The sequence below is a fragment of the Grampus griseus genome (genome assembly GCF_964374135.1).
Source record: "Grampus griseus genome assembly, chromosome: 14".
Taxonomy (NCBI): domain Eukaryota; kingdom Metazoa; phylum Chordata; class Mammalia; order Artiodactyla; family Delphinidae; genus Grampus; species Grampus griseus.
This window is the reverse complement of record NC_139008.1, coordinates 80,295,773-80,367,715: the sequence shown is the minus strand read 5'-3', so window position 1 is coordinate 80,367,715 and position 71,943 is coordinate 80,295,773. Positions and strand designations below refer to the sequence as shown.

At 43.0% G+C, this 71,943-nt stretch overlaps 1 protein-coding gene across 3 annotated transcripts; it reads left to right on the top strand.

Annotated features, from left to right (window-relative positions):
• Positions 1-30,509: 30,509 nt before the first annotated feature.
• ZNF217 (zinc finger protein 217) lies at positions 30,510-58,584 on the top strand. Of its 3 annotated transcripts, none has more exons than XM_082671399.1 (6): positions 30,510-30,589; positions 44,795-46,562; positions 50,451-50,567; positions 51,407-52,921; positions 54,366-54,497; positions 56,398-58,584. In XM_082671399.1, exons 2-5 carry the CDS (start codon positions 45,170-45,172, stop codon positions 54,473-54,475), a joined length of 3,135 nt encoding a protein of 1,044 aa, XP_082527525.1. In that variant the 5' UTR covers positions 30,510-30,589; positions 44,795-45,169; the 3' UTR covers positions 54,476-54,497; positions 56,398-58,584. The 3 variants fall into 3 exon arrangements, with proteins under 3 accessions (XP_082527525.1, XP_082527527.1, XP_082527526.1); XM_082671401.1 differs by lacking the exon at positions 30,510-30,589 and adding an exon at positions 33,923-34,068; XM_082671400.1 differs by lacking the exon at positions 30,510-30,589 and adding an exon at positions 34,339-34,412.
• Positions 58,585-71,943: the final 13,359 nt, after the last annotated feature.

The following is a 71,943-nucleotide window of genomic DNA, read 5'->3' as shown; positions in this document are numbered from 1 at the left end:
CTGCATTGCAAAGACTTAGGTTGGATTCTTTGTCAAAGGAATGAACTTTCAAGAAAAGAAATCTATGACACCACTACAACGCTGACAGGCATCTTTGGTGACATTAAAAGACATTGCTAATTGTGTAAGGCATGATAATGTTATTGCAGTTGTGCTTTTTAAGGAAGTCCTTGTTTTTTAGAGATACTAAAATATCAATAGATGAAATTATATGATATCTAGAATTTTCATCACCATAACATGACTGAGGGAGTGATGTGTAGATGATACAAGAAGTTCCTGAGTTGGAAGCCGTATAATGGGTAGATGGAGGGCATTATTCTCTTTTCTCTACTTTGGTATTTCCTTGAAATTGTCCATAATAAGAAAACTTTTGTAAAAACCGCTTAATCAACCAGTAGTATGTGTATGTCTTTATTCCTTAGGGAATTCCACTTTAAGTGAACACTGACATTTATAAATGAAAAGCCATCCATTCTAAAATTATTATTTTTGGAGTTTTAAGTAGAAGCTAAAGCAGTGCTTTTTACAAAAATCACAGCTAAGTCCATGTTACCAGCTTCCTTCAAGGGGCCTGGAATCACTCCCATTCTTTGTGGTATTCACATATCAAACAGAATTGGCAGGACAGAGACCCTAGTTGCCTTCATATCTGTATCCCCTTCTCCCTCAGCAGTAAAATCTCCAACTTTTAGTTGGCACGTGGTCACCCAGATAAAAAGAGTATGTTTCCCAGCCTCCTTTACACCTGAGGGTAGTTGTGTGACTGCATTCTGACCAATGGTTTTTAAGGGGAAGTGGTATACATGACTTCCTGGAAGTGTCTTTAAAGAGGCATGTCTCCTTTTCTGCTTGTTGGAATGTGGTCTGATGGCTGGAGCTTGAGCAGACATGGTAGATCTTGAAGCTACATGGTAGCTTCATGGTAGTCAGAAGCTACATGAAAGAGCCCAATTCCTGACATGATGGAGTGCCACACAGCCCTAGACTACCTCAAAATTTACTTTTCATGAAGCAGAAATAAACTCTTGTCTTTTTCTGTTATGCACCACTAATTCTGATCCTAATTAATATAGTTGCTAAATTTTATTTTTTCAGTTCCCTAATATTGAGTATTTACTCCATAGGTTGTATCATGTTAATTGCTGTGAGAGAAACAAGTTAAAAGCTGTAGATTCAATTTAATTGAGAGAAAGATACACAAAATATAAGATGATTAAGATATGATTAAATAATAATTACTAGTTAGCGTATATTGAGCACTGATTATGTGCCAGACGTTGTTCTAAGCACGTTACATATATTAGCTAATTTAGTCCTCACAACAAGATTGAGAGGTTTTATCATTCCCATTTACAGTTGAGAAAACAGAAGCCCAGAGAGGTTAAGTAAGTTGTCCAAGGTCAGACAGCCTATAAGTTGGGAGATAGGACGGACAGATGGTGTTGATTAGGAAGCTTTCAGAAGGAGAGAAAGGGCTAGAGTCAGCTGGCAAATTTTTGTAAAGAAGACAAGATCTTGATTCATTCAACAAATGTTTATCGAGTGCTTGCTGTTGGTCAAACACCATTCAGGCTGAGAATGGAGCAGACCTGGGGCCTAAATTCTAGAAGCTGTGAAAAATGAGTAAGCTGTGTTTTGGAGGCAAGGCTGCCATGTTGCACAACTCCAAGGCACTGCTCTATGAATGGTGCCCCCTGGAGTTGTGTAAAGCCACAGCAGTGACCCTGAATTTGAGGCTCACAGGCTGAATGTGGCCACAGATGCATTTTGGCTGGTGTGTGGTATTTATTTATTTATTTATTTAAAATTTATTTATTTTTGGCTGCATTGGGTCTTCTTTGCTGTGCGCAGGCTTTCTCTAGCTGCAGCAGGTGGGGACCATTCTTCACTGGGGTGTGCGGACTTCTCATCGCGGTGGCTTTTCTTGTTGCAGAGCACGGGCTCTAGGCACATGGGCTTCAGTAGTTGTGGCACGCAGCCTTAGTAGTTGTGGCTTGCGGGCTCTAGAGCGCAGGCTCAGTAGTTGTGGCGCATAGGCTTCGTTGCTCCGTGGCATGTGGGGTCTTCCCAGACCAGGGCTTGAAACCGTGTCCTCTGCACTGGCAGGTAGATTCTTAACCACTGCGCCACCAGGGAAGTCCTGGTGTGTGGTATTTACAAAGTTGAGAGACTTCACATAAAAACTCAGGTATCTGGTTCCTTTTGGAAAAGTGGAATATTTATCAATATTAGACCAGCATTTCCACACCTCACCATCTGGTGGATGCTGAATAGGGTCGCCCCCTTCGGATCCCTCCCTTTTATGAGAGGAGAATGGTTACAAGAGGCCCCTGCGTGACATGATGTGACTGTCAATATCATGTGCCTTGTGCTGCAAGCATGGAGTGGGATGAGAGACGAAAATCACAGTATTCACAGTTTTACTTCTCCCCTCTCCTCTCAGTTGCCAGAACAGAGTCAGTATTTTGAAACTAAAATCTTCTCGAATATTCTTAGAATCTGACAGAAAGCTTTTGAGAGCTTTCCAAATTGTAGCGCTAGTAATGACAACTTGGCTATCCTGCCTAGCTATCAAATCTCAGCATCAGGGAAACCAAGGAAACTTCTGGAAGTCAAAAGAAGTTGGTTCATTCTATATGCAGAAGATGTGAATGTTTTCTTCTCCCTTTTTCAGAGGTACCCCCAATCCCTAACAAACAAAAATCTAGATGCTTATTAGCATTAAAAATATAATAATTAAAAGTAGGTACTCATGTACACTTTGCAAATCGATAAGACAAAAATCAATGTATCTGAAAGGTTTATCTCCTCTTGAATGCAAACTAGGAATCAGGCAAAGGGTGGGGCAGGGGGTGGGAGGAACAGACCCATGTTTTCCTTTGTTGTCTGTAAGCCCAGCATTCACTGGCCCCGCCTCAGTTCACACTATTCTTCCCCATGCCAGAATTTTTCTAACCCTATTGTCATCTTTTAGTTCCTCACATTTTCATGCTCTTTCCTACCCCAAGGCCTTTGCATATTCTGATCCCTTTGCTTAGAATCTCTTCCCTTTTCTAACTTCTTCTCCCTGCTTATTCCTCCCTACACTGCTTTTAATATAGTTGATTTCTACTTACGCTACAGGTCTCAACTCAACTGTCCCTTCTACCTGGAAGCCTTAACCAACTTTCACCACCTCCAGGGCCAAGTCCCTTCTGTATATATATATATTCCCATAGTGCCAGGGCCAAATCATGGCTGTTCTGAGCCCAGGGTATTTTTGTCTTTGTGGGCCACTTCCTCCATAAAAGGATATTAAAGATTGTATTTTGCAACTGCAAATACATAAATGAATAAAGATGAATATAATCCAGGCTGGATTTATTATGATATATTCATGATTTTATATTCATTTTTTCTTCTGGCTTTAAAAGAAGTGAAAATAAAAACATTTTTGTGGGCTCCTAAAAGCATCATGGGTCCCGGGTACTGTACCCCCTCTTCCACATAGAGAAGCTGGCCTTCGTGGCCTTCGTGTAATTTTTCTACTGAGCACGTATTCCAACTGCTGTTAGTTTCTGCAAGGTGCAGATGAAGAACGCCTACATCTGGGGAATTCCCTGGCGGTCCAGTGGTTAGGGCTCCGTGCTTCTACTGCTGGGGGCCCTGGTTGGGGAACTAAGATCCGCAAGCCGTGCAGCCAAAAAACAAACAAACAAACAAAAACAAAACAAAGAACATCTATATCTGAATCCCCTGGAGTGACACTCAGAGTGTGAGACTTCTAGTGTCCCAGGGAAGGACTGGCCAAGGGGCCAAGGCCACCCTGCATTTTTTTTTTTTTTTTTTTTTGCGGTATGCGGGCCTCTCACTGCTGTGGCCTCTCCCGTTGCGGAGCGCAGGCTCAGCGGCCATGGCTCACGGGCCCAGCCGCTCCGCGGCATGTGGGATCCTCCCGGACGGGGGCACAAAGCCGTGTCCCCTGCATCGGCAGGCGGACTCTCAACCACTGTGCCACCAGGGAAGCCCCACCCTGCATTTTTAATCAAGCCTCTGATTGTTCTAATGCTTACAAATGGCTGAGATCCACTAGAATTCACTGTTTAATGTCGGTTTACCTGGCTAAAACTTTGACTCCAGTTAGGACCATTTTGTGTGTGTGCAGTTCTGCACCAGCATGGGTCCAGGCACATAGTAGGTGCTCAATAAGTTTTCAATGAATAAGGGGAAGAAAAAACAGAAATGTACCTGGACGTATGTAGCAAGCCTCCCATTTTGTCATGGTCGTAGGAAAGTAACTATATTTTCAAGGACCTGTGTATGTTATATATCAATGTACCCCTTTTCCCTAAAATATTGCCTTGTAGAGTAGGTCTGCAGTAGATGTATGTTGTTGAATGGTTGTCCACGGGTGCAAATTTTTCATATATTGCACACTTCCATGATTTTACCCAGATTAGTCATTTCATAAAAGTCTTTTTTTTTTTTTTTTTTGGGCCACATCTTGTGGCATGCAGGACCTTAGTTCCCCAAGCAGGGATCTAACTGGTGCCCCCTGCATTGGGAGCACCGAGTCTTAACCACTGGACTGCCAGGGATGTCCCATAAATCTCTCTTTTTATCTATTTGAATTTGAGATTCATAACGCCAAAGACATAAGAAATCCACGGATCTTACATCGGTGATTCATTTGGCTGCATTTGCTTACTGTATTTTCTTTTAGTTGAGGTTTGGGTGAATGGAAAACATCCTGTCTAAGGTGGAGAGAAAGAAGGCTACTTCATAGAGAAGGGATTGGCATAGGCTTTTGCATTCACGGTGTTTGGCTTTAGCAGTGTAACTTTCTTTTCTATTTATTTATTTATTTATTTTTGGCTGTGTTGGGTCTTCATTTCTATGCGAGGGCTTCCTCCAGCTGTGGCAAGCGGGGGCCACTCTTGATCGCGGTGCGCAGGCCTCTCACCATCGCGGCCTCTCTTGTTGTGGAGCACAGGCTCCGAACGGACAGGCTCAGCAGCCATGGCTCACGGGCCTAGTTGCTCCGCGGCACGTGGGATCTTCCCAGACCAGGGCTTGAACCCATGTCCCCTGCATTAGCAGGCAGACTCTCAACCACTGTGCCACCAGGGAAGCCCTAGCAGTGTAACTTTCTTACATGCAATAAGAACTTAAAAGTTTACTGAACTCTTTCATACGATGAAATCATTTCAACTTTCTCTCGTGGGGTTTACACTGAGTTCACTTTAAGATGAGAGCCTTCAGGTCTTTCCATTATCCACAGAATGAAGAGCTTAATTAAATTATACTTGTCACAGCATTTGTATGTGTTCTTTAGTGGTTAGCAACTTGATAATAATGACAAGTTTTAATGACCCGTATAAGTTCTGTATATTTCAGTCATGTCCCAAGGATAGCTTTTCTTCCTCTTGTTAAAATTGCACTGCAGTATCCATAGAGTGAGTGTTGCATTTAAAAACATGTGTGTGTCGGACTTCCCTGGCGGTCCATTGCCCTTCCAATGCAGGGGGTGCGGGTTCCCTCCCTGGTCAGGGAACTAAGATCCCACACGTCCATGCAGTGCAGCCAAAAAACAAAAAACAAAAAAAAAAATGGGGTGTGTGTGTGTGTGTGTGTATAAAAACAGAGGCCTTTTATTTTCTCACTTCCCCTTTAGAAGGAGGAAGAGATAAATCATGAGAACAGGACTGATATTAGGAATTTGGTCCAAAAAAAGAAGGTTCCAGCAAATGCTGTAAAGTCCATGTAGGTAAAACTTGACTTAAGATGCCTTCTATTTCATCATGAGTGATAAGGCAGTTCAGAATGAGGGCTTTGAAGAATTGTGAGTTATCCAAGAAAAATGATACTTGTTTTCTACTTGTGGTTTATTTTATTGATATCCAAACTTGTTTCATAAAACATGACATATTTCCCATATTACATGTTTAAAGATTGAAGAATATTTCTTGTATATTTAAAACTGTACAAGAAATATTTATGTACATATATTTCTAATATGTATTTAAAATATATAAAAGCTGAAAGAAAACTTTTATTTGTGGACATCCGAGTAACTAGAAAATATAATTAAGCAAAATATATATTTTCCCAAACATCATGGCCAGATCAAATTTGTTGTTTGCTTGGTTGTATTTGTTTTTTCTTTTTGGTTTGTTTCTAGTTTGCTTGTTGATACTGTTTTTGTTTTGTTTTGTTTTTTTTAAGATAGTAGAGTCCTTCAGCTAGTGAATAAAATCCTCCATGTTTTAACATTTTATGGTTTGTTTTATAAGCATTTAAAATCAATTGAAATGCATCTGCTGGTTCAAAGCTAAGGTATCTAGCGCTTACTCTTAAAGATACGTCTTATTTTCTAGCTGAACTGACTTAGTTAGGGAACCACACTTTGTTGGTGCTGCAGCAAATGATTTGACTCAAGGGTTTAGAGGAAATATTAACGGATAGAAATAAAGTGTTGCTGCAGATCAATGCCACACCCCTTCTCTTTCTCAGTGGGTCCCAGCTGTCTATTGAATTCGAGTCTCTGCAGTGAGATTTCCCCCGACTTTCACCTACACTCCTGTGACTTTAGGAAAAAATCTGCCTCTGGGACAAAGGTCAATGAGCTAGCTTCATTGAAGGTTTGCAGACTGCGTTAATGTCTGGAGGCAGCAAAGAATAATGGGTCTGAGCATGGCGCCTAGCTGTGCAATCTCGGGCAGGTGAGTTAACATTTCTGTGCCTTTTTCCTCCTCTGTAAAATGGCATCTGCCCTACAGAGCTGTAGTAAGGATTCACTGAGTGAAGAGATATAAAACGCTTAGAATAGCACTTTGAGACGTGGTGAGCAAGATATAAAAATGTTTGCCATTATTGCGTTGTGCGTTGGTGATAACCCCCCTCCCCCCAACGGCTACAGCTCAGCAAATAAGAGTCTGCTCAGGAGGGAGGGGGCTGGAGCCACTGGGGGAAAGTCATTTACTGAAAGAACAAAGTTTTCTTTTATCTATTTTGAAAATGGAATCCTTCACAGAAGACAGCTCTTCTGCATAGTAAAAATGCCAGTGAAGAAGAGAAAATGCTGATTTCTCCCAGCCTGTGGCACCAGGGAGGAGGGACTTTTAGAGCCAAAGGGACTTTTTAGCTGAGTAATAAAGCAATATTCCTCAGGAACACCACCCTCGTCCTTCTCCCGGTGATTGTAAAACTCTGTAACAGAATGTTCAAGGTCTTCTAGGTATTTTACAAAAATCACTTGAGAAAGATTGCTCCTGAACCATCAATTTTTAACCAGTGCTTACCGGGCATATTCGAAATAAGTGATACCCAAACAACTATTTAATGGTTTGTCATGAAACTCTGCAATTGTTTTTTCTACTGGTGTTAGCAATAAACATCCATTATGAGAATTACAACATGTGAGTTACACAAAAACGATAAGATAGTTTTTAAAACTAATTTTTTTCCCTAAATAACAACAACAACAACAAAATCACTGTTAAAAAAATGTGAAAAATAAACACACATACACAGAGGAAATTAAAAATTACCGGTGATTATTAATAACATCTTAGTGGATGAGAACGGGTTTTTAAAAAATCCCTCACATGTGGTGCAGAATCTGGAATTTTTTTTAGACGTCGGGATAAAATAAGACCAAAATAAAGTCAAGGAGAAAAAGAGGAAGCCATTCTACACGAATACCAGAATGGAGACCACTTCCTTCTCAAATAGGTTCATCCCCCTTTGTGAAAAAGGACCAGGATCTTCAAAGTAGGGAGGAGAAACAAGAATATCCCTTGGGAATTCTAGGAGTTGAAAAGCACAGGCTTAATGTAAAAGTAACAAGCACAGGAGCTGACAGAGTCTGGATATACAGAAGGAACATGCAGACTCAGGTTACAAGGGACAGGGTGTGCTGTGGGAAGGCCAGTACTCTTTGCCAGAAGTCCTGGATTTAAGTTTGAGCTGTGCAACTGACTAACTTTGTGACCTTAGGAAGGTCAAGGTCTCTCGGAACCACGGTTTCCTAATCTGTGAAATGGGACCACACACTTCCTCTTTCTCCCTTGCCGAGTCATATTAAGATAATGTGTCTGTGAGATCCTTTCAGTAGTACAATGCAAACATGCTGTTCCTGAGGCACAATTCCAAGCTTTTCTGTATTGTTTGGATCAAAACACTATTTCCTTGTCTGCATTACTTACCTACATGGACTTACAGTTGTTTGTAAAGATGAAATGAGCTGCTTTCCCAGAGCCTGTTCAGAAACCTGGGTGGTTAAATTCTTTGCAGATTTATCTAAAGTCATGTTTTTAAAAATAGGTACCTAGGGCTCCCCTGGTGGCGCAATGGTTGAGAATCCGCCTGCCAATGCAGGGGTTCCGGGTTCAAGCCCTGGTCTGGGAAGATCCCACATGCCGCGGAGCAAGTAAGCCCGTGCGCCACAACTACTGAGCCTGCGAACCACAACTACTGAGCCCGCAGCTACTGTGCCACAGCTACTGAAGCCTGTGCACCTAGAGCCCGTGCTCCACAACAAGAGAAACCACCGCAATGAGAAGCCCGCGCACCGCAACGAAGAGTAGCCCCCTCTCCCCGCAACTAGAGAAAACCTGCACACAGTAACAAAGACCCAATGCGGCCAAAAATAAATAAATAATTTTATAAAAACAACAACAACAACAAAAAAAACAGGTACCTAGAAATACGCTTCCTCAGCTGTCCCGAGGTTAAAGCCGCCTCGCTCACAGTTTATTCCTGACTCGGAACATTTGCCGACTGTTTCTGGACACCGGTTAATGGCCTAAGCTTAAGCAGTCTTGATAAATGGATCGAGAAGTTAGTATTTCCTCGCCAAACACATTCTCATCCTGTACCCCATCTCTGGCCAAATTCTTAGGGCTCTGGCCATAAATATGTAATGCCTCCTAGGAACACGGGCCTGCCTATTTGTGGGCCCACGCCCATCTGCTGTTCCACGTGAAACTTGGAAACAGGCCAAGGTATGGCCAAATAATGACTGTGCCAGAATGTGTTAATCACAGGCCCTCCAGAGCAGGGCGGACAGAGACCCCTCCACGCTGGACCCAGGCGGGCTGGGGAGGCACTTCCGAGCCTGCCATTCTGGTGGGACAGTAACCCTTCCAGGCAGCAGGAGCCTTTGTGAAATTACTGCAGTGTTGAGCTAATTGGGTGCCAGCTCTCTGGATTTAGGCCACGGTTACTGGTTGGCTTTTCTGAGCCTGCTTTTGGCAAGGTGGGAAAGGAGGAGAAAAAAAAATGGTGTAAGCAAGTTTCGAAATCTTAGATCATTTCATGAATGACTCAGTGTTTCCTTTTGGAAAAGTGCAATAATTGACGTTCATTATTAGTAAGTTAGCTACAAAAAAAATAGTTCTAAATATTGAGGAGCCTTTTGGGCTATCTGAACACAGCCATCCTCCAATCTTCATTTTTATAGCTTCCAGAGGAATCTCATTCACTCGATAACGTGTACTTGTTGAAAAATAAACTGTCACATACTTCCTTCTTCAGGCTTCCTGTTCTTTCTGAGAAAAGCATTGAGGTTGTCTTTTTCTCTCTTTCTTTCCTTTTTTTTTTTTTGATTTGAAAATGCAAAATATAATGTATCAAATTAACACGTGCAGTTTAAACTTACATAATGTTATGTGTCAGTTATACCTCAATCGAGCTGGAAAAAATATTCAAAATATAAAGCTATTACCTTTCTTTACAAGACTAGTTCTATTCAGACAAGAAGAGAATAGCAACTTCTTTATCTCATACAGAATGAGAAGGTTATACAGTATATTTCTTTAGTGTATGAAATAAATAATGAAGTATGTTTCAAATATTATCTTTAATTCATTTGGGCATATTTCAGTTTTAGAATTAAAAAAACCAAACAACAAAAAACTCTCTTTCTGTCTCTCTCTGTACAAAAAAAATCCTGAAGTTGTAACGCAGAAGACACCCATTTTTCCGGCCTTAGTACTGTAGAATCCAGCTAAAGAGCTATAAACCCTGAGGATGTCTCCAATGACTCATTACTGGAATAAATGTTTCTAATGTTGAAGGTATGCAAATAGAGCTTAATCGGCGAAGGAAGACTCTGCAATTCAATAAATAAGGTTGAGAATGTTACTGTGGTTACCGTGGACTCTATTTGCATACAGGCTTATCTTGTTTTTAAAGCAGTGGGGGAAAAAAAGAGGAGGGAGAGAAAAATCCCAACTTTCACCGCAGGTTCTCAGAATACAATCTTATAAGGCACCACAGTTCAGGCCCCATTAACAAGCAGAAGAAAGAAAAAAAAAATGCTTAGTGTGGAAGAATCCAAAACGCATTAGAAACATTTTCTAGAATGTAGAAGGCAAACAAGACACTAGCCTCAGGTCATCTTACCGAGAAAATTACACAATCAAACTTTTTGTCACTCACGTCTGTGTTAGATCGGGGCTGATTCCGTGACTACTCTGGTCTCAGGAGTCTGCCCTGCTCAGGCTGTGGGCTCATCACTACGTGTGTCCCTGGCTAGCGCTCCAAGCCAGACAGAGGCTCACATTGAAATAGAATAGAAAAAAAACAAAAAAGGAGAGGGGCCCCATAGCGAATTCTCATGCTATATATCAAATCACAAATCTTGCCTCGTTTAATACTGTGAATTAAGCTGGAATCACTCGTCCTCATTTTGCAAGAAAAGCTCAAACTGTACATTTTTTTAAAATTAATTTTTATTTTTGGCTGCGTTGGGTCTTTGTTGCTGCGCTGCGCATGGGCTTTCTCTAGTTGGGGAGAGCGGGGGCTACTCTTCGTTGTGGTGCGCGGGTTTCTCAATGCGGTGGCTTCTCTTGCTGCGGAGCATGGGCTCTAGGCCCGTGGGCTCAGTCGCTGTGGCTCGCAGGGGCTTAGTTGCTCCGCCGCATGTGGCATCTTCCCGGACCAGGGATCGAACCCGTGTCCCCTGCATTGGCAGGCAGATTCGTAACCACCGCGCCACCAGGGAAGCCCGAACTGCGCATCTTTGTACCTCCGTGTGAGCACATCTGATCCACTTTGGGCTCCAGAAGAAACTGCTCTCCCATGCGATTGCTCGTCCGTGTGTGGTGGAAGTATTTCAAGGAAATAGACTGGGCAAAGTCCACACTGACTCAGGAAGGGAATGGATTTAAAGCTTCAAAACTTGTCTAAATTACTCATACCCCCGGTGGAGGAGCAGGCAGGAACAGGGAAAGCGCATCACAGGCAGATGCCCTGCTGGCGCGAGGCGCCCACGACAGACAGCATCTCACACTGTGGACGCCAGCAAATCCGACATCCGTTTGCCTTCCAGGAAGGGATTCACCGTCTTCCAGGTCCGACGTGCTGGAGAAATGCTGAAAACGCTTAGAGTAGAAACAAATACAAATGCTCTAAAGATTCATTTTATAACCATCTTTACGTGTTTGTATTTTATATAATTAGATAATCTAGCTTTGGGGGCGTTGTCAAGGCTGCTCTGACAATTTACTCGCGGACAGGATGGAACAGGTGTCCTATTTGTAGTTACTGTGCACCACCCCTCCCCAAATGAAGTTTGATTCCGAAGTGGAAAGTGAGAAAAGGGAGCAGTGGTTAAGAACCTTAGGTACTGAGAAGCAGAGATGGTGTGCTTTTATTTAAGGAGCTTGGTCCCTTAAGATTGTAATACAGCCATATGTTTTGCTGGACTTTAAAAGAAACCTACGGTCGTATTTTTCTACCATGCTAATACCTGCCTCTCATATCAAATTCCAGAGGTACAAAGGGGACACAGAGAAAAAGCCTAGCCCCTGCCCACTATGCTCCCCCCACCCCCACCCCTTCCCAGGTCCCCTCCCTAGAGGTCTCCACTATGACCAGGGTGAAGATTTTTTAAAGGAGATAATTACCCTGTCAATTTGGTTCTCCTTTACAATGTGAATACCTCTTTTGTGGTCTTTATTCCTGGATAGTTTGCTCTGAAATATCTTAAGATACAAAGGGAAAAAAGAGTTTCAGTGGTATGATGGTCTTTACCTATTATGGTTTTAATTCAGCTGTCAGTGAAACCTTTTTCTTTTTTCTTTCTTTTCTGTTTCACTTTTCGGAGATATTCTGCACCATTCTGCTGACCGAAAGACCAAAAGGAGCTGGGGGCAGGGGTGTGGTGGAGGAGTGTGTACAGCATTTGTGTTTTATAAATATTTATATGAGAAAGAAAACAAGGCATGATTTAAGAAGCTAACGTTTTTAACACATGAGAAAAATCATCGTTGTAAAGGATCAGGTGAAGAAAAGCAGAATAGAACCAAGTACTGTGTCATTTTTAAAAAGCTGCCAGGAAACATACCAATGTTGGAACCATGGTTGTTTCTGAGGGTCATGCGTTGGGTTTATGGTGTTTTCTTCAGTTTTCAAATTTTCTGTAGTGAACAGTAAGTCCTTCTAATCATAAATATTAAAAAGTGTCTCTTACGCATTCTATATTGTATCTAGAATGTATCCTCTGGTCTTTCCTCAGTGATACCGTAACGTGTAAACTCTTATAATTAAAATATGGCAGGTGCACAGACCTAATAACAGTATTCTGCTTACTGTGGACTTATCCTGAATAATTCTGATTCATCTACTGTGGCCTCTGCTGTATCCTATTTACATCTGTTCAACATATATTATGCATACTTTAACCATATAGGTAACATTTCAGCAACTATTTGGAAGTTGGTATTTTTAACACTATGCAGGATATTCTGTATCAGTCAGTAAATAGAAATTCAACTTGAATATTGAGGATCTGGTCAGCTTTTCTTAAAGAGTTGGTCTTGACACCTACAAAAAGCCTGAGAATGGATTACAGACACTCCATCTACTAGTCTATAAAGATCCCTGGCGGTAGCTTCTTGGCTCGATCAGCTTAATGATTCATTTATATTGCAATGTTATTTTTCAGTTGTATGCCTGTGTGTGCTTAAAGTAAAAAGGACAAAAATAAGTTTGAGGGGGAAAATACATTTTAATTGCTTTCAAATGTTCCAGTAAAGTCAAATCCATATACTCTCGCTCAAGAATTTCTTTGCCAGATTATTACGTACTTGCTTGCCAAATCTCTCTAGTTTTCTCTTATTTTCTTCATCTTAGGAACCATAGAAGATATTATGCTGGCTGGTCAGAAAATGTAAATATTTTCAAAAAACTTAAACATTCAAACGTCATAGGAAAGAGTAAAAAAAAAAAAAAAAAAATCAGATCTCTACTCCTAAAAACAACTAATAGTAAGAATCAGAAAATAGCAAAACCAATCTTAAGCCCTCAAGAAGAAAGAATATATAATTTTTTCACATTCATGTTTAATTTTGTTATCTTCAACTGTAGTTCCTACTGCAAACATCCCAATAAACGGCCAGTCTCTATGACTAAGGAAATACTCCAACTTATGATGCACCGATAAGGCGAAGAAATATCAACAAGTCCAGGAGGTCTCTTGAGTCGCTATCTAACAGATGGTGGCACCAGCAGCAGGCCCAGCTAAATGACAAGGAGCAGTGGTTGTACCCAAACCATTGCAAGTTTGCTAAGATTATTTCAGCCCATCGAACAACTCCAGGTGGGCACCAGTCACACTGGATTCTATGTGACCAGAATACAATAGAATATACATGAATGGTGGGTGCCTGTTGTTCAAAGAAGTTTTGAATTATTACAGGTTGAAATTCCAGTATTTCTCTGATGAATTTACAGTATTTAGCTGCATACTTGAAAACTCAGAAACACATAAAATCTTTCATAACTTGGAGAAGTAAAGAGGAGGGCACACACAGAGATGGAAAGAGACAAAACTTGAGAGTGAATTCAGGTATCTTTTTCCACAAGCAAAAACTCAGATATAAATAATATCCCTAAAATGTTTATGAGAACAGTTCTATTTCAGTCTTGATTTCTTTGAGGGTGAAAGGAGACAGCTTCTTGGGTTCAGGATTCTCTTACAAAATACTGTTTTCTTTGTTTGGTTTTTTTTTTGGCTGTGCCTTACAGCATGCGGGAATCCTAGTTCCCCGACCAGGGATTGAACCTGTGCCCCCTGCATTGGAAGTGCAGAATCTCAACCACTGGATCACCAGCGAAGTCCCCAAAGTACTATGTTTATTTTATTTATTTATTTATTTTTAAAAAATGATTTATGTATTTATTTTTATCTTTCACTGCGTTGGGTCTTCGTTGCCGTGCGCGGGCTTTTCTCTAGTTGTGGCGAGCGGGGGCTACTCTTTGTTGCGGTGCGTGGGCTTCTCATTGCGGTGGCTTCTCTTGTCACGCAGCGCGGGCTCTAGGAGCGCAGGCTTCAGTAGTTGTGGCATGAGGGCTCAGTAGTTGTGGCTTGCAGGCTCTAGAGCATAGGCCCAGTAGTTGTGGCGCATGGGCTTAGTTGCTCTGCAGCATGTGGGATCTTCCTGAACCAGGGCTCGAACCCGTGCCCCCTGCATTGGCAGGCGGATTCTTAACCACTGCGCCACCAGGGAAGTCCAACTACTATGTTTATAAATGGTTATTTTCAAGATGAAATATCTATGACATCTTGATGTCTCCAAAAAGTCAATATTGGACTTCCCTGGTGGTCCAGTGGTTAAGACTTCGCACTTCCACTGCAGGGGGCACAGGTTCGATCCCTGTTGGGGGAAGTTACGCGTGCTGCATAGTACGGCCAAAAAAAGACAGTATCATGGTCATGGGGCACTTTTCCTGCACCCTCCTAGTGTCTTGTGATATAAGCAGGGAAACTGAGTCAGGGATAGAGTCAAACTGTAGCTCTTATATGATCCAAGAACAGCAAAAGCTCAAAGTCTGTTTAATTTTATCCAGTGCCCTTGGCTCTCAACTCTACTTGACATCATTGTTATTTAAAGCACATGAATTAAAAAAAAATAGTTTTCATCATAATTTATCATGTAGTATTAGAAGTAATTCATTACTCTCTGGGGTCAGAAGGAAAGGCTTTCATTCTTAAGAGACCCAATCAAAGGTTAGTTTACCCACTGAACAGCCTCAGACATTCTCAAATGCCAGAGGATGTCTTCAGAAGAAATAAAATTCCTAAGTAGGCCTTCTTTGCTCCCTCTTAGACCCCTAAGAAGGCAGGTTTGCCACTAAGGCAGACACCTGCTTTATCTTGTAGTCTAAGGCTATGAGCTTTTCTTACGTCTTCTTATTTACAGCTAAGATACTTAATTAAAAACTAAATATAAATCTATCAACCTGATGGGCTAAAAGAAGGAGTCTTTGAAAAGACATAGATTAAGGAAGAGAAGTCTGAAGTAGAAAAATGGAATATTGTGTCATAGAGCAGATTTAGGATCCCTCAAACTGCAAAATAATGTTTTCCAAATAGTTTTTAAGTGCCTGTCAAATCTGTCAATTATTTGGGTTATTTTACATTTTTTCAAAACCTCTGAAGTTCAAAGCAAATAATGGTGACAATGGTTAAGTCCAGCATTTACAAGGAGACTGTTTCCAGAGAATTTGACATTTCAATTAAGGTTGCAACAGTGATGCCCCTGCCTTTTCGAAGATGATCAAATATATCACCTTGGAAAACTGTGTAATCTTGTTTGGAAGCCTCCCTCAGACTCTTGCTCCCTATAAGAGACCTGCTAGAGAATTTTAATACAAACCAGAAACTTAATTTAAGTAAATGGTACTAAAAAAGAAACTTCTGGCCCAGTACTTCGAATCTTTGGACTATTAATAACCAAGAGAACTGTATTTTCAAGTTGGTGTATTGTTCATCTCTTCTGCTCCCAACTTTGATCTCAATATTTACAGGGTGTCTGTGAAGTCTGGAAACAAAGAAGGAAATGCATAATATCATCATGAACCTCTTCAATCTGCAAAAAATTAGAATACAACAGAATAGACTAATAGAATGGTATAATCGAATAAAACAAAACAAAAAAACAGTAAAGTAAATTAATAAAGTAAATGAGGGCTTCCCTGGTGGCGCAGTGGTTGAGAGTCCGCCTGCTGATGCAGGGGACACGGGTTCGTGCCCCGGTCCGGGAAGATCCCACATGCCGCGGAGCGGCTGGGCCCGTGAGCCATGGCCGTCGAGCCTGCGCGTCCGGAGCCTGTGCTCCGCAACTGGAGAGGCCACAACAGTGAGAGGCCTGCATACTGCAAAAAATAAAAAATAAAAATAAATAAATAAATAAATAAAATAAAATAAATGAAATAACACTATCTATGTTTCCAGACTTTATGGAAATCCTCCCCGTGAACTTGTGGGGTGTGTTGAGCCAAGAGTAGCTTGGCGAAATGGGAAACTCCACTGCAGGAAGTGGTGCTTTTCTGATGCTGCTAATTAAGGAATGTGGAACCCTTCCTTCTGAGTCAGCTTGGCGGTATGTGGATCTCTGCGCTGTTTGCTGCTTACATGATTATTGCATGAAACTTTGGAAATAAAACCAGAGTATCTCACCACTTAACACTTAAGAGACAGGAGGTGGTATGTGTGTGTGTGTTTTTAAATGGTTCCTAATCTTTAAAATGGTTTGCTGCAGCTGGCCTTGTTATCAGCTGATCATATTTACAGCATAGTCTCAGACAGTGGTGCAACCCACGGAGAGGATTTGGACCATTTATGAGCTCACATTTTAAGGTACCTAGGCTTATCAGAGCATTCTGAGGATTCATTACTATTACACAGCAATAAAGACATCTCATGGGACTGTCAACTCTTAAATTTCTTTTTGGTAAAATAAATGTTAATTTGTTTTATTTCAAAGGTAATACAGGCATATAAGAGAAAATATTTCAAGAAAAATAGGAGGTAGAAAAAGGTCATGCATATCCCATGATCAAAAACAACCATTTAAAAAATTTTAATAGAAATTTTGAAATGAACATAAGAATAGAGAGAATAGTGAAGCCCCCATGCCCAACCTCAGTTCTGCAGTTTCAAGATGTAAAACACATTTGCTTCAATTCTCTCCTTTTTAAAGTTTGCTAAATATTATAAACTCGAACATACCAGGCCATTCATCTCCTATACTCTACAATATATATCTCTAAAAAATATGTCAATTTTTACTAGTAACTCAAAATGCCATTATCACAGCAAACGAATGAACAATAAGCCCTCGGTATCACATGATGCGCAGTCCGTACTAAAATTTCCGCGATAAGAAAACCAATTTCAACAGTTTTACATATTCTTAGATGCTCTCTTTTTGCTTACTAATAAAAAGACATAGTTTATTAAAAATATGATTTTGCATCTTGATTTTTTTCCATTTGCTATTTTAACTATTTCCCAATGGCATTATTTTTTTAAAACTTTCTAATTTCAAAATGGCTACATGCAAAAGTGGGGCATAATTTGGATGATTAGCTATTCCTCTGTGTGTTTCCACATGTATGTGGAGAGAGAGGGTGTGTGTGTGTTTTTCTTCCCCTTATATTAAGTCTTGTTGCCATGAATGTCTTTGTTCATAACACCTTTTCCTTGATTAGAGTTATTTCCTTGGGATTGATTTCAGGAGTGTTATTGCTGCACCTAAATGTATGAACATTTGTAAGGCCCTTGACTTGTCTCACCGAGTTGTTTACAAAAGGACTGTACCAATTTACACTTCCACTTACAAAGGATGAGAGAGCCTCTATTAAAATGTTTAAAGGCAGTGCTTTTCAGAGCTCTTATAAATCATTGGCTAAGGCTAGCTCATGTGTCATATGGTCATAGCCATCTCAAAATAAATAAATACACATTTTCTATAGCCATAAAAACCTGGCAAGCGCAGACTGCCAAACAACCACAAACTAACTTTGATTAAACAAGGAAACCGGTCTGCTTGTTGAAAATGTGGTAATGAGATAGTTTCCACCCAGCCGGGAAGCCCAGTCGTGGAGGGGGAGGGGAGCCTGCATTTCTTCTTGCCTCTCTACCCATCCTGGAGAAGGTAGAAATGAACAGGTCAGCAATCTCTTCCCTCTACGATTTTTTTTTTTTTAAGCTGAGTGTTTTATTTGTTTCCATATGGCTGAGTTGATGATGCAAAAATACGATTGAAAGCGGGTTGAAAACTAGCAGAAAACTTCTGGTGGCAGGCGTTTCCTGTAAACGCAGCCCCATGGTACCGGGTAACAGAGGATTAAGGCAGAGCCATTTTAGCTTGGAGTCCAAATTCTATTTTGTTTCCTTGGGGACACGTTGTTGTTCTAATTCCTTGACTTCAGATACAACTGCTTCAGAAACTGTTTATTTCTGTTCATAGACTTCTTTTCTTTAAAGGACATAGTTAACAAATCATTATAGCAAATTCAATTGTATCTGTTTGGAGAAATTTATGTGACAGAGTTTTTGGTTTTTTTTTTTTTTTTTTGAAAGTAGAGAGAAAGAAAAACTATCTCGTTACTGTTGTGTTTATGGGTGAGGAAAAAAAAAAAGAAGGAACTTGGTAAGAAAATACTTAGCAAGATGGTCTTTAAAAGCCCAGGATCTGAATCTTTAATTCTTTGCTTTTTCTTTTCTTTTTCTTTTTTTTTTTTTTAAAGTTCAGGAAAGATGGTCCTATTATCCTCATTTGCTTTTATACTGTTTTCATCCCACTCAACGGCGCTGAAGCTGTTCCTCAAAGCAAGTGGGAACAAAACATAATCTCTTAAAATATTTTTAAGAGGACATGCAGGCTTGGTATTTGTAAAAATATGTCAACAAAATGTGCTAACGACGTTTGAAAAGAAGTTGTCAAAGAGGCCAAGGAGATTAGTTAAGTAGAAGGGCTGATTTAGGACAGGGAGACGGATGGCTAATGTCGTTTTGGCTGACATTTACTGAGTCATTTTTAAGGTTTTTAAGGTCTCATCACCATCAGCCCGTTTAACCCTTAAAGGCGCCTGATGCATTGGGGACTATCATTCCCATTTTACAGGTGAGGTAGAGAGGCTAAATCATCGGGCTGATGTCCCCCAGCAGCTGAGCAGTGGAGTCAGGATTTGGATCCAGGAAGCCTCTGGAGACTGTATTTTATTCAGTTCCGGTTTCTGGGAAAACTTGCTGTGTTAGTGTTGGGAGCTGCTGCAAGTGACGTGGTGAAGTAGCTGGTTTGGGATTAACTATGCTCCAGAAATTTAGGGCAACTCTCTGATCTTTAGTCTAGACCCAGGGATTTTTTTGGTCACTCTATGCCTGTCAAGGGTATGGTTCAGACCTTAATCTCCTCTCCAGCACTTCTCCCAAATCCCAATATTCTATTGGAGGGCGTGGCTTGAGAGGGCACACCTAAAGTCAGGAGATTCTTCTGTTCCACATCCTTTCCTGCTGCCACTCACCTCTGACCTCCTCCTTCAGGGGTCGCTCAGGCCTTGCTTGACCTTCAGTTTGGAGAAGATGCCCAAGGAACACTGAAAGGTGGGTTGTCTCCGAACTTCCTGGAGGATCACCCAGATTGAGGTATGTATCTTTTTTTCCAGGGAATTCCACGTACTTAGTCTACATTGGGTGGGCGCTCAGATGATTGAAAGTGACTCAGTTCTGGAGAGGACAAATCTCTCACCTCTATAAACACACTTCTCTTCTCCAACCCATGAATAAATACCCTGGCAGGGTCCTGCAGTGGGTGAGTTTCTGTGACCGTGGGCAATAATCTTCATTATAATAGTGTGTCTTAATTAAATGTTTACCATGTGCCAAATTCTCTGCAAAACATTTTACAGGTGAGGATTTATTTATTCCTCTTAGATACACTTGTCAGTGAGTATTCTTACCTCCATCTGTAAAATGGGGAGAACAGAGGCAAAGAGAGCTTAAGTGAGGTGGCAAAGGCGGCACAGCTGGGTCGTCCAGAGTCTTGGTTTGAACCCAGTTTTATGAGCTCAGCCCTTTAACCACTATCCATATGACTGCTCGGAGTTGCAGGTTTCTAATCTGGGAGAAGAGGGTACTGACTCTGCCTGGGTATCCAGTAATGGTGCATACAGTGTGCTTGGCCTATAATAAGTACTTAATCAATGATCCCTATTATTACCCTCTAGCCTCCTAAGGCCAAGGTAAACAACTTAGGGTGAAAAAGAATGGCATGTGGCAGCATGGGGTTTGGAATTAGACGGGGCGAGAATTTCACTTCATTTTTTTTTATTTTTTATTTTTTGCGGTACGCAGGCCTCTCGCTGTTGTGGCCTCTCGTGTTGCGGAGCACAGGCTCTGGACACGCAGGCTCAGCGGCCATGGCTCATGGGCCCAGCCGCTCCGCGGCATGTGGGATCTTCCCGGACCGGGGCACAAACCCGTGTCCCCTGCATCGGCAGGCGGACTCTCAACCACTGCGCCACCGGGGAAGCCCCACTTTAGTTTTGTTGTAGCACCTCAAGGAAGTCAGAGAAGTTAGTAAGTCAGAAAGCAAGTTAACCTCTGATGGCTGTAGTTTCCTCATCTGGCAAATGAATTTAAATATACTTAATTTATATATACATTTACATTTCTGTATATTTACATAAGTATAGGTAGGTTATCAGAACTAAGTAACAGCTTGATTGGATACATTAGATGTGGAGTCAAGACTCTGGCACATAGCAGGGGCTCAATAAATTATTTCTCCCTTCTTATCCTTTTTATCTCTTTTATTGCTATTGTCCTCGTTATTGTTGTTGTTATTGTAAACGTAGCCTGAAAATATGAACACAGTTAAATATCTGAGTGATGTCAGCAAAGGAGACTACCTGCTTTACTACTTTAGAAGTGCTCTTAATTTTATCATCTGTTTAATCAGCCTCTTAATACCCCAGCCAGGTTATCATTCCTCTGCTCGAACCATTCAGTGGCCCTCAGGCTCATTCAGATAAAATCCTATCTTTACAGAGTCCCAAAGGCCCCAGGCAATTTATATGCATACCCTCCATTCTCATTTTCTGAGTTGTCTCTTCTTACTTCACGCCAGCCACTCGGCCACCATGCTGCTGCCTGGTAGTTCCTTGAGTCACTGGATACACACTTCAAGGTCTTTGCAGGCCAACCTTTTAGCCTCTTTCCCCAGAACCCCACATGGCTCCCACTGCAACCCTATTCAGATCTTTACTCAGACGTCTCCACCTATGAAGTCAACCTGCAGTAGACTTTTTTTTTTCTTTTGGCCACTTCTTGGCATGCGGAACTTCCCTGACCAGGTATCGAACCCGCACCCCCTGCAGAGGAAGCGCGGTCTTAACCACTGGTCTGCCAGGGAAGGCCTGGACTAGCCTATTTAATATCCCCCCGCCTCCCACACCTACCCGTTCCGTTTCCTGACCCCTTCGCTCCCCTTATTTTTCTCCATAGTACTTACTTAACACACTAGAATATTAAATGTTCACTTTGTGAGGATAGGCGTTTTGATCGGTTTGCTTTCCTGCGGCATTCCCAGCACCTAGAACAGTGCCTGGTACACAGTAGGTGCTTAATAAATGTTGAGTAAGAGAGTAAATGCATGAGTGAATGAAAGAATTCAGGGAGCATATTTATTTAATTAAATAGAACAGCTAAATATTGAGACACTTCCTGTGTGCCAGCAACTGTGACATGGAGGAAACTGGCCTTCCCTTCAAGGAGGTGTGATTCATTCAGGTGGGCTAAGCGTAATCCAGCAGATGTCACAAAGCAGGGGTGAACAAGCAGTGGCTGAACAAAGAGAGGGTGGTGGCATTCGGAGTGGTCCTTGGGGAGTGGGCAGGATGGCTACAGATTGACTTTTGCACATACATGGCACATGTATTTGGAGAGATTCAAAGTGACAGTGGGACAGGAAGCCGTTGCAGAGCAAGGAGACAGGTAAGCAGAGAATGGTTTATCAAACGTTTATCAGAAGGCAGTAGCTGGAGATACTAAACATTTTATTCTCTGTTTTTTTTTTTATTTCCCAGTGTATTCAACAGTTTGGAATTTCTTTTTAGTAGGCATATGAGTATGCTTTACATGTAAAGAAATTAAAATATTTAGCTATCACCAAACTGTCCTGGATCCTTGCCCACACTTGAGAATTAACCAGCTTTTATTTGTGTATTTCCATATATATATTTCTTATTTATTTATTGAGATATAACTGACATATAACATTATATTAGTTTCAGGTGGTACAGTATAATGATTCAGTATTTGTATATATTGAGAAATGATCAGCATATATATATTTCTTATGTGTGTGTACATATATATTTACATTAATATACACACACACGTATACATACATATATGTATACATACACATGTATGTGTATGTTAATGCAAATATAGGTGTACATGTATACATGTATATGTAAATATATTTTTATATAACACACATAAATATATACATGTATTTCCTTTGGAAATATATTTATTTACATTAATATACCCATACATATGTATACATACATATATGTATACATAAACATGTATGTATTAATGTAAATATAGGTGTACATGTATACATATATATGTATGTGTAAATATATTTATATATAATATACACACATAAATATTATATACATATACATGTATTTACTTTGGAAAATATATTATTGTGTGTGTCTTTTTTTTTTTTTTTTTGCCTGACGCGGGCCTCTCACCATTGTGGCCTCTCCCGTTGCGGAGCACAGGCTCCGGACACGCAGGCTCAGCGGCCATGGCTCACGGGCCCAGCCGCTCCGCAGCATGTGGGATCTTCCCGGACCAGGGCACGAACCCGTGTCCCCTGAATCGGCAGGCGGACTCTCAACCACTGCGCCACCAGGGAAGCCCCTGTGTGTGTCTTTTTAAACAAAAATGGCATACGTTTTTGCAGCCTTGTTTTCTTACTCCACAATGTCTTGGTGATCTAGCCACACCACTTCATTCTTTCCAACTGCTGTCTATATTTTTCAGTTCGGATATACTGTAGTTTATGTGGCCATTTTCCTTTTTATGAACACATAGGTTGTTTCTAATTTTTCACTGTTTTAAAATGCTGCAGTGAACATCCTTGTGTATGCTTCTTTAAGTACCCGAGTGATTATTTCTCCAGGGTAGGTACTGTAATTATATGCTTTTCTGTTTATTTATGTTTTAATTTGTTTAATGTCTATTTCTCCTATTAAAATGTAAGCTCCATGAAGATAGGAATCCAATTTGTTTTGTATCTTATTCTTTAGTTACTATCTAGCCAAGTGCCTGGGACAGAGGAGTGCTCCCAAATAAATATTTATGGAATGAATCTGGCTGAAAGCTTGGCTGGGGCCGTAGTTTTGCATCCTAAGAGAGGGAGGTATGGCTTCTTTTGGTAAAATTAGAGATTTTTGCACGGGACAGTGGCAGGATGGTTATTTGTGGGGTTCGGGGAAAAGTATTCTGGGTCAGGAAGAAGACAGGTACAGGAGGACCGGTTAAGAGATTAATACACAGATCAGAATGAAACAAGAAACAAGGCCTGTGGAAATAAGAAGGAAAGGGTGCATTGAGAGATTTTGAGAGGATAGCATCTGTAAGATTTGCTAGCTGCTGAGCTCTGACAGGCAATGTGAAGGAAGGCATGGATGTTTGAGACCTAGTCTAGGATATTTTCATCTTACAAACCTATATTGCTTCCCAACTCTGTGAAAAGCACTCTGCTAATTGCTGTAGGGATATACTTTGCATGACCTTTCTCCCCTACCTTCAAAGGAGATTCGCAGACTGTTGGGGAAGACTGGCCGAGTTCACAGGGACACCAGGAACGCCAGGGAGTGACTGAGATGGGAGGGGACTAGCCCCAGGGCAAGGGAGTAAAATATGGCTGTTCCAGAATGCGGGGGAGGGGAGGCACATTGGGTGAGGAGGTTTCAACTTTGCCCCGGAGCCACACACGGCTGACTGGTGAATATTCAGGAAATAGGGTGTCAGGCAATGTGTATCAGTGCTGATTTTTATTTATTTATTTTTAATTTATTTATTTAATTTATTTTTGGCTGCATTGGGTCTTCGTTGCTGCGCGGGGGCTTTCTCTAGTGGCGGTGGGCAGGGTCTACTCTTTGTTGCGGTGCGCGGGCTTCTCACTGCGGTGGCTTCTCTTGTTGCAGAGCACGGGCTCTAGGTGCGCAGGCTCAGTAGTTGTGGCTCGTGGGCTTAGTTGCTCCGCGGCATGTGGGATCTTCCCGGAGCAGAGCTCGAACCCGTGTCCCCTGCATTGGCAGGCGGATTCTTAACCACTGCGCCACCAGGGAAGCCCCAGTGTTGATTTTTAGAGGTGACAGAGTTGAGGTTTGACGTTGGGTTCAAATTGCCCATTGGCTTTAGTCTGTAAGATAGGGAATCAAACTGTTAGCTGTGTGACCTCAGTTAGCCTACTTAACTCTTCTAAGCCTCAGTTTCCTCTTTTTTAAGGAAAGGCAGTAATAACTCAAGGGGTGACGATTGATCAGATTACAGCTGGTGCCAGGCACGGCGATCAGTGACTGCTGTGATTCTGTGATCCTACCCTTGGCAGAAGGAGAGGAAAATGGGGGCTTGAAGCAAGAGGACTGTAACTTCTTCATGTTTGCTATGGCCTCTTTGTTTAACCAGGATGAGATCCTTCAGGAGATAATCTCTCAAGGAAGAAACACTTGAAATTCAATAGTTCTTTCGGTTTTACTACTATTTTTTTTCCCGTTGGCATCCCAGCGCTTTTGGAATAAAGTCCAAAGTCTTCACAGGGCCCACCAGATCCTGCCAGAAATTTTGTCTTTATTTTAAGACACGTTGGGAGTTTGGGGTAGGGCCCTGATGTGATCAGATTTGACTTTTGAAAAGATCAGTGCAGATTGTGAAGAGCTCAGTGTGACAGAGATGTGATCGTCTGCATCTCTCCGGGATTGGCAGCTCTGCAAGCTCAGAGTCCACTTTCCTCAGAGCTGTATCCCTGGTATGTGGGAAAAACGCTGGGCCCATTACTAGGAGAATGTAATGTGATAGTAGATGGCAGGCACCTGGCGCACAGCATTCACCCTCATTTTGCATCCAGTATTTTAATGAGCAGCTATTATGTGCCAGACATGGTTCAAGGTCCTGGGGATACACCATGAGGTGTTGGGGTGAGGCTTGGCCGGTGTCTGCACAGGAAAGGAGGCCATTGTGATGAAAGACAGTGAGGGAGGGGGAAAGGGTGGGAGAGGAGCTGAGGTGGAGACCTAGGCAGGGGACCTGGGTATGAGGAAGGTCGTGTATCTGTAGGTAAGGACAGAGGCCCTAGAGGCAGGTGCTGGATTTAGACTCCTGGTTCTGCTGCTTATTGCCAGCTACTTAATCTCTTTGTGCTCATGTTCTTTGTCTATAAAAATGGAAAAATATACTCCCTGCCTCGCAGGGTCGTTAGGTGGATTAAATGAGTTACCAAATGAAAAGCACACATGAACTCAGTCAACGTTAGAGCTTATCAGCTAAGCCTCTTGGCAAGCTGGCCCTGTTTCTGGCATAGAAGTTTTTTGAACTGTCAGTGGTTTAGTCCACCCAGCCCATCCCAAGGCAGAGAAATGCAGGAGGCTCTGCTGGGTGTGAGTTTGGACAAGTCCCCACTCTTGATGGAGTTAACAGTCTGGTTCAGACCAAAAAATGAAAGAAAATAAAATTCCTAACCAACCAACTATATAAACCATTCACTACACCAGGCATCTCATCCAAAAGGGAGAGAAAAGTGAGTTCAAAGACTCTGAATGCGCTTTTAGCGAAGTGCGGGACCTCTTGGGTTTCAGGTCTGATGTAAAGGTCATCAGGGGAGCTGAGTTCCAGGTGTACCCAAAGATGAGTCCAGACACGAGTGGAGCCCCCTGCCGAGTTGACACTCAGCAGTCAAGACAAGAGTCATGGTAAAAACGACCCTTTGCTGTTATACAGCACAGAGCTTCCCCGTGGTATGACGGGGGCAGCCCCACTATCCAATGAGGTAGGTCAAACAGAGGTTAGAAGCCCCATTTTACAGATGAGAAAACTGAGCCAAGACCCCAGTGACTGGCCTGAACACCCAAACTTCAGGTCCCTTTTGGCTGGATCTCACTGCGGCTGAGTCCTGTGCATTAGTATTATTTCTCTATTCATTTGTCTTGAACACATTTATTGATCCCTGCTATAGACAGGCATCATACTAAGACTTGGAGATACAGCAGAGAACAAATCACAGTATCATGTATTTCTATGGAGTTTAGACTCTAGTGGGAGGAGGACAGGCAGAAATAATTACTATAATGTGTGATGAGTATAATTGCATTGGTTTGAGCTCGGGGGGTACCTGGCAGGGATGCATGATCCAATGTCGGTGGCTGACCCAGCTCTCTACCCACGCTTTCTTCTCCATCTACATTCCCTTCCTGGAGAGTCTCATGCAATTCTATGATCTTATGTATTCATTATGGTGGAGGACTGTGGGAGAAGGTCTGAGGTTGAAATCTAGAAATAATTTCTGGACATCTAAATGGAGCTGGAGTAGACAGCTGGAAATATATTTTGGGATTTGAGGGGAGAGGTCTGGGTGGGAAATATATAAATTTAGGAGCCTTATAGATGGTATTTTGAGCCATTGGACTGGATGAAATACTTAGGGAATGAGTAGGAAAAAGACTAGGCTCCAGCACTGGGCCCTGGGGCACTTCAGAGCCTGGAAGTCCGGGGAAAAGAACCAGCAGAGGGGATGAAGGAGCAGCCAGTGAGGACTGGTGGAAATCAGGAAAGTGCGGCGTTCCAAATCAGGGGAAACGTGTTTCAAGGAAGAGGACAGGGTTGACTCTATCGAGGGCTGCAGATACAGCAAATAAAATGAGAGCAGAGAATTGACCATCTTTTTTTTTTTTAATTAATTAATTTATTCATTTATTTATTTTTGGCTGTGTTGGGTCTTCATTGCTGTGCACACGGGCTTTCTCTAGTTGCGGTGAGCGGGGGCTACTCTTCGCTGTGGTGCGCGGGCTTCTCATTGCGGTGGCTTCTCTTTGTTGCGGAGCACGGGCTCTAGTCGCGTGGGCTTTAGTGTGGCACGCGGGCTCAGTAGTTGTGTCTCTAGACTGCAGGCTCAGTAGTTGTGACACACGGGCTTAGTTGCTCCATGGCATGTGGGATCCTCCTGGACCAGGGCTCGAACCCGGGTGCCCTGCATTGGCAGGCAGATTCCTAACCACTGTGCCACCAGGGAAGTCCCTGACCATCTTTGATATCCTACTGCTACCAGGGTCAAAAACCAGTCCTTGGGACTTCCCTGGCGGTCCAGTGGTTAAGACTGAGCTTCCACTGCAGGGGGCATGGATTCTATCCCTGGTCCGGGAACTGAGATACCACATGCCTTGTGATGCGGCCAAAAAAAACAAACAAAAAAACCCAGTCCTTCCCTCTGTCTTTACAAGGTCCTGCCTTATTATTTCCTTGCTCCCCTGTCCTCACCCGCTGGGCCCCGATGCACTGGCCTCCTTGCAGTGCTTTCCCTAGGTCAGCCTGTCTTCCGCCCTTAGCCTTCTCACCTTCTGCTTCCTGCCTTAGTATGCTTTGCCACTGGACTTCCTGGAGGTCTCTGCTCCTCAGGGATCCCCAGTCCAAAAAACAGCAGGCACCTTCCCCTCTCCACTGAGCCTGTGTGTTGCCTGCCTCCCTCTAGAAGGTAAGCTCCAGAACAGAAAGAACTGCGTTTGCTTTGCTTACTGTAAGCTCTAGCTCCAGTGCCTAGAACAGTGCCAGGCCTGCAAAACTCTGGGCTTACAAGCTTTACACAGTGTGCCTCAATTTTCCCAAGAGTCTTATGAAAACAGAAATACTATTTATATAAATAATATAATTATATTATTATATAGTTTTTCCAGTTTTATTGAGATATGATTCACATATAGCACTGTATAAGTTTAAGGTATACAATGGAGTAATTTGGTATATGTATACATTTTGAAATGGTGACCACAATACATTTAGTTAACATGAATCATTTCACATAGTTACAAATATTTTTTTTCCTTGTGATGAGAACTTTTAAGATCTACTTTCTTCTACTAGAATATATTGATATTATACAGCACAGGGAATATAGCCAACAATATAATAAATTTTTTTTTTAATTTAAAAATTAAAAAAAATTTTTTGGCCACACCACATGGCATGGGATCTTAGTTCCCTGACCAGGGATGGAACCCGTGCCCACTGCATTGGAAGCACAGAGTCTTAACCACTGGACCACCAGGGAAGTCCCTATAATAACCTTAAATAGAGTATAATCTACAAAAATTTTGAATCACTATGTCATATACCTGAAACTAATATATTATAATACTGTAAATCAACTATACTTTTTTTGGGGGGGGCCACACCAAGAGGCTTGCAGGATCATAGTTCCCTGACCAGGGATTGAACCCAGGCCACCTTAGTGAAAGTGCTGAGTCATAACCACTGGACCGCCAGGGAAGTCCCTAAATCAACTATACTTTAATTTAAAAAATTAAAAAAAAAAAATTTACCTCACCCTTCCCCGCCTCCTCCATCTTCTTCTTCTTCTTTTTTTTTAAAATTTATTTTTGGCTGTGTTGGGTCTTCGTTTCTGTGCGCAGGCTTTCTCTAGTTGTGGCAAGCGGGGGCCACTTTTCATCGTGGTGTGCGGGCCTCTCACTGTCGTGGCCTCTCTTGTTGCAGAGCACAGGCTCCAGACGTGCAGGCTCAGTAGTTGTTGCTCACGGGCCTAGTTGCTCTGCGGCATGTGGGATCTTCCCAGACCAAGGCTCGAACCCGTGTCCTCTGCATCGGCAGGCGGGCTCTCAACCACTGCGCCACCAGGGAAGCCCCCATCTTCTTTTTCTTCTTTATCACACATTTTATGGATCAGGAATTGAAACCCATGAAGATTAAATATTATTCTAGGATTAATGCACTGTCAAGAGGTTGGAGCAGGAACGTTTGAGCCCAAGATTGGACTATTGGAGAGAAGACCTTCCAACACCTTGTCAGAGGGCCTCCCCCCAGAGAGCCCAGAGTTTAAACCTCTCAGGGGGAATAGAAGCTGATTTCCTGAAAGACTGGAGAGATAGAACTAGGCAAAGGGAAACACAGGGCTGGATCCTCTGGGTCAGAGAGAAGGCCTTGTGGCTGGAGCTTAGAGCTCTAAGCAGAGGGCTTGCCAAGACTTGAGGCTGGAGACTTAGGCAGGGGCCAGATCTACAGGGTTGGCAGGCAGGCTCTGGAGTTTGTTCTTTTTCCTGAGGCAATAGGAAGCCATTAAGCAGGGTGGTGACACGATCTGATTTACACTGTAAAAGATCTCTTGGGCTATGGGTGAAGAACATAACTAAGGCAAACCTAGAAAGGAAGAAGCTTGGAGACACCTTGGTATATTTGGAGGAGTGAGAGATCGTGGTCCTGTGCAGTAGCCTTGTGTTAGAGATTTGAGATATATTAGGATAGAAATTATAGGCCTTGCTGATGGATTAAAGGTGTGTGTGTGTGTGTGTGTGTGTGTGAGAGAGAGAGAGAGAGAGAGAGAGAGAGAGACGGGAGGTGGGGCTGGAGATGAAATATCATAGTTTGACTTCCAGGTTTTGGCTTACGTGGGTGGCTGGAAGATGGTTCCATTTATTGAGATGATGATGAAAATTGCATTTCAATAGATGTTAGTTACTTTCCTCTTCCGTCACGTCACCTCCCGCTCACCCCACAGCTCCCCATTTGGAATATTAGATGAGTACAAAAGCTTTAAAGAGGTGCTCCAAAAGTTACATGACCCCTGTAATTTATTTTTCTTCTAGTTTTACTGCGATATATTCAACATATGCCATTGCGTAAGGTTAGGGCGTACGGCATAATGGTTGACTTTTCACAATCACGAAATGATGACCATAATAAGTTTAGTGAACATCCATCATCTCATATAGACACACACACAAAAAAAGAATAACTTTTTCTCCTTGTGATGAGTACTCAGGATTTACTCTCTTAACTTTCATATATAACATACAGCGGTGTTGATTATACTAATCATGTTGCATATTGCATCCCTAGTACTTTATATATATATATATTTTTTTAATTGAGGTATAGTTGATGTACAGTGTTATATAAGTTTCAGGTGTACAACATAGTGATTCAAAAAATTTAAAGGTCCATTTACAGTTACTATAAAATACTGGCTCTATTCCCTGTGTTTACAATATATCCTTGTAGCTTATTTATTTTATACATAGTAGTTTGTATCTCTTAATGCCCTCCCCTTTTCTTGCCCCTCCCCCTCTTCCCTTTGCCTACTGGTAACCACTAGTTTGTTCTCTATATCTGAGTGTTTCTTTTTTGTTATATTCTCTAGTTTGTTTTATTTGTGACCCGTGTAATTTTTAAAGGAAGTTTACAGTGACAGTTTGAGTGGAGTCAGCCTTGGAAAACCATCCAGGATATTAGAGAAGATGCATAGAAGTTGTGCTTGTAAAGTGGGGCAGGGTACTCACCAAATTTGCCAATGGGACAGACACAGCCATGATTGGTTAGTCAAGCTGGGATTGCATCTAAACCTCTATTTATACTGAGCCTTATTCTTGGCCCCTCCCTTTTTTGGTTTGCTTATAAAAACCAGCAATCACATCTCTTCCAGTATTGTTCCGAGTCAGGTGGACCGGCCAACTCAGGGAGAGAAAGCCTCCTGGTTCCAGACCCTGCCTCCACTTCTGCAAGGTAATTTCTGCTATTTATTTTTATCATGTATTATTATGATGTTTTGTAGGGCGTTTAAAATTGTGAGATGACTTGAATGGGATGAATAAACTTAACAGGAAAGAGAGAAGTTTGGTGTTCCCTGGAGTCGCTGGTGATCTCTACTTCATTTAGTGCATTCTGTCCTGTTAAAAGAGCTGCCCTTCTTCATTTCCTTCTCAAATGTCCCTTGTAGTTTGCAGAGCTGGCAGGTTTGCCTAACTTTTTCATTTTCTTTTCCTGCTAACTCCTCACTGCAGTTTTTCAGGTTTTCCTGCTCTGAACACTGAATTCTTTTAAGTCTGTGTTGGCTCCGTTTCAGCTCCAGGGATTTACATACAGTTTCCAAATCGTTTCTCTATAATAGTTCCACAGTAAAATAAATACTTGCGAAAATAAGAAGATCATAACGGCATCCTCCTCTGCTAATGAAGGCTAACTCTCAAAAGATGATTCCAATGAATGTTAAATATAGCAAATTAGAAGGGTTTTTTGTTGTTAGATCTGAGAATGCGGTGGCAGGCAGGAGCTGGAGAGAAAATCAGAAGTTAACTAAAGCCAGAGGGCTCCTATCACTGGGATTAGATCAGAGATAATGGTGCGATTTTATAAGCATACACTGGGAAATAGATCTTAAGGGGGGCTGGTCTGTTTGGATAATTGTGAAAAATGAGGTGTAGGTGATGTGCGTCGCATTAAAAAGAGGTGAAGTGGGGTCTTTCGCTCTCTCCCCGAATAACGTGTGCCGAGCATCAGCTCACATTTGAAGGGACATTTCTGGTTCCATTGTTTGTGTCGCCTGCGTCTCTGCAGCACCTGACTCCTTTAGAGATAGTCTAGCTGGGGTGGGGGGGGGCGGGGGGGCGAAACAGGATTATGTGTGGGCGGAGCTAAGTATATGGAGACCAACGTTCGATTTTCGATTTTCATTTCATACGATAATAATGAGTTCCTGGCTTTACTACAAAACCGAATGTTCCTGGCGTCCTCCTGTTGCTTTTGGAGTTTTCATTCTTAATTGTTTTAACTATACACGCTTTCCAAGTAAATCTTAAGTGTGAGTCTCCACCTTCTAAGGGGCCGGAATGTGTCCCACAGACGCCCTTACAGCGCATTCAGATCACTCTATGTCCATTTAAAAACACAGTATGTGTTTGCAACCCAGCACTCAGCCATTGGCAGAATTTTTCAACGACTTCCCAGTTTTGTTGGCACGTCTCCAGGAATAAGGTTCTTTGTAATTCTTTGCTCAAACGTAAGATCGCCTATAAAACGCTTAGCGGATAGATCAGTTAATAAAATTACTTTCAATTTGAAAATCTACAATATGGTTTTTTTGTTGTTGTTCTATTTTTTATTTTTTGCCGGGGTGGGGGGGGAGGGAGGAGAGAGAAACAGTAACTAACAAACCATATGATGCTATTATGCTCACAAAGTGGTAGTTTTGCGAGGGCATAGGGAAAAGTACCATTTTTTGCTCAGAAAATAATTCAGTAGCAACAAGGTCTGAGGGCCAGGAACCTCATTGTTCTTAGTGAAACGATTATTTGTCAAAACATTTGATTGTTTCCCTATTCCTACTGAAAAGTTTGGACTTTTATTTTGCTCAATTTTGACACTAGGATTTTTAACTATCAGTGCTATTGTGTTTACAGCTTTCAAGGTTTCAGAGTTCAAAGGTTATCTATTAACATGTAGAGTGAGGCTACACTTATGTGAAGACTCAATTTGGTTTCACTTGTTCATAGTTTCTTTGTTTTGTAGCAGTGCCCGAAGTCATTTGTTTTGGTAAGTTAAATGAAGTTTCTTGTTTAGGAAGAGTGTGTCTATGGACTGTATTTTGGTATGTGACTATAAGACTTTAAAAAATATTTTAAAGAAAGATATTCATCTTCCCTGAGAAAAGGAACTCTAGTACTAGAAGTGATCAATATCAGTGTACTTGAGTGAGGGAAAAAAAAAAAGAGTTCTGGCTTAAGAATCTACTTCTGGAACTGCTAATTAATTAAGTGTGAGTAAGTAATTGGTTCACTTCCTTTTTAAAAAAGACTAACCAGACCATATGTGGGGTTAGTAGTTATATATAAAATGACAGCAAAACATCACACTTGGCAAATTCTTCCCCTTTGCTGAGAAACTGTCTCTCAAGTTCCATTTCCTACTTATTAAGGATTGCACTGCTCACCAGTGGAGCATTTATGTAGGGCTTTTTTTGTCCTGATTTATTAAAAATATACTTCAAGGGCCTTTCTTGATATGTTTTAAGTTTTTCCATTTTGGACACACCAAAGGCCAATAAAAAAAACACAACAAAACAAACTTGGCTATTTTGTGGTGACTTAACATAGCACCCTTTACTTTTGCATTCGTTTGCATCTTGGGGCAGAGAACTTGGTGGATATGATTGTTGCTTCTTTAGTTCCTCCTTGGGGCTTACTTAAAATGGGGGAATATCACTGGCCTTCGGAATCATAACCTTTTCTTTTTTAGTGAGCAAATAAAAAGAATAGCTGCGAAACGCTTTCAATTAAGGGGAGGGGGAAGGCTAGTTTTTTTTTTTTTCCCTCCAGTTTTAAGCCTGGTTTCATCCACGTGGATTTCTATCAAAGCCAAGTGGATTCTTGGCATCTAGGCCAAGTTTAGAAACCTCAAGTTATAGCAGCGCAAGCTCAGCCCTTTCAGAAAAATAGGAACAACTAAAAGTAGCTTTACGGAGATACTAATTTAAAAAATATTTTAATCATCTTATCGACCTTTCTCATGCTTGAAGAAAATTTGAAAAAATGTTGTTTGTGCACAGTTGCCTTCTAACCTACCCAAATGGGGGTAAAGGCTTTTCGTTTGTTGGTAATGCAGGATGACCCAGGAGTTCGGGCGACCAGCCCCTCCCCTCGCCTGGGCACACCTTGCATGGGAGGGGGAAGCGGCGAGGCAGAGGCCTGGAACTGCGCTTGCGCACTGCCCTCGTGGCCCCCTCCCCGCGTACCTGTCACTGGAACCGCCGGGGCGCGCGCGGGCCACGTGAAGCCGGATGGCGGCAGGCGGGGGGTGTGGGGGTGGTGGAAGGCGCGCGCGTGCGCGGGAGTGGCAGGGCGAGAACAGGGAGTGCGCGCGCTCGGCCGCTCGCTCGCGTCCGGGAGGCGGAGGTCCGTGGCGGTGGGCGGGGCAGGGGCGCGCCTGCGCAGATCACGTGGATGTGGGGGCGTGGCAGAGGGCGTGGCCGGGCGGCCGGTGAAGGCAGGAGGCGGGGCGTCTCCGAGCGGCCGGGCCGAGGGAGGGCGCAACAGCTGCTCCTTAAGCACTTTCTGACCGAACAGTCCCCCTGCGCCTGACGCGCCGCGCCCCGGCGGCTCTAGGGACCCCCCGCGCCTGCACTGTCCTCGCGCAGACGAGTAGGGGGCGCCCGCGCCTTTGACCCCCGTGAGCACCCCCGCCCCGCTCACCTTAGCCCCGCGCCTGAGGTGAGCCCGGCCCCCAAATCCTCCAGGCGGGGGTGGGGGTGGGGGACGCTCCTTTTGGGGGGGACTTCAAGGCGCGAAGCCCCGAGGCGCCCTGGGGGATGGCCTCGCCTCTCGCGCAGTGGCCCCAAGTCTCTTTTGGGGGGCCGGTGCGGGCGCGGAATCCGGGAGGTGTCCGCACAAAAGGCCGAGAGAAACTCCCCGTCGCCTCCCCTCCCTCTTGCCTTCCCCGCCCCCTCCCCTCCTCGCCTGCTCCCTCCTCATTCAAACCTCGGCTCGCTCATGTGGTGTCAGTTCAGTCCCGGCCGCCGCCGAGCGAGGAAATGGCTGAGGAGCCGGAGCCGCAGGTAAAGGGGGCGCGCCCCCCGCCCCCGCGGGACCCCAGGGGGCTCCTCGTCTCGCCCCTCCGGCGTCCCCGGAGCCCGCCCTCGAGTTTCCCGTGCTCGTTATCTCGTCCCCTCCCCGGACGGTTCCCCCGCCCCGCCGGCCCCCCCCCCCCACCGTTCCTACTCTCTATTTCGCTCCTCTAGGGCGCCCCCTCCCCTCCTGGCTTCTGAGCGATTCCACTGGCGAGAAGGTGTCGGGCGAGCCCCCGGTGTGCACAGACTGTGTTTGACCATCACACTTACTCTGGGAAACAGTCTAGATGGCTTGGGGGCGGAGAAGTGCTCCCTTCCCTGGGTCGGGAGCCAGGGGCCCGCCGGAGGGAGCTCGGGGGCTGCGTGGGGGGCTGTTTCTGAAAAGTTGGGTGGCTCCGCCGGGCAGGTCTCCCCGTTTGCCAGCTCTGCCGTGGGGCGCGGGCGGAGGGGAGCGGGCCGGCGCGGGGTCCCCTGCTATGGCCCGAGAGGGGCCGGGGCAAGTTGGAAACAGCCAAAACAATGCGTCCTAACAGGCATCCCCCGCAAACAATGGCCGGGACCGTCCGCACGGGCCGGGCGGAGGGCGCGTCTACAGGGGCCAAGGGAGGGGCTTGGCCTCGCCGCGGACCCGGCCGCGCACCCCAGCCAGCCCTCCGGGCGCCCCCAAATCCGTCCCCGGGTGTCCCGGTCCTCTGCCCACCCCTGAGCAGGCGGTGCACCGGGCTGCGTTTCCTGGATGTGTGATGAGGGTTTTTTTTCCCCCCCTTTAATTTTAAAATATTTTTTTAACTTTTTTTTTTAATAACCCTTAAATGCTTTAAGAATATATCACTCAATTCTAGTGGGAGACGCAAAGCCAGCTGGAAGCAGAACTAGGAACTCTAAAGGGCAGGAGGGATTGAAATGTTAGCCTAAAAGTGTTTCTTTTTTTTTTTTAAAAGGGAAGTTTCTGCCAGGAGGCGCTGAGTGGCGAGACCGCTCAGTTTCAGATGTAGAGCCCTCTTCACTCTTGATTTGGCCCCAAAATGCGAGCCGCACGGGATGGGGAGGGAGAGGGGGAGGAGGGCGCTGCTGGGGGCCCTGGGAGGCTGGATTTGGGATGGCCCGGGCGGTCTTGCTCCGAGGGGGCCAGACCAGGCCTGCGGGGTGCGCAGGCCGCGGTACCTGCGCCCCGGGGATCGGAATAGAAGTTCAAGTCCCGGGTTGGAGCCCACATTTTAGGATTCAGGGTAGGGCCACCGAGGACGGGAAGCCGCATTCTTGGGCGGGTGGGTGGGGGTGGGGTGGGTGGGGGGAGGCAGTTTCCCCCCAGGGCTTATTAAAGAGAGCAGGAGAGGGCCACCAGTGGCCACTTCTGGGACCCCAAGCAGCTTGTTCACACTTGGAGCAGTGTAAACTTTTTTTTCTCTCATTTTGTTGCTTTTTCCAAGAAAAGGATAGTCACTTCAGAGTTTGAGGCTTTGCTGTGTTGTTCCCCTTTGAAATTCCTTGAGCCTCAATTTATCTTTCTGGATCAGCCTATAGGGCTTGGAGCGTTAAGCTTGAACATTCCTTCACGTGTATTAAAGACAGGCGGGTGCAGTGGTTCTTTGGTCGGTCTGGGGTCCTATGTTATTGACCGCCGTGCAAACGAGCAGGTTTCCTAGTTTTCTAGATCGTTTGGAATCATTAAGGTGTATGTTTTAAGAAGCCTAGGTCTGATTTAGTTCAGGTTGATTCAATTATGTCTTCATCGCTTTTGAGTTGGTTGAATGAGTTGACATGAGATTAAGCCCAACAAAAGAAAAGGCAGGGTAACAGCAGCTGCCAGCCAGGCCTGGCCACTAGGTAGGGGTCCTTAGGGGGCCTGTACCTTCTCTTTTGTATGTGTCAAGAAGTACATTTAAAATGTTTTCGACTGTACTTTTTCCCCCCTGGAATGGATGGACCGTCTTGATTGATAGCAAATAAGACTTAAAATAGTGAATTTTGTAATACTTTGAGAATGAGTAATAGATCTAGATTTTCTAAAAAGTCTTTAGCGCAGTAGTGACAAGTGTAGAGCAATAACCTAATTGCTTTTTGTCTGAAAAGTGTAGCAGTCAAACCACTAGTTTGTGCTTGCTTAGTTAATGTGTGCTAAGAACTTTTAAGGTGTGTCCTTAATGGTAGATGACTTTTTCTGAGAAGTCCTGTTTATTTTAGATACTGTTTTGTTTAGTATTCTAAAGACTGTAGTAGTGCGTGTGCGTGTGCGTGTGTGTGTGTGTGTGTGTGTGTGTTTAATCCTGGTGTTTTAGTGGAAGTCGACCCCCACCCCACATTGCTGCCATTTTAAATCAGTTATATAAATCCTGAATTCCAGAGGTAGGGACTTATTTAAAAATTCAGTTGTCAATAGCTACAGGCCAAATTTATCATTTATTTGGCTTGTTTGGTAGAATAGGGTTAATAATCCGATTGTTTGGAATTTTAATTATTTGGCGAGACGAGGGAGGCTGCTCCTTTAGAATTGCACATTGATTTTGCATGCTGGAGGAGGGAGTAGGGGAAGATTATGACTTTTCTAGGTAAAGGACACAGACTTTTTTCTTTCGTGTCCAACTTCTTTCAGTCCTTTTATCTTCACAACACAGTCGAACACTGCCGTTTGACCTTTGCTGTGTGTTTTTAATAACTTGTGAGATCGAAGTTTAGTAGTTGTCTTGGGTTCATATTATTCCCTTTCACTTCTTAATCAAAAAAAGGAACTAATACACCACTCAGATAAAACTTGTAGAAAATGTTTTGCTCCTTTGTCCTGAAGAATCGATTTAGATAACAGCTTGGTTGTTTTTTTTTTTTTCCAAGTAGGGGAGGAAGAGGGAGGGGTGAAGGTTTTGACTTTCCCAGTAAAGGTTTAAGGTGGAGGTCGGTCTGCGTTCTCTTAATAATCCTCCATTTTTGGCAGTGGAACTTCAGGGAGAAATAGCAGCCCCTGTTTTAATAAAAACCCCTTCCAGTGGTCCTTTTCAAGAGGAAATCTGGAAATAAGACTCAGTCATCAAGTCACTTACAAACTGATGAAATAATTAAGGAATATAATGGCCTGGCAAGGACAGAGTCCCTCTGTCTCCTCATTTCAGATAAATGCTAATCACTTCTCTCTCTTTTAACAACATTTATGATGAAATGGCCTGTTTTTGCCACAGCAGGGTTGCTTTGCCAACCCAGAGCACTCTTAATTCTGATACGCTTGATTAGAGCCTCAGGGGTCCCAAAAGATGTGCTGTTTTCCCACTTTGTAAAATTACATTCTTTTCTCACAGTTGTCGCAAACATGATATTGGTTGATAAGAACTTTTGAGTAGTTTTAATGATTCTTTACTGCTTACAGTCTACTACTTTAAAAAAAAGATAGACTTTTATCTCTCTTAAGACTATAAATGATTGGACCTTTTTTACATTTTACATGAAGCTTTGTTTCCATTTGCTCAAAAAAGAAAAGTCAATTCAGATCATTCCAGCTCACAGATGCCACTATGGCCTGTAAGCGTTTTCTAGCTTGCTGGGTATGACTTGTTTTAAATGGTTCATTTCTAATTTCAGTTTAATTGTGTAATAGTGTGTTTAATAGATGAATTGGAAAGGTGAAGTCAAAGAACTGAACAATGGCTATGTATTTTCAAGCTTCAGAATTACACAGTAAGAATGAAACACATGAGACAGTTGGATAAACTGAGTATTCATTCCTGTAGAATAAAATAAATGTAAGGAGATTTTAAGTTAAATGACTTTATTTGGAATATACTGAGTAGTTTTCAAATTGCTGAGGTGTGCTGCAGAATAAAAAAAAAACTGGAAGGTATTTACAGAACAGCCACTGAAGTGGAATTAGAGGAATCCAATCATATTAAATACTCTAAATAGTGAAGAGTTTAGTTACAGCATGTAAATGAAAGTCGTGACAGTGGAAGAGTCTTGATTTGTATGCCTCATCTTCAGATCTTTGGGGGAGGGGTGCTGACTAGTTTAAATGCACGTGGAAGAAAGAATGAGTTGCACAAAGACAGCAGGAAATTTCTTAAATCTGCGGGAGGGAAGCTTGATCATCATAGCTGAATGGCCTCATTTGGGGCAGTATAAAACCTTCTGAAATGTTGGTGAAATGTTGACTTTTGGCAGTAAGGTGATCTGGATTATTTTTCTCCAACTGATACTATGGTTAGGCAAATTTGCAGTGGTATGTAGGGCAAAGGATTGGGAATTGAGACCATGAGGGCAGATAGAAATCTGACTTTGAGGAAGTGGGAGGACAGGGACCATCCTTTCCTAAAATCGGCAGCTATTGATAAGTAAGCTCAATTCTTGTATAAATCTATCTTCCCAGTAAATAGAGGGGCAGCCCCTGTCAGCCAGGTGCCACCACACGTTGCTCATTTATGCTTCGGGCTGGAATGCTCATTAGAACACTTTATATTTGAACATTTGTTGACGGACTCTTCTGAACATCCCCATAACTTCCTGCCCAGGGTAACAACATAACTGAGTTACTGGAAATTTGGGGCCAGTTTGGTAATTTTGTGATAAAGTTGAGAAATAAAATTACTAAACCCGAAAAGACAGCTTAATAACTTGTATGAGAGAATTAGTTTAATTCTTTACCCTTTGTCCTCGAGCTTTACCAGAGTTGCTCTTGGCCTGTACGGCCCTCCACTTGCTATGGGAGAGCAATCGTGGAGTGAGCTGCTAGTTTTTTAACGGGTTCGTGTAATGTTTTTTGTGTTGGTGTTCATTAGTTTCTAGTGTGTCGGGGAACCTTCTGAATTTAAAATATAGTTCTATGGACTGGAAATTGAGAGTCCACATATGTATTGTTCCTGAGTCAGCATTAGGAAGAACACTTGTTTTTATATTTCCTACCTGTAACAAATCAGGATAACCTCAGAACAGTTCAATTATACCAGAAGAAGTGTTTTTGTGTTTTTTAAATTAGTGGATAAGTTCTTTTCAGTTCAGTATATAAGTCTACTGAGCAGTGATTGTATTAATTGAAGGGAGACTTTTTTTTCTTATTTTTGAGAGCAAATAGGTGATTTGAAAGAGCCAGACATACAGCTTTAGTATTTACTCAACAGAGATGGGGAGGGGAATATTTAAATGTGGCTAAAGAAAGATCTCATGCCTTAAAAGGCATTGCCCTTGTTTACATATAATCTGAAGTTGGTTAAATTGGCTATAATTAAGAACATTCACCATTAGGCACTGTGGAAAAAGAGGTGTAGTTGTGTAGGGTAATGGGTAATATGATGGTTATAGTGATTTGTATATCTGTGTGTGTTATATACACACAGATATACATATACACACTTGTGTGTGTGTGTGTGTGTGTGCAGTGTTTTCTTTGTAGAGAGTTAAAGAATACAGGTAGTTTTTGTTTTTTTTTTTAGTTTGTTGAAATCTCTCTGAAGTTAGTCCTGTCCAAAATCTTTGCAAAATACTTAAGGTAGTACTGGTTAAGTGGTAATAATAGAAACTCACGATAGCAGTGTGCTTAATCTTGCTTAAGTAAAAATTAAAACAATTAATTTCCCTTATAATTCTTTTTTTCATGTCAAGATGGAATTTTTAAAAGCCAGTTTACAGGCCACAGTATCTGTTAATATTGATAATACTAAAACTAAAAATATGTGGTGTTTTAAGTTCATATTAAGATCGTTTATCAAGCTTAATTAATTTAGGAGGAATCAGGCAGAGTTCTTAATCATGACGCTGAAATATGCTTGTAGGAATATATTTTTATCCTACTTCGATCTCTAATCCCATGTAGCACCGAGCACCTACACAGAATTTCAAGAAAATGAGCCTTTATCCCATCGGATCTTCGCAAGCCTTGCCTTTGAACAATCATTTGCTTTCGAATAGATTGTAATGTTGAATGTAAACTTCGAATATTTTAGTCTTTCTCTCTCGCTTAACTTTTAAACATCTTTCCACAGCTATGTTGGGGAAGTTGGGTTGGCCATCTGTTCAGTGGGTGTGACCTTGGTGATTTCCTTGCAATAGTGTTGAAGGATTTAAAGTTGTAGGTTTTGATTGCTACTGTAGATTACTTTGTAGAGTTCTCTTCACTTGTCAGATTAAGGAAAAAATAGTATGTGCAAAATAGAGAAGGGAAACCTATAGAAAAACCGGCAGTTTCCTAACCACATCTTGGAGATAATTTTGAAGTTTAAAGGATACAAATGAATTGGCCGGAGACTAGTAGTTTGTTTAGACTGAATGTTTTAGTGATCATTTATTTGGACGCTTAGGTAACTTGGGTGGTGGTAGGGAGAGTAGATTTGTAGGAATACTGCAAATTACTTGACTATAAATAGAATTTTTAAGTGTGTTTGACAGGTTTTGAGGGCCTTGAATACCTTATTGCTCCATAATATGGTAATAAATATTCCATGCCAAGACATGTCAGATAACCTGTTCAGCCGAGGTAGGGATGTGGGGTCTCTAAAGGCGACAGTTTGAGTACAGCTGTACATTAAGAACAGTATTTCCAAATTAACATTGTCAGCAAGGTGGCATTCACCTCTGATTTACTGTGCTTAAGCACAAATTATGGTGCTTTTCATTAAGCATTGTATACTGGGTAGTATCAATATTTGCTAATTTCAAGGTCGATAGGTATTGGCAGAATTCATAGTAAATTTACTCACAGATGAATATCTGCTTTAAAAAGAGATAAATGACCTAAAGAACACCAGACTTATATTTCAGGTGGTTGTAGCAGTTATGGCTTCTATTCTTTTCAAAGCTTATGTTGTGGTGAATTAGAAAAAAGTATCTACTTAAGTGATCACAATATAAATTAAACCCTAGTATTCGCTCAAAATATTAGGTTATACTGAATAACCTCTTGCCTTAGGTGCCTTAGGTGTGTCTGGCTGATGGTCAAGTGCTGTCATTAACCTGAGTAAAGGTTAAGAAAACTTGTTTTAGACGTTGAAAAACATTTTTGCTGAGCGCCTTTCAATAAGCTGAGTGTGTTCAGAATGCTCACTTTTCTTCAAACTAAAAGCAGTTAGACTGTAGGTGTTGGTTTATAACGTCTTCCCTACCCCCTCCATCTCCAGTTCTTTGTCGAGACAGACAATTCACTTTATCAGCAGTGCCATTGGCGTACTGTTGGCGTCCGTGTGCTCCATACATGGAAACGCCGAAAGTGCTGGGGAGCCTGTGTGTGCACACTTCCCTCAGTTAGAATGGTGATATGTTGCTGTTACCAGTAATTAGGTTACGATGTCTGGTTTCCTTAAGTTCTGTTATTATTAAAGTCTTTATTATTACAGGCACTCTATAAAGATTTTTGTTGAGCAGACTGAGTGTAGTTATTGATGTATAGTTTAAGGAAGTGTTTTGTCTGCATTTAGTTTTCTAAGTCGAGTTGAGGGTATTTGCTTAGAGAGATGTCCCTAGCAGGCCCTGCATTTTGGGTTTGGTAGGTCAATAAGGAGAGTGGTTATAAAGCCAAGTGATGCAGTTTTGCTTCTACTAGTTAACTTTATGGTATGATTATATATGATTCATTTTTTATTATACTCTTAACATTGCAGAAAATGGCAATTAGATGGCAGCCTCAGATAGCTGTGTAGAAGTCTTGATGAACGTTCAAGTTAATTTTAATATCAAGTCAGTTACGGTTGGTGACTGTGGCCAAAAATGCACGTACTCATTCTCTACCTGTACTGATTATGTGGTGTTTCTTGAGAGCCTCACCCTGTGCCAGGGACCCTTTCTAGGCACTGGGGGGCAGCAGTGAGCCAGGCCGACAGGATCTCTGCCCCTGGGATCTTACTTTAAAGGGAGTGGCCCATAGTTTTCGTATCTTTTGGGAGAATAGTAAGGATTGCTTGTGACCCTAGTGCTGGGGACAGCTGGGCACAGTTAATGACCATCAGAATCTGTCCCAGAAACTTCCCTGGAGGAAGAAGTCCTTGGGTTTTGCCTGGGAGGGTCTTCTTCCCCAGCTGACTGCACCCCAAGATTCCCTGGCCTGGGACATCCTTCCCTCCCTCCTGTTCACCCTCTTGGGCAAAACTGAAGCTCTTCTTTCTCCGAAGGTTTTTCCCACTACCCTCCTTTACCAATCCTTTAGGTCTTGTGTTGGAAGCTGATGATGACTTACTTAACCCAGATATTTAATATTTCAGAGATAGAGTTGAAACTAAATTGTCTTTCTAAGACAGGAATTTCCAGTATATGCTGTTACCCAATGTGGGAAATAATAGGGATGTACCCACATCATGTTTGATCCAGATACTGAGTTTAGGATTGGTGTCTTTTGGGGAAAGATCATTTATAGAAAAGTGGAGTTCCCCCAAACTTAAAAATGTCACAGACTAGTCAAATTTCTTATAAAAAAAAAAAATTATGTTGAGGTCTGACCTGGGGGACTTTGATTTTGCCAAATTAGGACATTAAAAAAAAAAAAGCCTGCAATTGCCACTCTTTTGTTTTATGAAAAGGGTATTTTGGCATCAAAAAGTAGAAAGGACCTCAAATAAAGGACAATCTTTATTCAGATTGGAATTAATTCACATAGCTTTGTGTAGAGCTCATTGAGCAGTTTTTCTCTTTCTCATTCAGCTGTTGGCCAGTGAAAACAGTGTTGTCGGGTTTGAGAACTGCTTTTCTAGAGTGTGTGCTGTTACTTTCTTCAGTTAAAATATTACCTGGGACACTAGCACTCAGTAAATATTTGTTGAATGAGTAAGTGACTACACAGAAACCTGAATTATCAATCACAGATCCAAATATCATTTAACATCTTGATTAGCATAATCATTAAATATTCTTTTGAGTATCCATAAATGTAGATCTAACCCCAGGACCACAGAGTTTTGGAACCTGGCAAGTGGTCCTGTAATTTAACCACCCTCATTAAGTAGACAGAGAAAGGTGAGGTATGTAGTGGTGCCAGCTTTAAGGTTATGGCTTGGCCAGGACTGGAACTCAGGTCTCTGGAGTGTTCTGTTCTGTCCTACCCAGCAGCTGGTAGCCAGCCCATGTGTTTATCCTCCACTGTGATTGCAATAAAAGACTAAGAAATTAAGATAAAACACTTTAGTCCATTCTTTCTGTACCCTAAACTTTGATCTGCAGTCTTATTTAGAAAAGCTTAATGTTAAAGATCTAGTTTACTCAAAACTAAAGATAACAGGGAGTATGAGAATTTTCTTTCTCTGAGCGTAAAGAGTGGAAGAAATGTTTCCTCCTCCTCTGAGCCTACAGGCCCTTCCTTGCTCTTTGAGGAAGTGGAGAGAAGGAAAGTTGTGTGTGTTTTTTTAATATAACGTTGACTGTGGTGGGAATAGTTTGCATGTCTTTTTGTTTTCTTGGGTAGAATTAACTGACTTCAGTTAAAGGAGTTGGGACTATTTAAAAACAATTCCTGTGCTTGCTGTAAAGGTGGAGGGTGTTGGCTTTAGAGGTTAATTCTTCTGCAAGAGTGAAAATTAGCTTCTAGATCGGACCCTGTAGAGTTAAATCAACTCATGCATTTTTTACCTGGTCAGTGTATATGTGAAAGGTGGATTAGAAATGAGAGGATCTATTTTCTGATGAAACACTAAGCCACGTTGAACCAGCTATGTTGAGGATTTTATTTTAAATGTGTACATTCACAGAGTAGCTTTGTGTATATTTGTTGTTTGGACAAGGAAGCCCTACCCTGCCTGACGCTGTTAAAAGCAAACTGGGATTTGGGCAGTGGAATGAAGGCCAGAATATCCAGTGAACCAAAATACATCAATATCAAGGTTCTGCTTTGCCAGGAGGAGCAGCGGTTCTGAGGTGTGTTTCTTGAATGGGGATTTTAGGAAAGGGTCCCATTTTCTTGTGCTTATGTTGTTGACTTACGTATGGGTAATCTTTGAGTGTGCTTTTAGGCATTTGTGTTTCTTGTATGATTTGTCTGTAAGACAGTTTGAAACTCTGGCTTTTGAAATTTTACCTAAAGTGCTTTTATTGTTATTTTTTACAATTCTTATAGTCTCTATACTTATACAGGTTGTTTGTAAGGATACACATGTGCATGTTAATGGCAGTTAAAACAAACTCAGCTGAAATTGACAATTTCTGTCCTGAAACTTTACATTTTAGATGTAAATCATTAAAGCACCAGGTTTTCAGTTTAACTGCATGAATTTCTGGCAGTTTGATAAGGGTACTGACTGGATAAAATGCTAATGATTTAATTAACGAGCACTTTAACAGGATGCGCTGTGTTAGTTAAAAGTGAAGCAGCTGAATTAGGTACATTCTGTGCTTCGTGGGAAGGACCACTGTGAGTCATCGGCCAGCCTTCTCTTTTCTCTGACTGGAGCTATAGCCGTTTCTATTTTTTTTTCCTCTAGGTTTTGGAAATCCCTTGTCTCCAGGTTGCTGGAATTGACTTCTTGCTCAACTGAATCACTCACTTGATGAAGACAAAGAGAACTAATGCTTTGTGCTGACTCACCTCTGAATCCAAGCACTGGGGAGTCTGTCTGCCTGGTTTGTGGAAAGATCCAGTGATTGTTTTTATCACTAAGCTTCCTGAGACTTCTGAAGATAAGAAGTCAGAGGAATATACACTTTCTTTTGAATTTTTATAACATACTTGCTCTAGTTTTGAAGCCTCGGGCTGCTGGGCGTGTGAGTGACAAGTCTTTACAAGTGGCCTTATTCCAACTCCAGAGATTCCTCACCCAGATTCTAATTTTATATACAATCCTCAAGAGACAGGAAACATGCCAACTCAATCCCTCTTGATGTATATGGATGGACCAGAAGTTATTGGCAATTCTCTTGGCACCCAAATGGAGATCGATGATGCCATGACAATAAAAGGGACCGCTGCTGTTCCTTTCAGAGCCACACAGGAGAAAAACATAATCCAAATAGAAGGGTATATGCCCTTGGACTGCATGTTTTGCAGTCAGACCTTCACACATTCGGAAGACCTCAATAAACACGTCTTAATGCAACATCGGCCTATCCTCTGTGAGCCCGCCGTTCTGCGTGTTGAAGCAGAGTATCTGAGTCCTCTTGATAAAGTTCAGGTGAGAACAGAACCTCCAAAGGATAAGAATTGCAAGGAAAACGAAGAACTTTGCTGTGAAGTGTGTGGGCAGACGTTTCGAGCCGCCTTCGACGTTGAGATCCACATGAAGAAACACAAGGACTCTTTCACTTACGGGTGTAATGTGTGTGGCAGAAGATTCAAGGAGCCCTGGTTTCTGAAGAATCACATGCGAACGCACACTGGCAAATCGGGGGCCAAGAGCAGACCACAGCCAGGCCTGGAGAGCCCGGTGACCATCAACGAGGTGGTGCAGGAGCACGCGGCTGAGAGCGTCTCATCTCCTTACAAGATCTGCATGGTTTGTGGCTTTCTGTTTCCAAATAAAGAAAGTCTCATTGATCACAGGAAGATGCACACCAAAGACACTGCTTCCGGTACCCGCAGCTCACAGACAGACACGCAGCAGGAGGGAATGCCGTCTCCGGGGGAAGAGTTGCTGCAGTTCTTAAACCTAAGACCCAGGTCTCACCCTGAGGTCGCGAAGAAGCCGGCCAAATGGATACCTCAGCTGGACCCGTTCACCACCTACCAAGCCTGGCAGCTGGCCACCAAAGGGAAGGTCGCTGTGTGCCGAGAGGTGAAGGAGCAGCCGGGCCAGGAGGGGAGCACCGACAACGATGAGTCCTGTTCAGACAAAGAAGAGCTGGGGGAAATTTGGAACGCGAATAAAAGCCATCCCGAAGGTTCCGGAAAGTCCAAGACAAGTAAAAGCGGTTGTCCAGGTCTCTCACAAGATAAGGAGAAGCCCAGACACCCCGCCGGTGAAGTGCCTTCCGTGGACGCAGACCCCAAGTTAGCCAGTAACAAAGAGAAGCCGACGCATTGCTCCGAGTGTGGCAAGGCCTTCAGAACCTACCACCAGCTGGTCCTGCACTCCCGGGTGCACAAGAAGGACCGTAGGGCTGATGCCGAGTCGCCGCCCATGTCAGTGGACGGCAGGCAGCCGAGCACCTGTTCTCCGGACCTGCCCCCGACCCTGGAGGAGAACGGAGCCATCGATCGAGAAGGTGGCTCTGAAGACGGGTCCGAGGATGGGCTTCCAGAAGGGCTCCACCTGGGTAAGCTGCTGGGTGGTGCACTGTCCCTCCTCTGCTCGGTGCCAGAGGACACTAGCCGGTTATCAGGGTGGGGAGGTGGGTTTGAGTGCCGGCTGTTTCTGGTGTCATCCCCCTGTTGTAAGTCCCTTAGCCTCTCGGGGCCTTCACTTTCTCATTTCTGTAACAGTAGGGTGGAGTTATAAGGCTTATCGAGGTTTCTTCCTGTTCTAAGAGTGATGTGATTTCATACTTTGCTAACAGGAGACACACATTATTTTATTTTTTTTAAACCAATCTTTTAAATTAATTAATTAATTTTTGGCTGCGTTGGATCTTCGTTGGGTCTTTGTTGCTGTGCGCGGGCTTTCTCTAGTTGGGCCAGCGGAGGCTACTCTTGGTTGCGGTGCGCGGGCTTCTCATCACAGTGGCTTCTCTTGTTGCGGAGCATGGGCTCTAGGCGCGCGGGCTCAGTAGTTGTGGCTCGTGGGCTCTAGAGCGCAGGCTCAGTAGCTGTGGTTCGCGGGCTTAGCTGCTCCGCGGCATGTGGGATCTTCCTGAACCGGGGCTCGAACCCATGTCCCCTGCGTTGGCAGGCAGATTCTTAACCACTGTGCCATCAGGGAAGTCCCAGGACACACATGATTTTACCTTGTGCATCGGCGCTGCTTCGCTGGGGCAGTTTTGCCCCCAGTGGACATCTGGCACTGTCTGGAGACAGTTTTGGTCGTCACCACTGTGTTGGTGTGTGTGCCGCTGACACCCAGTAAGTGGAGGCCTGGGATGCACTACACATCCTCCCAGGCACAGGGCAGGCCCCCCCCCCCCCACCCGTACCAGTAGTGTCAGAGTTGAGAGATGCTGGCCTTCCCTTACAGTTTCCCAGCATTTCTGATCTTAATCTATAAAAACAAGTTATCCTTATATGCAGTGCACTTCCCTTTCTGTCAAGGGCCAGCTTTCACACGTTTATTCCAGACGGATATCTGTGGGCACAGATCAGTACTGGGAATGGTTGTCAATCAGAGAAAGAGTATTAGGCCATTTGGTGCTGCCTGGTCCGCTATCCTTTGTGTCTGGGGGCAAGTATTCATTCATAGCTCATTCACTGAAACAATTTGTAAAGTAAAGAGAATGTGAACACACCAAAGATGATGTAAAGATCTCACTTGCTCAGTCAAAATTCTAATGTACTGATGGCATTTATGGGAAACGGAAGCCATCGCTGAGGTCCTGTTGACCTATCTCTTGAGTCCCAGTGGGCGTTATCTAGGGCGGAGGATTCCACCTGTGGTTCAGATCATGCCCGTCTTCACGTAAACCACAGCTTCTCTACCCATTTAATAATATTTTGTTTGAACAGAGGATTCTGCTGCTGGAGAACACTGAATAAACCCCTGCATAATCAACACAGGAATGATGAGATCATGAATTAGTCTTAGAGAAACGGTATCATTTACAGACTGGTCTTGGGTTTAAACATGCTGGCCTCTTGCATTGTAACTTGACAGTGTGTTGATGTCTCTAAGAACCCCGGGTGTGAGATCCAGGGTGAATGTGACCAGATAATACATCTTCTCTGAAGCTGGTGCCCAGTTCTTTTTCTGATCACAGGATGGGTGTGAGAGCAGCAGTTTTCATATCAAATATTTAGCATGTTTAGAGTTTCCTGGGAGACAGGAAACCTAGCACTTAGCATGCTTACAATCTTCATTTTTCAGAAATCTAGAAAACGCATTATGGTGTCTTAATGACATCATAAACATGACTTTAAACCAGCCCTCCAGTTTTCTAAGTGATTCCTCTTAGTGGCAGTGCTGTTTGTGGGCCTGCAGTAATGGGGAGGTAATTAGGCCTGTGAGATAGATGCCCCGGTGCCCTGAAAGAAATGAGCTAGCCGGTCACATTCTGCCAGTAGGTGGTGTGGGCAGAACTGGGTGGAAAACTTGGGCCCAGTCGGCAGGCAGATAGAATAGCCCATGATAGTTGGGAGCGCCAAGACTTGCGTTGAGTCTGGTTCTACCACTGCCTTGTTCTGTGACCCATTTCGTGTTGCTTAACCTTTCTTTGCCCTGATTTCCCTGTTTACAAAATTGGTTCATTGACCCTTGTCTTCCACCTCCCAAGGATGATTTCAACTGCCTATTTATAAAAAGTCCTCTAAAGGGCAGCACAAGCAAAATCACAGGTGGTGCTGAAGGACCAGGAACCAGGTAGATGTGGACATTTCCCAGGAACCAGGTAGATGTGGACATTTCATGCCCTTTGTGTTAGAATAAAGGCGTTTCATAACGTTTGGGATATGATGCAACATACCGTAAATCCTGACACATAGCTGGAAGTAGGAAATTGCAGTGAGGTGCAAGCCCAGCTACAGAGTTGGGTGTGATTGTCAGAAAGAGAGCTGGGCATTCTACGTTAGGGAATGGACTTTCATGAATTAATATTATGATGTGGTCTTCTAGTCTAGATTTATTTTATTGTTATGTACTATATCAGCCTGGCTTTCTTTAGATTTACTTTTAAGATCAAAAAGCAGAGTAAATAATTTATCTTTATTGTTTTCAACTTTAAGCTATAAATGGCTTTAATAATAGTTGTTCATGTAAATTATTTTTAAAAGTCTTCATGACACCTTTTTAGATCAAGGGTTGTCTCTGCTGTCTTAGAGTGTCCAGAGGTTTAGAGGTGGCTACATTGTCTTCAGGGAAGTTTAGGGGTGACAGAGATTTTATAGTCCTGTCTTTTTTTTTTTTGGCTGTGCCTCGTTCCCCGACTAGGGATTGAACCTGGGCCCTCGGCAGTGAAAATGTGGAGTCCTAACTACTGGACCGCCAGGGAATTCCCTATATAGTCCCGTCTTTATTGTACCTGGAGGCTCACCGTGGTTTAGTTATAAGTTGCTTTTTAAAATCAGTGAAATCTATAATCTAGACTGCGGAATGTGGAAGGAGCCAGGAAGAGGCCATTTAGTAGGGAATTACAGTTTTTCAAGGCAAAAGGACAAGTTATGCTAAATTTAAAGAGATGACCTGACTTATGTTGTAGTCATATTGTGATTTATGTAATATGATATAATTTAATAATATAAGAGGAGGTTCATCTAGAACTTACGCCCATATATGGCAAGCCGGTACTTTAATTGCAGCACGGCTGTCTGGGAGGGCTGCTGTGTCCTCCTCTCATTAGTGGCCCCCCCCCCAGGACCTTCATTTACTCCCCTGTTCTGATCAGGCTGCAGAGAGTGAAGTTTAAAGTTCAACCCTGGGTCATTTGGGGACAGATTTTGAGTTGTCAGGTACATTTAGCCCGTGTGAGTGCTTGTGGGTAATACAACCTGCTTTCCAAAAACGTTGCTAAATTTTGACAAACTTTCCTAGGTGTTTGCCCAGGGCCAAGCTTTTTTATTTTCTGTAAAGATTAAGTTGTGCTCACTGCCCTCTAGTGGTAACTTGCTTAAGCTTAAGACAAAAAGCTTTTCCTCTGGTGGTTGGGAAAGTCGGTGATTTGTATTGGCTTGGTTTTCTAAATTACTTATTCTGAAGAATCTGGATATTCCAGCCTGTGTGCAGGTCCAGCTTGAGTTTGCCAGGTTCTGCGTGTCTCAGACTTGTTGGGAGAGCGGACAGCTGCCCGTTGGTTTCAGTCTATTAAATGGTCCTGTGATCGAGGTAGATGAAGAACTGAACCTTACAGTGAGCTCTGCTGTGCTCAGAAAAAAACTGATGCACACTTGCTTTAATACTGCAGGCAGCCTCAAAGCAACATTTGGCATGTTTTTAGCCAATACCTAATATAAAAATTATTTTATACTTTCCAAAAATGTTTCTATCAAGAATCTTTAAGTCAGCTCGCCCTGTTCACATACTTGAGCCATCTTCTTACATGAATTATTTTTGTTTCTGTTTTAAGATAAAAATGATGATGGAGGAAAAATAAAGCATCTTACATCCTCAAGAGAATGTAGTTATTGTGGGAAGTTTTTCCGTTCAAATTATTACCTCAATATTCATCTCAGAACACATACAGGTAAGGAACTTAGATTTGTTTACAGCATGTATTAGTTGAGAGGATTATGATGTAGTTCTGTGTCTGATTTTTTTTGTTGTTGTTGTGTTGTTCAGATATTCTGCTAGATCCTTGGACTAGCTTAAGGATATATGTGTAGTCTGTTGATTGTTGTGAAGTTAATTTCTCCTTTATCCTAACTCTCATCTTATTAAAACCTCTTTAACATTTTTTAATGCCACAGCTCTTTCGCATTAATTTTTATGATTTAGAATGCAATGAATATATTTAACAATCATTTATTTATTTTTAAGTTTATTTTAATTAATTATTTTTGGGCCGTGCCACACGTCTTGTGGGATCTTAGTTCCCTGACCAGGGATTGAACATGTGCCCTTGGCGGTGAAAGCGCAGAGTCCTAACCACTGGACCGCCAGGGAATTCCCAATAATCTTTTCTTTAGGTTGTAGAAGCAGCTGTAACATAATGGTTTAGGAGGCTGTGTGGACTTGAATTTGCACATCTGCTCACCGGCGTACAACCTTAGGCAAATTACTTAACTCTTCTGCGCTCCCATTTTCTTAGCTGTAGAAGTGGGATAATATTCACTCCCATAGGGCTGTTATGAAGATTAAATGAGATAATTTTAAAGTGTGCTTTTTAATTTTTTAAATTAAAGACGTGTTCACATTTTCAAATATTTGGGGTAGAAAGGGCGATGAAGCAAACAACTCATGACAGATCCTGGATGTGAAGATTAATAGACAAGAAGGGAAAAGGAAAGGACCCCATTTTCTATGTCTTATTTGTTTCGATGCCTTTCATAAACTTCTGTAATAGAGTGACATTTCTTGTTTTAGGTGAAAAACCATACAAATGTGAATTTTGTGACTATGCTGCAGCCCAGAAGACCTCTCTGCGGTATCACCTGGAGAGACATCACAAGGACAAGCAGACCGATGCTGCTGCTGAAGTCAGGAACGAGGGGAAAAACCAGGAGACGGAAGATGCACTTCTAACCACTGACAGTGCGCAAACCAAAAATCAGAAAAGATGTTTTGATGGTGCCAAAGATGTTAAAGGCAGCTCACCTGCAAAGCAACTGAAGGGGATGGCCCCTGCCTTTCAGAACATTCTGGGCAGTGCTGTCCTCTTAGCAGTACACAAAGATACTCAGGATTTCAGTAAAAACGCAGCTGATGACAGTGCCGATAAACTGAGCAAAAATCCTGCCCCTGCTTATTTGGACGTGTTAAAAAAGAGACCAGCAGTTGAACCTCAGGCACACAACCTCACCTGCAGAACAGAAGTGGACGTGGCCCCTCACCCAGACGGCCGGGTGGCCCATCACGTCCAGGTCGGCCACAGAGAGAAGAAAGCGGAGGTCGATGCCAACTGTCAGGAGAAGCCCTTAAACTTATCCCTCGGGGCTTCCCACTGCTGCCCGGCAGCTTCTTTGGGTAAAAGTGTGACCACGAGTACCACCTGCCCGTTCTGCACCTTCAAGACATTTTATCCAGAGGTTCTAACGATGCACCAGAGACTGGAGCATAAGTACAACCCAGATAGCCACAGAAACTGTCGGAACAAGTCTCTGCTTCGAAGTCGACGGACCGGATGCCCCCCAGCTTTACTGGGGAAAGATGTGCCTCCCCTGTCGAATCCCTACAAGCCCAAGCCCAGGCCCGCCTTCCCAGCGCAGCCCAGACCCCTGCCGTCCGAGAAAGCAAAGCCCACCCCCCCGGGGCCCGGCAAAGCCCCTCTGACTTCAGGGATCGACTCCAGCACTTTAGCCCCCAGCAACCTGAAGTCCCACCGGCCGCCGCAGAGCCTCGGGGGGCTGGGGGCCGCGGCCCGGCAGCCGCCTTCCGAGATGTTCGCCAAAGCCAGCGCGACCCCGGCCGCGGATAAAGCCAAGCGGCTGGAGCCCAAGCCCAAGCCTCAGCCTCCTGCCGGGGCCCCGGCCCAGCCCGCCCCAGGCGGCGCCCTCAATGGCTGCAGTGACCACACCCCCAGGAATGACGGCCTCTGGGCGCCACCGGCCCGGGACTACTTCTGCGGCCGCGGCGCCGAGCCGGACGAGCCGCTCCCCAAGCGGCCAAGGGTCGGGGCCCCGGCCCGCGATGGGGACCAACCCGGCCCCCACTACCGGCGGCCCTTCGACCTCCCCAAGTTCCATGTGGTGCACGGCCTCACGTCGCTGCTGCCCCCCGAGTGCGCGTGCCCTCCGCCCACTGCGCTGCCTGCGCGGCCCCGCTTCTTGGCCACCGGCGAGGCGGATGCGGCCGTGCTGCCCGCGCAGAAGCCCTTCGCTGCGGCTGGAGCCCTGTTCCCCTGCGGCCCCGCAGGCCCCGCGGCCGGGTCGGCGCTGGAAGGTGGGTGTCCTGGAGATGGGGGCTTCCGGGAGGGCGAGACGTTCCGAGACCGGGCAGTGGTTCGGGGCCCCCAGACTCGGCCCTACAGGATGAAAGCTTATTCCTCAGTGTTTCATTTCGCTCTTTTAATTTAATTTTCTCCCTGGTTGGGAGGATGGTGAAAAGCGCTTGAGGACCCAGGAGTCTGATGTCAGGTGTCATTTACGCCCGCTCACCTGACTTCGTCACGGTCCAGTTTTCTCCTTTGCACGTGTGTGTTGCGTCCAGCGCTCCAGCCCACCCTGGGAGGTGGGAACCCGGAGGTGGGGTACTTCTGTCCATGTCTCACCACCCCTACTAGACTGTGAACTCACTCAGGGCAGAAAATGAGTTTTATATAACTTTGGTATGCAGCCCTTGTCAGGTGCCCAGCACAGGGTGGTGCCAGGGGTGCTCAGTAAATACCCATGAGGACCCTTGATCCACCAGAGCAGAAGGCTAAGAACTGCTGGTTAAACAATCTTTTGAACAGCTTGATGTTCAGACTTACAGAACTGCACTGCCTTCTTTAGCCTTTGTTAAATAGTTAAGTGAATTGTAGAAAGCACAGTTTTTCCCTGTATTGTCCATTACGCTCATAGATACTTTGGTGTCTTTAACGCCCTTGCTAACTCATGACAGTTTCATAGAGGTGTCTGACACATACCTGTGCCTGCAAAAAAGTAGATCAGAGTGTCGTGGGGACCTGTCCCCCTTGGAAAACGTGATGAAACCACCATGCCTTCTTTTGTCGGATATAAACTCTGCAGGTTTGTCCGTCCCAAAGGGACAAATCCATTTTGAACCTCTCAGTTTGTATTTATTTCAAATTAAAGATTCTGTGTGGTGACAATGCTCTATCAAGGATGGCTTGATGCCAGTTGATCTGGTAGGGACAGCAAATTAAACAATTGCTTTCATACAGTCCAGTGACTTTTATAAAAATTCTGATGAAGATATAATTTTTGCAGCCTTTTGATTAGAAGCGTCCCCTTTTTTCCCCCTCCTCGGCACTTAAAATGGACATGAGTCATAACTGTGTCTTTACTTGAAGAGAAAAGGCTCTGTGTTGCAAGTAAATCAGTCTTTTTTTCCCTCCTCCTCCACACAGTTTTGGTTCATGATACACAAAGCTTTAAAATCCTTATGCTGCTGTTTCCTTTTAGCTTTTTAATTTTTACTGATGACCACCTAGCACTTAGATAATTTTAGCTTTAGTGACTTAAAATTCTGTGCTAAGAAATGTCCTCGTGGCATTTAAAACCATTTCACCTTGTAAGTAACTTTATAACATGTATGCATCTTATGTGTTCTGGTCATCTTGTCAGTTAGGAATTTTGAAAATTGACTTCTAACATTCCACACATTTTACCTAACTGTTGAACTTAATCTAAATGCCCTTTTATGCTTTTTTTTTTTCAATCAGGAAAAAGGCCTGTGTCCTATCAACACTTATCTAGCAGCATGCTACAGAAGAGGAACTATGAGAATTTTATTGGGAACGCACATTATCGACCAAATGACAAAAAAACTTGATTCCCTATTTTGGGGATGAAAGGTGAGCACATATAATGCATTGGTTTTACTTAATTGAAAATAAACCATCTAGCTTATCCAGTATAATAATAAAAAGTAAAATTGCTTTGAATTTGACTTTTGAAGTGTCTTAAAACAGAGTCCTCCCGGTCTCTGCATATCAGCGGCGATGATAATGGTAAAAACAACAATAGCAACTGGAAGTTACTAAGCATTTGTTTCATGCCAGGTGTTGAGTGAAGTGTTTTATCGCCATCAGCTCATTTAATCCTTCTTACAGCATCAGGTCAGGGGTTAGCCAACTGCCTACCACCTGTTTTTGTCAATAAAGTTTTATTGGCACACAGCCACATCCATTCCTTTACGTATTGTCTGTGACTGCTTGGTGCCACAGCAGCAGAGGTGGGTAATTGGGATAGGGACTTCATGGCCTGCAAAGCCGAGAATATTAACTGTCTGGCCCTTTACAGAACAAGTTTGCCGATCCCTGGGTTAGGAGGTCCTGTGCCCACTTTACAGATATGGAGACTGAGACTTGGATTATGTAACTTGCCCAGCGCCTTACTCTGCCTACTTTTGGTCGTAGGTCTGCACAGTCCAAGGCCTGTGCCCCAACCCTCCAGTTTAAGAGCTTGTTCAAAGCCTTTATAAATCCTTATCTGTTGGGGGAGGGGAGTGGGACAGAGCAAGTAGGTTTATTTCGACTTTTTGGTTCACATGGCAAATGTATCTAACGGTAGCTACCCCAAAGCCTCAGTGTTCTTGGAGTTGTACACGTGTTAGTTTAGTTACTTCCAAGTTTGGGCAGAGGGCATGATGTCTGTGTGAGAGTCACACTAGGATGCTTTTAAAAATAAATTGAATGGAAAGATTGGGGCTCATGGACCGATCTAGTTCCCTCCCAGATGACTCTTGTCCTGTCAAACCACCACCATATCCCCATGGAGCAGACTCTTGACTGAGTGCCTGCTAGATCTAGGTACAGAGATAAAGGCTCATGGACTAGGGCAGAATTTCTTCTTCTGTTTTCACTGGGACACATGGGGCCCGTCAGCCTCTGCAGCTCTACATCCTTCTCTCCCGCTCAGGTGATGCCAGTGGTGTGAGACTGGTGTCATCACAGGAATGAGATTAAATCCACTCTGCCTTAAAACCTGAAAACAGAAAATTTATAGGTTGTAAGCAATAGATTATTTGCACTGCATGTAACAGCAGATGGGAACCGTCCTGTTTATCCAGCTCCGGCCTCTTCCTGCAGCCTCTGGGCTACTCTGCTTGCATTTCTCTCTCCCCGGGAACATTCTTCCTGCACCCTCTTTGCCAAACAACCTCGTTCTGAGACTTCAGGACCAGCTCACATATCATCTCTGCAGAATGTTTGCCGGGAACTGGGGCTTCCCTGTTTGTGTTCCATCCGAGCTGTGGTTCTTACCCATTTGTGCCCATCTTACCTGTGCGTCAGGCTTCCACTCCGAGCTAAGCTGAGGAGGGGTCTCCTTCGTTCAGTGGCTGGCCCATCGCTGGGAATTTCAGCCATACAAGTCGATAGGTGTTGGCTGAACAAATATTGTTACACTCTGTGCCATGAATTTCCCTTTCATAGGGTATAAACTTCCAGAGTTTCTTATAGGTGGCAGTTGCCTTTGGCAACTGTCAGATATGAATTCTGGTTCTTGGTTAAATCATCTTCATTAAATCACTGTTAAGTATATATTAGCACCCCCTAAATAGTGCAGCTTTTATTTATTTAGACTCCTGAGACTTTGGTCACAAAATTTAATCTTAAATGGAACCCATTGCATTTCTAGATCCCTTTAGCTCTATTTATTTATTATACTTTTTTTTTTCTTTTTTAAGACTTTTGTATACTGTATTTAGTTTTATCCTAATCATCTTTAAACCTTTCCCCCTCCCCCCCTTAGGTCTTGATGGATATAAATGTGTACTCTCCATGAAATTGAATTAGTTCATCTTTTGAAAAAGCAGATGGTGAAAGCTACTGAAATAAGCTGTGATTGTACTGTACATATATAAAGAACACTACGGTTTTGTAAAGTTGTTCTGTTAACTTTTGTACCAAATAGCAATAAAAACTATAGTTGGAACAGTTGGGTTGTACACAAATGGAGACCGGACATCTCTATTTTGCCCTGAATAATATTTTTTTTAGAATTGACCAAATAAGAAGTGGAGTTTTTTTGCATACTTGAGCGCTGCTGAAAAGAAATCATTTGGGCTGGGGGGTGGGATGGGGAGAAAGTATATAACGCTTGCACCTCAGGTAAAACTGTAAATATATGTTGTAAACCTGCTTGTTTAAAACTGTGTGTATTCTTTTCTCTAATGTTGCTCATCACTTGGAGCATGTTTCTGCTACTTGTCCTCTTTCATTTAAAATGTATGTTTTTTAAAAAATTTCTCAATGATTTGTATTATGTTAAATCCTCCGCAGTCTGTTGTCCTAACAGAATTGTTAACAGAAGCATTGACCCCCTATGAATATGTGCTGCATGTACGGAGATCAGCCATTCTGAATTTGGTGCCCTTTTACTGCAAATTTCGGTATGTCATCTGAGAAAGACCCAGATCCACAGTCCTTTTCTGAGGGAATGGCATGGTTTGTGGGATTTTTAAGTGTGTGTATCTACAGGGAAACATTTCCTCTGTAGGCCAGCCACACATTCAATAAGCGTACCAAATCGTATGTGGAGTTACTTAAATTTGTTTTCTATCAAATTAATCATTTTTGTTGGACAATTCCTGGGTTTTTCTGGCATTTGCCTAAATTCATATATAAAAATATAAACACTAAATTGTACATGTGAATTATATATATATTGGAAACAATTTTAAAAGAAATGAAAGTTTTGGGGTAATTTTAGGTTTGCATTTGGAAGTCTTGGTGTGTCTGGCATTTGGGTTAACTGTGGACACACTCAGGTTAATTACAGACACGTGGATTTTGCAGGAGTGCGTGCTGGCTGAGTTTTCTGGTACTCAGGGGAGAGGTAATCTGTTTTGAGACCTCAGTTGTCTTCCCATTTTTGGTTGTTTTGAAGCAGCAGCGTTTTTCTCAGTGTACATGCAATTTGGGTTTTAATGAGAGGCTAGCCACCAGCTGGCTTACTAGATGTTTTAAACTTCTATTCTCTTAATCCGCTGTCCCATGGCTCAGTGTATTCTGCAGTACCTGGGTTTAGCGACCACAAAATTCTTCATTAACAAAACTGTTTCAAAAGTAAATTTGCACTGTTAATTTTTCTTGCCCTGCCCTTCTCCATTAGAGCAAGGGTAATGTCCTCAAAGAATCCTGATGTTTTTTTGTTTGTTTTCATTATGCAACATGACACCTACTCGATAGAAAAGTCTTAACTCCCAGGTGAAAAGGGAGACCTGGTTTGAGATCAGTCTGCTGGCATCGTGATGAAGTGCTTTGTATCAGGAAAGTGTACACTATTTACCTTTCTTCCTGTTCACAAGCTGAGCCATATGTACATAATCTAGATTTTTGTTTTCATAGTTTTGCACTTTTATAGCCTACTTTTGAAGATTAACACATTTGCAAGATGATTGACCTGATCCTTACCTAATCCAATGAGTGTTACAGAAAGCTTGCTGTGATGATAAATATAAATCCTAAAAGGGGATACATGATAATAGAGGGCTGAAATTTAAATCTGTATTTAAAAAAAAAAATCACCAAATCTATTTGAAAACAAGTCAGTTCGTGTTATGCTGAAATTTTTGGGGGCTTTCAGATTTCTCCTTCTTAACCACATTTCTGAGTGCATAAAAATATCAGTTTTTTTTCTTTCCACAGCCCTTGTACTCCAAAATGTGTTTTTTTTTTTTTTTTGTCCATCAGTATTAACTATTGGGATACTACTGGTTTTGTGTTTTTTTTTTTTTCTTTGAGACAACAGTACATATAATAGAGGTACAATCTGTTGGATTTTTGTTTATGTATTTATTTCATTCCAGTTTGATTTATTTTAATTGTTGATACTTAAGTTGTCAAACCATAGACATTACTTGTTTTATTTATGATATATTTCAGCTTAAAGTTATGTTATTATATGTGGATGTAAATATAGATTTGGTGTTTTGCAGTCTTGGGCTTTGGTCTTTATTGTGTCCCTGCTTTCTGATTTTGTTTTAACTTTTTATAAATGTAATTTTAGACATACACCATAATAGATGAATATAATGAGTCCCCATGTGCTCGTCAGCAACACTTTGCCAGTCTCTTTGTGATTCCCCACCCCTTTCCTGAGTATTTTAAAGCAAATCTTAGACATAATTTAATTTCATTCCTCAGACACTTCTAAGTATCTCTGACAGATAAGGGCTTTTCCTGATCACACCTAACTAAGCGGAAAACGATTTCTCATAACTGACCTCCGTGTCTGTCTGCATTCCCTGGTTGTCTCAGAAACGTCTTCTGACAACTGGTAAGTTGCAGTCAGGATCCAAACAAGATCCACTTACTTGGTTTAGTTGATAGGTTTCTTAACCCGATTTTAATCTTAACCTTCTACCCCCGACACACACACACACACACACACACACACACACACACACACACACACACACACACACACACACACACACACACACACACACACACACACACACACACACACACACACACACACACACACACACACACCATGACATTTTATTTATTGAAGAAACTGGGTCATTTGTCCTGTAGAAGTTCTCACTTTCTTGTTTGGGTTTATTGCATATTTGTGGTTTCATCTAACCTGTGTCTGCAGCCTCTATATGTAGTCCTATAAACGGGTAAATAAAAGTCTAGAGGTTTAAAGTAGATCTCAATTTTGGGGAGGCGGGGGCTTCTTCATCCCATCGCACTTCAACTGCATCACCTCTGGACACGTACAATGTGTGACTGTTAACTACTTTCATGTATTCAACCCTTTTTTTCTGTACGGTTTCTCAAATAGCTAAAGTCCAAAATTTTTGCATGGATAGGCTGACCATATCTTAGCCCGGCTCAGGCAAGTGCTGATAAAGAAAGAAGGCAAGAGCCCTCCGTGGCTGTGTAATGTTAAGAGGGTGAGAGAGCTGAACTTCCAGAGGCTGCACTCGACCCCCTCCTTGGACAGACGAGGAGCCCGAGGTCCCCAGAAGGCCACATGTGATCCCAAGGCCAGACAGCTTTGCTGGGCATTATGAGGGAGGCGTCTCTTCTGTTACACTCGGCTCTCTTTCCAAGGGTCAGAGAGAAGTGCAGAATCTCAGGTTCATTTTCAGACTTGGTTAGACCTAAGTCTGCCCTTCCTTCCTCAGAACTTGGCCATTTGTGGTGCCTGGGTGACATCTCTGTGCCAGTGTCTGGGACTTGGGCACCTGATGTTAATCCAATTGTACAGCCTTTCAATGAGATTCTGCTTCCTAGTGTGAATGGGACATACTCATGTGACAAAAGATTTCCAACCTGTGAGTTCATGGAAAGTTATACCAAAGAAGAAAAAAAAAAATCACATTTTTTTTCTCCCCTTTACCCTTATTTGTCACAGTGAAATTGCATCCTCACTTTTGCACACACATCAAACTCGCTAATGTCTATGGCTCCTATGGACTGTAGCCATAGAATCAGAATCACCTGGCATGTCTCCCAGTCCGACCTCCCCTGGAGCAGGGTTGAGAAACCTGAATGCCTACCAAGCACACCAGGTGATTCTTATTTACTCCAAAGAGTGAGACGTTACCTAAGGTTCCTGGATATTCTATTTGGGCAGCTGTAATCTCATCATAATGATGGTTAAAGTGTCCCTGGGCATCGAGCCTCACAAGCATCATCGTCAGTGGACTGATTGCCATCCTCAGTGCCCCAGGGACTTTCACTTTAACCCGCAGCAGCCCCAGCAGGGATTTTAGGAATGGGTGGATCTTTCCCTTCCATGCCTCTTGACATGGCAGGAGCCGGCAGGACCCAGGGTTCAGGGCTCTGTCCGCATTGGTCCAGCCTCAGGACTGTCCACGCCCTGGCCCTGCCCCTGAGCCCAGATGTGTCGCTCACAGCTGCCTCTTGCACAACTGCACCTGGGTCCCCAGCTGGCATCTGAGCTCAACGCGCCCGGAATGATGGCAGCCCATGACAGCCCGCCTTCCTCCCTCTGTGGAATGGACCAAACCCTTTTCAGTCACCCTGGACTCCTCTTTCTCATTTCCCGTCCAATCTAAGAGCAAACTTGTTCCCTCTATTCCTTCAAAACACATCTGGACACATGGCTGTTTCCCGTCACCTCCATTGCCATCACCCTAGACCAAGATACGAGCTTCACCTTGATGACTTCACGTTTTTAGTCTCCCCTCTTCCCTCTTTAACCTCTTCTTCCATCTAATCACGTGGCTGCCAGAACTATCTTTCACAATAGAGGTCATTTTACTCCATCCTCGCTCAAACCCTGCAATGATCTTACATGACTCGCAGTATAAAACCCAATCCTGGCCATGGCTTTGCTCACCAGGCCTGACCCCTGGTTTCCCCCATCCCCTCCTCTCATTGATTACGGCAACCACAGGGGACTTGGTTGTCCTTCTGGAACATCTTAGGCACCTTCCTCTTTCAGCAGTGATGCCCTTGCTGTTTCATGCCTGGTACCTCCTTTATACCTGGTACCTTGGATAATCCACGTTCAAGTGCTCATGCGTCACCAGCCCCCAAGTCTCTCCAGCCCTCTCTGTCTCTGGATCTGGCATTATTTTTCTTCCTAGCACTCAGCACCACCTGCCATTATAATGTGCATTTGTTTGGTCTTCCCCCAGTTGCAGGTGAACTCCCTGAGGGCAGAAATTTGTTATCAATGTATCCCCAGGCCTATGCAGAGCTTGGCACTCTTAATATTTGTTGGCAGAACGGATGGATGGATGGAAAGATGGATAATATATGTGGTTTATTCTAGCCCAGTAATTCATTAAAGACGGAGAGGTGTTTGCCTAGAATTATGTCAGAATAACCTCATACCTTTGAAATTAATTACTGAGTTCCTTGACATAAGCATTTCCATGGCAACAAATGTAATTCACGCTCACCACTGCTTAGTTTATTTTTGCTTATACATCAGTATACAAAGTGAGAGGAGTTTTACCGAGAGGATGATTGTGGGTGGGACTGGTATTTTAGAGGAATAAACGCTAGGATTAATAAATAGCTAGGATTGAGAGAGCTTTGGTCTGGAGTACTTGAATGATTGCTTTTTTACTGGGTGTGCGTGTTTGTGAGGGTGTGAAGGATGTGAAGATGGCCTTGAGGGCAGAATTTGATAATCAGGTTGCAGGAGAGCAGAGATAGTGCCTGGAAAAGTGTATTATTCACGTCTGAGAAGTTTAGCCATTCACAAATCACCGATATATATGCAGAAAAAGTTTTCCTAGGTCTATGCCAATCCAAGCATCATTTGTTGTAGGAAAGGTTGACAGAATTTGGCCATTCTGAAGACTTTTGACTTCAGAATCCCTTTACACCCTTAAAAATTCTTCAGGGTCCTCAAAAGTTTTTTATGTAGGTTATGCCTATTGATATTTACCATATTCTGGTTAAAACGGAATTAAAACTTTAATTCATGAGGAAAAACAAACCCACTACATGTTAATATAAATAACATATCTTTTCATGGTAGATAACAAAATTTCCAAGGCAAAAACATTTTATGAGAAGAATAGCATGGTTTCACTTTTTTGTCACTGTCACTAGTGTCTTACTGCCCTGCATTTAGTCTTTGGGGACATCCCACACCATGTGGCCTCTGGAAAACTCCACTCGAGAGTGTGAAAATCAAATAATTTCCTGGTATTAGATCTTTTGACCCTTGGACCCCCTGAGGGGTCTTTTGGACCCGTAGGAGGTCCCTGGACCACACTGCTAGGACTTTTGGAATAATACAGTTGACTGAGGGCTTTACAGAAGACAGAGGTATTGCTTGATGCCTCCTGTATACTCCATTAAAAAACGCTGATTTTGCACAAAAGAGCAAATACTGCATGATTCCACTTAGAATAGTCCAGTCCACAGAGACAGAAACTAGAATGGTGGCTGCCAGGAGCGAGGGGTAGGGGAGAAAGATGAAGAGTTTAACGGGGACAGAGTTTCAGTTTGGGAAGATGAAAATGTTCTGGAGATGGAGGGTGGTTATAGAAGCACAACAATGTAAATGTGCTTGATGCCACTGAGTTTTACACTTGAAAACGGTTAAAATGGTAAATTTTGTGTTATGTGTATTTTACCACAGTACAAAAAACCCATTAATTTAAAACTACAAGCACAATATGTCTTTATGAAGAAGCAAGCTTCGTGTAAATCTATAACGTAGAAAGTGAAGCTTCCTCCTCTAAAATAACCACTTTAATAGTTCAGAATCCATGTCTTCTGATTTTTCGTTGAGCATTTACTTAATAGAAAAGCATGAAGGGGCTTTACATGCATTATCTTAAGGCGGAGAATTTATTCTCACCATTTGACAGATGAGGAAGCCGAGGCCCAGAGAATTTAAGTAACCTGTCCATGGCTGGTAAAGGGGTTGAGCTAGGTCTGTACTTTTAACATAGAGATGGGTAGCTGGCTATAGTTTCTACGTGAGTTTTTGTAAAGTGTGAATATTTCTGTGAATTAAGCTAAAGCAGTTACTGGGGTTTGATTACATTTGGGACCAAACCAGTCTCTAGTCATGAGGAAGGCGATGAGCACAATTCACTTTTGCCAAATTGCATTTGAGAGGTGCGTTCTTAAAGACAGTCAATAATCGAACACTTTGAATAATTCAAGACTATTTTCCCCGTGGAACTGACCAAGACCCCAGATATTTTAACCCTGGAAAGTGCTAAATAAACTACACCACCAGGTGGCGCTGTTGTGAACAAGCTTCGTTTAGTCGTCCAACCAGCTTTGCTCTTCAACTATTTGGGACAAAATTTCCCAAGACAGAGCAATAGTGATTTGTGTTATTGCAAATGCTGCAGGGACTATGAGACTCTATTAATGTGATTTTATTGAAATATTTAACATTTTTGTAGTTCAACATCCCACGAGCTAACCTTTATGTTCATTACTCAGTGACTGTAACTGCAGTAGAATGACACCACTTCTATTTTGATGTTTATTTCCGGGAATGCCCCAAACCCAGTTTAATTAAAAAAAAAAAAAAAAAAGGAAGAAAGAAACTGGTCACCATCGTCTTCTCCTCTTTGCCTCAGATGTTGGCTTCAGAGAGAGCCAGGGGCAGGATGGAGATGCCTCTGCCTTCTAGTTTACAGGGAGGATGTGGGGCAGGAAGGTACAGGTTCAAATCAGTGATCCTGGAGAGTGGGGGGAGGGTGTGGTGAAGTCCCAACATTAAAGGAAATCTAGTCCTGGAGGAAGGAGCCTCTCGGCTCGAGGGGGAGTGGATTGACCTTTGCCCTCTCGCCCTCTCCTCTTTCTCTACGAACCCATCCTGCTTTCCTGTCTCCCTGCTTCTCTTCCCTCCCCCCTCTCCCCCCTTCTAAGGTGACTCCATCAAGAACTTCCGGAAGTAGATCTGGCTTTACTGTGGCTCGTGCAAAGGTCCTGGGTTACTCAAGAACAGTGAAAAGGCGCAGGTGGCCGGCTGGCCAGGTGGCTGAGGAGACAGGAGATGGGGACCTGCTGGCTGTTGGAAGGATTTGACTTTTGCTCTGAGCGTGATGGGGAACTCCTGAGGGCTTTGAGCAGAGGATTAACATGATTGGACTTAGTCACAGCCATATTCCAGCTCCATGCCAGGGCATGGTCATTGAGTCACTGAGGCTACCTTCAAGTGGGGTTGAACTTTCACACAGTAGAGACCCTGTGGGGCTGCTCATCCCACCATGTTGAACTTGATTCCCATTCCTGGAAGGCCCCACCTGTTGGTGCATCTGAACCCCATGAGGAAGGTCGGGAGGGCTTCCTGGAAGTGTCACAATCTGAGACTTGCACATGGACCTGAGAGGGTTTGCGCCTGCTGTTCCCTTCCAACTTCCCTCTGGAGGTTGAAGGCAGAAAGACCCACTTCAGGGATCATCAGTAGGTGGGATCCACTTGAGTAAGAGAATTTTCTGCCAGGGCAGGGTTTGAAGAGGCTGCAGAGGTGCTGGTTAGCCGGTTAAGGAGTTTCCATTATCATGTGGCCAACAGATGCAGGGTGCAAAGCTGCAGGACGACAAGATCCATGGTTTTATCGACCAGAAGCAGTAAGGCAATGTCAAAAATCAACAGCAAGACTTGAACTTTTGGTTGAACTTGTATTAACTTGTATTAACTCTCCCTCATTATTAACTTGTATTAACTGTCCCTCATTATTATCGGTTAGTTTTGAAGGTGAGCAGGCAAGTGTAGCAAATTGGAAAATGGAATCCTCTAATGACTCTTTTTATTGCCTCTTGCTGATCCTTAATATAAAGCAAATAATCGTAAATCACAGCCAGCTCAATGGCTTCCTTTCATCTACAATACAAACGACGCCTGGGGTTGAGAAGTTTACAGATTTTCAGAAGTAGCATCCGCCTCACTGGACCCCAGCTGACACAGCGAGGTCTTACTTTATGCAAATTTGAAATTGTGAGTTAGATACATGTTAGCGTTCCATGGGACGTACCAAATTTGCAATAGTGTGAATGCTGCAAAATTAGAAATTCTCTGAGAATCTTCATTCAGGCAGTGTGGACTGAAGGTTGGGGACACATCATTGCCACATGGTGGCGCCCGTCATCAGGTAAACAGAAACGTGGGTGCTCCTTTGTTGAGATGTGAATTATGTGGCTTCAAATGATGCATTTTCTTCCCTTGAAAAACGAGCAGCTGCTGTGTAGTTCCAAGCTGGATTTGTCTTTGAAACCAAAGGGCATGTGACATAAGAAAACATTAAAAAATTCAACTGAAATGTTGTAGCTGATAGCGTTTCCTTATGTCATAGCCCGTTCCATACTGTTGAAATGGCCATTTATGTAAAAATAAACAACATCACACATGCAAATGGTTAAAACAGCCAAATAGTGTTTATAGTGCAAAACGAGGGTCTTGCACTACCTCCCTACTCCCTCAGTGCCGCTCTTCTGATGCAAGACCGTTTTTCCAAGCTTCTACTGGCATTACCAGCGTTATGGCTACTAGCTCTTGTCTCTCGAATCCTCTCCATTCCACTGTGCCAGGATTTTTAGCTTGCCTGTTGCAGTGTTTCTCAGTGGGGGCACTGTTGGCATTTTGGGGGGGACAAAGTTGTGTTGCGTGGGACTGACCATTTATTGTAAGACGGAACGTTAGCATTCCTGCCCACACCCCTACCCAAGGTGGAGGATCTACCTGTTATGTGAGAAAAATATTTCCAAGTGTCCTTGGGGTGGGCAGCACCTCCTTCAGTTGAGAACAGCTGCTCTGCTGCGGACCTTCTGCCTCCCCTCTTGTGAAATGATGATAATGATGGTGTCTGCCCCGTCTCATCACATCTCTGCTTCCACTTCTCAATTTATGTTATTTGTACTTTTTCTGTTCCATGTTCAAGACTGGTGACACTTGATCTGGGTTCTGGAACCATAAGAACCATAAGAACGTTGTCCATACTTACCGAGTTTGATTCTAAAAGCTGAAAAATCAGTAGTTATAACTATGCAAGTGTCTCTATGCCTTTACCTATTCTGGATATTTCATACAAATGGACTCATACAATATGGACCTTTTTGTGCCTGGCTTTTTCACTCAGCATCATGTTTTGAAGGTTTACCCATGTGACAGCAGGAATCAGTGCTTTGTTCCTTTTCATGGCTGAATAATATTCCATTGTATGGATACGGCACATTTGTTTATCTTCCATTTGTTGATAGGCGTTTGGGTTGTTTCTGCCTTTTGGCTGTTGGGAATAGTGCTGCTAGGAACTTGCACGTACACGTTTCTGTTTGAATATCTGTTTTCAGTTCTTTTGAGTATATACCTAGGAGTGGAATTGTTTAGTCATATGGGTTATTGTATCACATACACTTTTTTTTCTTTTATTTTTCAATAGGAAAACCCATTCTTAGTGTGTTACTTTCCCCCAGACCTTTAGTCTAAACGATAGTAATTGCACTTTACGATTGAGTCTTGAGTGCCTGGAACAGTGATAAACAGGAGTTGCTAAAGAAATATATTTTATTTTAAATATTACTAAATATATATTTAATGAGTAAATGAATGAATAATAGTGACTGAGGCAACCCTTCATGGCAAAACCCACCAAGACTTCTGTTGTGCTAGTCAGTGAATTGGTACCCTATTAATTACAACATTTGAAAAATTGTTATATAATATGGGCATAAAATTCTCTATGAGAACTGATTATAGTGAATGTTTATTGACTCCTTATTCATGCCAAGGAGCATAGGCTGTATTTTGTTTTTAGTTTCTGGTTTTTCTATCTCAGTCTCACAAGTTATGTGTGGCGCCTGCTGGTGCATTTTATTGATTAGAAAACTGAGCCTGCAGCCATCAAAAGAAACGAGATTGAGTTATTTGTAGTGAGGTGGATGGACCTAGAGTCTATCATACAGAGTGAAGTAAGTCAGAAAGAGAAAAACAAATACCGTATGCTAACGCATATATATGGAATCTAAAAAAAAGGTCATGAAGAACCTAGGGGCAAGACGGGAATAAAGACGCAGACCTACTAGAGAATGGACTCGAGGATACGGGGAGGGGGAAGGGTAAACTGGGACAAAGTGAGAGAGTGGCATGGACATATATACACTACCACATGTAAAATAGCTAGTGGGAAGCAGCCTCATAGCACAGGGAGATCAGCTCGGTGCTTTGTGTCCACCTAGAGGGGTGGGATAGGCAGGGTGGGAGGGCGACGCAAGGGGGAGGAGATATGGGGATATATGTATAGGTATAGCTGATTCACTTAGTTATAAAGCAGAAACTAACACACCATTGTAAAGCAATTATACTCCAATAAAGATGTTAAAAAAAAAGAAAAAAGAAAACTGAGCCTGGGAGGGGGTGTCCACTTAGCAGTGGAGCCTAAATTCACACCCTCATCTTAGAGCAGTCTCTACTTAATTGGACTACTTTCTCTGGAACACTCAGAACCTAGACACGAGGACAGGTAGAGAGGGAACTTGAGTTTTATTAGGGAAAGCCCATTAGAGCCACTTCCTTAAACGGTGGCCCCCGGAAAGGTTTTTTCCCAGGCAATGGTAATGCAGCCTCTGTCCACACGGGGGCAGTATTTGCTCAGAATAGCAATCGTAAGGGAACAAAGGCCGCAGTCACCAACAGTGGGCTGGCTGCTGGGTTTCTAGGCCAACTTTAGGAAATTAATCAACGACTGTAGATCGCTGGGTCAACAAATATAAAACAGACCAGGCATCAGCTCCGAAAACCACAGCGAGGATTCTCACCTCTTCCATGGGAGGGAAAGGGCTCACAGCACACGTTCCCACATGTCTGCCTGACGATTGCATCAGAGCTGCCCAAGCGTGGTACCTGGTTTACCCCCTCCCTGTGCTGGTTGTCACAGACAGATGAGGACCCAAAGAAAGGGCACCGCTTCCCTGAGGAAGAACTTTCTAACTCGAGGGCAGCCAAGTGCATGACAAACATCTCAAAAGCAGCTGAAAGCGACTGTCCAAGAAGACCTTCCATTGGGTTGGGGAGGCCAGGGTGCTCAGATTTTTGGAATTTCATTAACCAATAACACTGAAAAACTGGTGTCATCATAGGGGTGGATATCAAGTTTTGATCTTGCCAGTTAAGGGGATAAAAAAGTACAGTTGGCTTTTACTATTGCCATGATTTCATAAAAGACAGGGCAAGACCGTTGGAAAAATATGATGAAGACTAAAGGGTAATCCTTTAAATTGGATAAAAAAGAAAATTTCATGAAAAACAAATCTGTGAAAACTTCGTTAAGACTCGAGGAGACATTCTTCTAAAGGTGTTAATTCTTTTGGCTTGAGAGAAACTTGTTAAGGAAATCAAGATTCGAAGGGCAAGTAACTCGTCTGAATTTCCCTAAATGCATTGCTTGTTTCTACCAGACTGGAGGAGAGTTCACCTTTCCTGAGCATTTGCAACGGGCTGTGCATTTTCTTTCTTTCCTTTCTTTCTTTCTTTCTTTCTTTTCAAATTGAAGTATAGTTGATATGATATTACTTTTAGGTATACAACATGGTAATTCCATATTTTTGTTTTTTATGTACTGACATTTAATTCTCGTGACTCCCCTTTGAGACAGGAACTTGATATCATTCCCGTTTTACAGGGAAGGAAACTAGACCTTGAGGCGTTTATGTGACCGGCAGACAGCTGGTGAGGCGGAGGTGCTGAGATTTGAACCCAGAATATGGAGCGAGCATCCCCTCCCCACCACCGCACCTAACCACTGGGCCACAGAGCTTTGCCGTTCCCTGGTTGCTCCAGGTTGCTCTGGAAAGAAAAGACATGGGTTTCCTGATAAATTAAAAAACAACCACCACCCCAGTAGACCCTCAAAAAGGAAAATCACCCGTACTTTTCCAGTTTCGAGGCAGCTAATGTGTGACCATGATTCTTTTCATTATTTAAAAAAAAATTGTTATGTTTTGAGGTTGAACTTTATAAACGAATTTGCATCCTCCCTGGCTCACTTAAAAGTATAAAATAAAGCATTTTCCCCAGTTATCAATATCCTCCATACCATAATTTCTGAAGGTTGTAACATCTCCCATTGATGAATGAAATGTGTATTTTGACGCTACTGCCCTGTGCTTAGTGTCCTGGTCTGTTTGGGCTGCTGTAACAAAGCACCACAAACTGGGTGGCTTATAAACAACAGAACTTTATTTCCCACGGTTCTGGAGGCTGGAGGCCTGCGGTCGGGGTTCAGCGCGGCAGGGTGAGGGCCCTCTCCCGGGTGGCAGACTTCTCGCTGTGTCCTCACATGGTGGAAGGGGCTAGGGTCTCCTTGATAAGGCACCCTCCCACTCTGGAAGTCTTCACCCACACGACAAATCACCTCCCAAAGGCCCCATCTTCTAAAATCATCACACTGGGCATGAGGATTTCCACATATGAATTTTGGAAGAACAAACATACGGACCACAGCACTTACATTAAGTTGATCCAAGTGTTCATTGTTTATAAAAAAGATTGCATTGGATATCTTCGTGCATTTAGCTTTTTTCACATTTCCGATTTCCTTCTGGCTAGATTTTTTGGAAGCAGAATTATTGGGTCAAAGGCTAGACTATTTATTAATTGTTTCCCCCAGTTTTATTGAGAAACAATTGACAGACCATCACTGTATAAGTTGAAGGGCTACAGCATGATGGTTTGATTTGTACATATTGTGAAATGATTACACAACAGGTTCAGCTAACATCCGTCTTCTCATCTAGATGCAATAAAGTTTCAAGAGAACACAATGCTCTCATTTGTTTACATGTTGTCTGTGGTTTTGTGTTACAATAACAGAGCTTGAGTAGTGGCAACATGGACGGTTATAGCTGGCAAAGCCTAAAACATTTACTATCTGGACCTTCACAGAAATAGTTTGATCTAGCATCTCTTTAATTAATTAATTAATTTTTCTTGATGTACAGTTGATTTATTATATTAGCTTCAGGTGTACAATATAGTGATTCAATATTTTTATAGATTATACTCCATTTGTAGTTATAAAATACTAGCTATATTTCCTGTGCTGTATAATATATCCTCGTAGCTTATTTATGTTATACATAGTAGTTTGCATCTCTTAATCCCCTCCCCCTACTTTGCCCCTTCCCTTCCCTTCCCTTCCCCTTCCCTCTCCCCACCGGTAACCTGTATCTGTGAGTCTGTTTCTGTTTCGTATTATTCGTTCGTTTGTTTTATTTTTTAGATTCCACAGGTAAGTGATAACATACATACAGTATTTTCACTGGACTTATTTCACTAAGCATGATACCCTCCAGGTCCATCCACGTTGTTGCAGATGGCCAAATCTCATTCTTTTTTTAAAAATTTATTTATTTATTTATTTTTGGCTGTGTTGGGTCTTCGTTTCTGTGCGAGGGCTTTCTCTAGTTGCGGCGAGTGGGGGCCACTCTTCATTGCGGTGCGCGGGCCTCTCACTGTCGTGGCCTCTCTTGTTGCGGAGCACAGGCTCCAGATGCACAGGCTCAGTAGTTGTGGCTCATGGGCCCAGTTGCTCCGCGGCATGTGGGATCTTCCCAGACCAGGGCTCGAACCCGTGTCCCCTGCATTGGCAGGCAGATTCTCAACCACTGCGCCACCAGGGAAGCCCCTCATTCTTTTTTTATGGCCGAGTGGTGTTCCATTGTATACATATACCACGTCTTTATCCATTCATCTGTTGATGGACACTTAAGTTGCTTCCCAATCTTGGCAATTGTAAATAATGCTGCTGGGAACATTGAGGTGGGTGTAGCTTTCCAAATTAGTGTTTTTGTTTGCTTTGGATATGTCTAGCATCTCTTTAGACTGCCTGTGAGTTCCCCTAAAGACATAATTCTCCTAGAAACTTTTTGAATATTACAGTAACAAAGCAGACTCTGAGTTAAATAATTATTTCCATAAAATATGTCCAAATTTCTGTTTTAACTCCTTTGTGAAATGAGGCAGAGTATAAATTTTTAAATGTCATAATAAAAGGCCATATGATTTAATCTAATATACATAGAAATATCATCTATAAATTTTCTTATGAGAGAAGAGAACGTATCTCTTTCTATTTAGTCATTTCTGGAGTCTGTTTAATCAGAAACATCTTTTTAAAATTATATTTCATTTTTCAGGAAAAAAATCTGAATGTAAAGAGGAGGCTTATTTCTCAAGGTCCCAGCATCCTAAAAGGGATTGTCTAGGTCCGTTTGGGCTGCTATAACAAAAACACCATAGACTGGAGGGCATAGATGACAAATATTTATTTCTCACAGTCCTGGATGCTGGAAGCCCCACAGTTATAAATACCTTAATGACAATAAGGAAGCTGAAAGCCAAGAGGCCTGGGGTCCAGTCCCAACTCCATTGCAACTTGCTGGGTGACTTCGGGTGGGCCACACAACCTCTCTGGTCATCCCTGGGGAGATGGAGGGATTGTATTAGAGCAGAGATGACAAACTCCAAGGCCATTAAGGCCAGTAGGTGGCTCAGATGTGAGGGGACATGTGTACCTGTGAATTGGGGAGGGCGGCCTGGGGACCTGGACCCATTTAAAGGGAGCAGCGGCTACTTAGCTCTGGCTGACCGGTGCCAGGTGGGAATGCAAGTCCAATGTCACCAAATCTTCAGATTTTTAAAAAGAAGCCAGAACCCAGGGTATTTACGTGACATCTCCCTTTATAAAAAATACTGGTTCAAAATATAAAAGACACATGTAGGACAGATGAAACACATTTGCAAGCTTCCAACTTGTGTGTTCTGGTCTGTGCAGCTCAGATAATGATGATGATGGTGGTGATGGTGGTGGTGACAGACACACACAGCACAC

What these genes read in the sequence shown, in the direction of transcription:
- ZNF217 (XM_082671399.1), top strand. Translation starts at nt 45,170, where the DNA reads ATGCCAACTCAATCCCTCTTGATGTATATGGATGGACCAGAAGTTATT. An exon ending in TCCAGAAGGGCTCCACCTGG is followed by an intron (nt 46,563 to 50,450) that starts GTAAGCTGCTGG and finishes TTCTGTTTTAAG; the next exon opens with ATAAAAATGATGATGGAGGA. An exon ending in TCATCTCAGAACACATACAG is followed by an intron (nt 50,568 to 51,406) that starts GTAAGGAACTTA and finishes TTCTTGTTTTAG; the next exon opens with GTGAAAAACCATACAAATGT.